Source organism: Armigeres subalbatus, chromosome 3, assembly GCF_024139115.2.
Source record: "Armigeres subalbatus isolate Guangzhou_Male chromosome 3, GZ_Asu_2, whole genome shotgun sequence".
NCBI lineage: Eukaryota > Metazoa > Arthropoda > Insecta > Diptera > Culicidae > Armigeres > Armigeres subalbatus.
In genome coordinates, this window is record NC_085141.1 from 98,992,114 (window position 1) to 99,064,202 (window position 72,089).

Below are 72,089 nucleotides of genomic sequence, written 5' to 3' on the forward strand. Positions count from 1 at the left end.
AGATGCCGCCGACAAAGCATTGAAAATCGACAAACTTAAAGTCGGTTGGTCCGTGTGCTCACTGAGCCTCTCTCAGCAATCAGAGGTGTGCTTCAGGTGCCAAGAGTTTGGCCATCTGGCACGAAATTGAAAAGGTTCAGAAAGAACGAATCTTTGTAGAAGGTGTGGAGAGGATGGCCACAAAGCGCAAAGCTGCAAGAAGCCACCGAAATGTCTAATCTGTAGGAATGATGGATGTAGAGACCACGTTACTGGCGGTTAGATATGTCCAGCGTATAAGCAGGCGATGTCTGGTAAATCACTGCTGTGGCAATTCGCAAGGGAATCGAAGGGCGACGTTGCAATCATACTGTATTCCATCAGGAGACGGCAATCGGATACCGGATGACGCTGGAACCGCCGCAATATGTACAGTAGGGAGATATCCTTTCCAAGACATCGTGTACCGTGCAACTAAAGGCTTCGTGATCGTCAAAGTTAACGGTGCCTATATATGTAGCTGCTACGCACCCCACGTTGGATCAGTTTAATCAGATGCTGGATACGATATTAGCGGAGCTTACCGACAGGAGGCCAGTTGTCAGTCGTGGTGACTTTTATGCCTAAGCGATAGAGTGGGGCAGCCGTCTCACTAACCAAAGAGGTTGGAGTCTGCTGGAGGCACTTGCTAGGCTGAACGTCGATCAGGTTAACGAAGGATCGACGAGCACCTACTGGAGAGAAAGGCAGAGAGTCCATCATTGATGCTACCTTTTGCAGCCCTGCATTAATGAGAAGCATAAACTGGAGAGTCTGCGAAAGCTTTACAGATAGCGATCATCAGGCGGTCCGATACTGCGTCGGAGAGAAGATAGCGATGTAAGCACGTGAGTGTGGTACCAAAGAGCTTAAGCGGAAGACAGAAACCTTTAACAAGGATGTGCTAGCAGAGATTTGAGCGCAATCTGGTAAACCTGAATCCAGACGAGCTGTTTACAGCATTGACTCGAGCATGCGATGCAACCATGCCGAGAAAAGTACATCCACAACATGTCCGCCGTTCAGTCTACTGGTGGAATGGAACGAACTCCATCGCAACTGTCTTCGAGCAAGGAGGCCGCAGCAATGTCGAAAGAGAAAAGCTTAGACCTGTGTTCAGCGCAGCAAGAGCAGCTTTCAAAAAGGAAATTAGGCTCAGCAAGGCAGCTTGCATGCAAGAGCTTTGCCGTAACACAGATGCTAACCCATGGGAGGATGCATACAGGGTCGCTATGGCAAAGATTAGAGGTTCATCGATACCGCCAGAGAAGTGTCGAGAAAAGCTTAGGACAATTATCGAAGGTCTGTTTCCACATCACGAGCCAACGGTCTGGCCATCCACACCATATGGCGAGAATAACACCAGTACGTCAGTACACCAGCTCATCACGGCTGCGAAAAGCCTAAAAGGAAACAAAACCCAATGGATTAGATGGTATCCCCAACCTGGTCTTGAAAGCAGCAATCCAGGCGAGCCCGGATATGTTCCGTAGCACGTTGCAGAAGTGCATCGATGAAGGAAACTTTCCCGATTGCTGGAAGCGGCAAAAAGTTTTGCTGCCGAAGCCGGGTAAGCCACCCGGAGACCCATCGTCCTACAGACCTATTTGTCTGCTAGACACGGTCGAAAACTCATGGAGAAGGTCATCCTCAACAGATTAGCTATCTGCACAGAAGGCGATAACGGATTATCGAGCAGGCAGTTTGGGTTGCGGAAGAGCAGATCAACAGTTATCCGCTAACGCTATCCGGGAAGTCGTAGAAGCAGCTGAAGCAGCCAAGAAGCAAAATATGGATGTAATCGCTACTACGCTGTGGTTGTTGTTGGTGAAAATGCGTTCAACAGTGCGTGTTGGGAAACAATAGCTAACTCTCTACACAGGATGAGGGTTCCGGGATACCTTTGCAGAATTCTAAAGAGCTATTTCGCGAATCGGACACTAGTTTACGAAACACATGAGGAATAACAGCTGGTGTTCCACAAGGTTCCATCCGACCAAGGGACCGACGTTGTGGAATGCGATGTACAATGGGTTATTGCAGCTTGGACTACCAAGAGACATGAAGATAGTTGGGTTTGTGCCACGTCGCCTGCGATAAGGCAGCAAAAGCCACCACAGCATTGACCAGAGTAATGGCGAAAAGCTCTGCGATTAGTAGCAGTAAGAGAAGACTCCTAGACAGCGTACTCAGATACGGTGCCCCCGTTTGGGCGGCAGGAGCAATCACGAAGAGGAACCTGACACGGCTCAACAGCACATACAGGTTAATGGCTATGCGGGTGGCAAGTGCGTACCGGACCATATCGATGGATGCGGTCTACGTCATAGTAGGCATGACTCCCATCAAAATTTTATTGGGTCATGGATGCTTCAGGAAGTTTCATAGATGCTGACACGCAGAGTCTTCACTTTGTCCGGCCTGTCCGAACTGTGAAGAAACACCGGAACACGTGATATTCGACTGCCCACGATTCGGGGCAGAACGAAGTTGGATCTCAACGGTCAGCACTCGTAGCATAAACCCCGACAACATCGTTCTGGAAATGTGTGTAGATGAGAATACGTGGAGCGTGGTGAACAGAGCAGTAACGCAGATCATGCTGTCGGGCACTGGACAGTGAGTGAAGGTGATGAGTAGTAGTAGTGGGAAAACTTCGGAGTCGTCGGGGCGCCAGTGAACCGGAAGCCATCCTTCAACCGGAATCTCTGGACCGACCTCCGTTGTTTGGCCGAAAGAGTCATTTGGCCGAAAGGGTCGTTTGGCCGAAAGGGTCGTTTGGCCGAAAGGGTCATTTGGCCGAAAGGGTCATTTGGCCGAAAGGGTCATTTGGCTGAAAGGGTCATTTGGCCGAAAGGGTCGTTTGGCCGAAAGGGTCATTTGGCCGAAATGGTCATTTGGCCGAAAAGGTCATTTGGCTGAAAGGGTCGTTTGGCCGGAAGGAACATTTAGCCGAATAGTCCCGGAGGGACCAGGACGTTGGAAGACAGGGTAACTCAAGTAACCTTCTGTGGCTTGGGTGGGCTAGATGGGTCCGGCGATCCGTCAACCTCACTCCTTGAATTATTAATTAAATAATTAATAAAATTGTATACAATCATAGGGACATTTTAATTTCGAGATTTTTCATCAAAAAAGTTCAGAGAAAAGTCGCGGAAAAATAAAACACAATTAGGTGGGGGAAGACAGGTGACAGAAAAAATAATTTTTGCGATATCTCAGTTAAAAGTGATTTTAGGACCAACCTTTCCATACAACTTTTGATTGCAAAAGATGTCTACTTACTATTACCTCCTTTCTTATGTAACGCCAATTGCCAGTCACGCTTAACACTGCTGCTCTCACGACGAATCGATTGGTGTGAAAATCTTGCAAATCAGTAAACCTGTTCGTGTGGTAAAAGGTTATACATACTCTATAATAAGATATCCGAAGTTTGAATCGTTGTGTTCGAAATTGTCAATTGTCAATTGAATTCAATGTCAACTGTTGTCCAAGGTTTGAATCAAACATAAGCCGGGCATTTTCATAAATTGCAAACATTACACGCAATAATTCGCACGTATTTTACTCGTAATTTAAAAATGAATGCTATATTTTATGATTGAAATGATGATTTGAGCAGTGTGACTTAAAATGTGTGTTAAAAGACTGATTATGTATGAGAAAGTGCTCAAAGGTCCGAAATTTGAATTTGCACGGTAAATAGATAGATTAGCTCTATTCATGCTTATAAAGAGAATTGTTACAAAAAATCCTTCCGGCTCCAAGTTATAATACAAATCCTCGATAGTATAGTGGTCAGTATCCCCGCCTGTCACGCGGGAGACCGGGGTTCAATTCCCCGTCGGGGAGGGTTTCGTTTTTATTGTTTTGAATTTAGGAGTTATGTATTGTTCTTCCTGATTTATGTTCTACTCATTTTGACCTTTCCAACAATACTTTCGACTATTGATAAACGTGTATTAGTAACATTGTCGCAAATAATTTATTACTTTTGCCGTCAGGTCTCACTTCTAATAAAGATAATTTTAAAGAACATGCTGCAATTCCCACACGTCATTAGAGCCCGACCTTACCATATGGAACGCAAGAAGACATACAAAACTCACCCTCCCGCACGAAGATTAATAGACGCACTGAATAGAGGATGGCCTAGGCCTATTTCCCCCGCGCCACCGAGTCCTGTGAAACTATTCCGAGCACGACCAACGCCGAGGTGCCAACAAACAAATGAATCAGAAAAACTTGCCGGGAAACTCACAATCCCGTAGGAAAGAAACGCTTGACAGTGGAACAAATGTTTCATTCATTCCATTCGCGATCCGCGGAACAAAAATTCAAGAAGGATATGGAGGGGTGCGAGTGGCTCAAAAAAACAAAACACGTGGGAGTAAATATTGGATTTAAATCTCATCCACCTTGGTTGTTAATGTCGATGGCGGAGAAGTGGTGTGCATTCGCCGTGTTTTTTTATCGTCACACTCAATCAACCAACAGACATAATCTGCTCTGTATGAGAAAAAGTGGCACGCTTACATTTTGGCTAGTTATTTGACTTTGTTCAATATTATACCTCAAATTATTGTCCAGAGTTTGAACCTAGTAAAGAAAATTCTATACGGAGCTTCCTCGAAAAAAATATTGATTTTGAAATTTTCATAGGAAACCACCATCATTTGAAAGAATAAATTCAATATTTTTACAGGAAAATTTGGAAAATCCACTCATCTTATGACAAGTGAAATCATTGAGTTTACACCACAGGTGGTATTTAAAAGGTGTGGACATTAGGGCAGACCGAGAAAATTGATAAAATCAACCCACGTTACCATTGGACTTTCGATTCTAAAGTTTGGATAATGACGCTTCTTGAATCGTTGGCACTATACAAAATATTGAGAAAATTATCTAAGATCTTTTAGTGGAATGTCTTCACCAATCATAAGAAGACGAGTTAAATACTATTCCATTTAAAAATAAAAGAATAAATATAAAAGATGTAAAGATTACAATTTACTGATACGTAATAGACCTTAACTGTAAGGCAGTCTTCAGTGCCTCGTACTTGACTCGACTTCGACTTCAAAATCTAGTCAAGTACGAGACACTGAAGACAGCCTTACAGTTAAGGTCGACACACGTATCTGTCAAGGTTACAAAACGTGGAGGAACTAAATGGAATAGTACTAAGCTCGTCTTATGACAGGTGAGGGGACTACAATATAGTTCAACCCTTTGGAAATTCTTGGCATCAACATTTTTCTGCCCTAACTCTATTGGTCGGTAAGAATGCTGATATTAGAAAAATTAGACAAAAGCATTTCAGAGTCATTTACACAGGATTTTGTTTTTACACGATTTTTTTTCGCTCGTATTTTTGATCGTGTGACTTCAATTTGCCACCAAACTCTTCGCAACATGTTTCGAAAAATCCAGAATAAATCAAAGAAAAATCACATGATAATTAATATACGTTAAACATTTAGGATGAGTGGAAAATTGAGAAAATGTAAATCGTGTAAAAACAAAATCCAGTGTATACCTAATCAAATTGAAGTACACTTTTCATCAGCGTGAAACCCGATTTCAAAATCGCAACACATCAACTTCTCGCACATAAGCGATAAAATTGAGTCACAGTTCTTTTTGCAACTCGTCGCATAAATAGCTATGAATATGCCCGTGTGTATGTCCACCTCAACCATGCCACATTTCGCATTTTTCAACTGTGGGTACGGGAAAACATTTCGAACAAATAATTATCATCAGTGCAAATCTACCACGCCGCGATGTGGCGCTTCCCAATTCTCGCCGAAACATCCAATTTTACAAAATAGAGGAAGTGTCGGTCGCGTTCACGCTGCGCCCATTTCCATCCAGTCCGCGTACCATTAAAACCCACTTAGCTATTCATTACTTGCTGAAAAATTACGCTTAATGATAACTATTACGAGAATTATTATCGAAGAAATATGTTAATGCCTGCCTTCCTAATTATGCTAGATCTGCAGTCTGCTGCCTCGTTGTTGGTGCTGTTGTTCGCGTTGTTTTCGCTTTTTTTTTTGCAGATTCAACCAATCTTCCTCAGTATCAGATAGGTACTTCCAATGTCCCGTGTTGTGGTGAATAATAACAATCCTGATATGTTATAGGTACATGTCAAGAACCTAATGCAGTAAGCAACATCTGCATTTCCAATAAGCACCATTTCGCGTGTTTCAGAATTCCTAGAAATGATTCATAGAGCAGAATATTAGATGCAATGTCCTATTATTCGGGTCACGGCACAACACTCCTTCATCGACAGAAGCTGTAGGTAGCAGCGGAACGGCTGCTAAATTGCTTTCGATTTTGTTTTTAATTTTCATCCCCACGACCACAAAAACTGCCCGACCGACGATTCTGGCGAATCAATTGGCACTCGATTCCTCTTCGACCTACAGTTCGAAATTTAATATTCATAAATTATCGATGAAAGTTTTTTTTTATCATTTCATCGTTGCGGATATCGGAGCCAATCGATTCCGGAAGGGGGATCGGGAAAATTTAATTTAAAAAAGTTTTTTCGGGACAGCAGGCCTGGACGCTTGTGCGGGTTGTGTTGGGAGTTGCTGAAAGCTGGTTGGCGGGGGTGTCACATGTGGTCAGTCGAAATTAGAATCATAAAGTGTCTCATCAGCAGCGGTCATTGGGGTAGGTCGGAAATTGGCGACATTGGATGGAGTCCAGTGCACTGCGAGCAGACTTGATTTCGAGCATTGCAGGCGACGAGCGAATTAGGAACATCTGTTGATGGTAGCAGATGCGGTTATGAAATTCATTTGTCTGTCATTATTGCGATGATTGTAGCTTGATAAGTTTTCACGATACACTCTGTTTCAGTATTCGATAAAGCTTAATTTAAGGAACATTATGTTTTTAATTTTTAGATTTTATTATGGGTCGTTCGAAAAAGTTAGTGAACGGATTTGCTTTAAACGATGAAACATGTTTGAATTCAATTAAACTGTACCACAGCCATCGTGACGGAAACTATCCATTACTCAAACCGTCAGAGGCTCAATGGTCTAGGGGTATGATTCTCGCTTTGGGTGCGAGAGGTCCCGGGTTCAAATCCCGGTTGAGCCCGAATCTATTTTTTTAGAAGGGCTGCTTTAAAGCCAGGAATCAGGATTATCAACCCCTTCTACGTATTTATTAACAACACCTATCCTATAAAATCCTATTGTTTCTGATTAATTACATTAGAGCATCTTAGCGGAATTCAGAATCAATTACGCGCCCATTTGAAAAAAAAACAGTTCCTAGATTTATAAGTACACTAGATATATGTACCCGGCTTTATTCGGGACTGAAAAGTAAATTATGCAATTAAAATGTCCAATGCTGTAGCAAGAAACCCACAGAGGTAGATCTACCGTGCATTGAATTGTATCCATGATCTTTTGGGCAAAACTACTTTTTCGACCAAATTATCAGTTCGGCCGTATGATTACTTCACCCATATGTCAGCCAAATGACATTTTCCGCCTAACCGTTTCCTACCTTATTTTCGTTTCGCCCAATAGGAAGTCGGCTAGATAGGTCTTAACATGTTATTCGACCAAGTGGCATTTGAAAACCCAGATTAATCCACCTAGCGGTGATGGCGCCTTTCTCGCGCAAAAAGGTAATAAATGTAAAAAGACTATTATTCTTCCATAGTCTTTTAACCTTGTAGCATTTCCCCTAAGACGCTCTAAAATAATTAATCATAATAAATGTAGCCTTTACGCTTACACCTCGATGATGTACAAGAAAGGCATAACAGTTACACCGTCTAATGTTATGATAGAAAATTTACTCTAGTAGATGACAGATGGCGCTGCCAAAAGTTTCTCGAATTTCCTATGTTCGAATTTTGACTTTCGGACAATTTCATAGTACTATGAAACTGAACGAAGAGCATACTTACGCCTAAATGCGTGCAACACGAGCATCTTTATAGTACGATGAAACTCTTAATGGGAAGCCACGGATAAAATATTCATAGATGCAAGGCATTTTTCATAACACATTATTGTTCTATGTGACTATGTATCTCACTATTTTAATATTATCTATTTTTTTGCAATTTGCAATTGTTATGAAATTTAATAGTGATCAACAGCGTTTTAGTCTCTGTCGGATGCAACTTGTTGCAAGAAAATCGGTTAAGAGTTTCTATGTGAAAATTTGGCTAATGTTTTTTATGGCATTTTGTGCACACACACACGCACACACATACACACACACATACGCACACACGGACAGACAGACATTTGTTCAGCTCATCGAGCTGAGTCGAATGGTATATAACACTATGGGTCTCCGGGACTTCTATCAAAAGTTCGATTTTGGAGTGAAATGATAGCCTTTCGGTACAACTTAGTTGTACGAGAAAGGCAAAAAGGCCTTCCGCCGAATGAATTTCAGTCGAACGGCGAGAGGGACTGAAAGGCCACAAATGTAATTTGGCTAAAACATTTTGGCTGCTTTTTCGTACCGCCATACTGTTTTCGGCCAAATGTAGTTCGGTAAGAAGGCATTCGGCTTAACGTGTTATTCGGCCAATTTTGGCCAAATGGCGTTCCGCCGAAAGATTTTCGGCCAAACGATCCTTCCCCTTTAAAAAAAATTAGTGGAATTTCCGAATGAATGACCAGAATGGCTTCCGAGGATTGACTGAATACAACTTCCTCTAGAAATAAAAAAAAAAACAATCCTTGCAAATTGCGAAACAAAAATCCTGCTGAAAATCCATTGGAATCATTTCACGTAGAAAATTGATTATTTTGGTAAAATAGTTGAATTTCCCGAAAACTCTTCGTGAAAATTACGAGCCGTAGAAATTTTAAAATTAAAAGAAAATCTGTTCAATTCTCCGATGAAATCCAAAGAATTTCGTGTTGAAAACCACATTCTAGACAATTTTTCGCGTAGACTCGTTTCCTATGAAATTCTCGTAGATTTTTTTTAATTTCAAAGAATTCCGGATAATCAAGTTCGCCCTGTATGGTGTGCTCAACGTGCACCGTAACCAAAGTTGACAAATACTCCTAAGCTTGTAGGCTCCCTACAGGCTTAGGAGAAGGATGGTCAATATGCGCCATCCATGCAAATCTTCGAATCGAAAGAATGTAATTCCAATGTGTTAACCATTAATTCAACTTACCATCTATAATACGGAGTAAAAATTTGGACTAAAAACCCTCCGAGAAAACGATTTTATTTTAAAGCGCTACAGTTTCGTGCAAATTCAAACCATCTGTGATTCAAATCAAGTGCGAGTCAAACCCAACCCGACTCATGGTCCAGAGGATCGTTCATGATTCAACTCGCGATTTGCATCATTGCATCATTTATACGTGTTCTTCTTATTTATAGTCATCGAATTAACTTTCTTTGCTCAAAACGATGCATAATAAATGCAAACATAAACATAAAATACGCTTCGATTGGGTTTTGACGCTTTTTGAAGTGAAATAATTTTTCGGTTAATGAGCGGAACGATGCGATACTGCGTGAAAAACTCAAGCATGATTCTCCATGCAGAACCGCAAGTGTAAGCTCGTGCATGAGGCTTCGATGATTTAGATTTGATCATGGTTCTACCTAAGCATATGCGGTATATCGAAAAATTTCGTTTCAGATGGTTCGAAACGGAATTTCCCGGAATTTGAGCATTGCGAAATCTAGAATACACTACAGTTGGCCTTTACAGAGCGGTTTTTTAAAGATTTTTACTGATTGGTGGCTGGACTTGGAACGATACTTAATTTAGATCATAAGTCACTAGCTCTAGCGCTTAGTGACTCCACGCGTAACAAAACCTATATGCTACCATTTATCTCATCGATTCGAGAGTATTTCTATTTGGATTCTGCATATCCTCACGATCTCGTTATGAGTTCGAGCAGTTTGGTAGCAACAAGACAGTTGAACCAATAAACATACGAAAAGTATAGAGAAAAGATAAAAACGTAAACATTGCCGGCCACCTACAATTTACGATAGTTAATTTACAGCTAATTTTGCTATTCTATGGTTGCACAATAATGGTATTTGTAATACTTCTAACTCTCTCTATTTTTAGCTATTGCTGTTACTGATTGGTTGTACTGATGTGTTATGTCCTCGTCAATAGGCAGTGGAAATAGTTTGTTGACGGCTCGCGTGTATGTGCCAGATTTGGTCCTGATGACTGCCACACGAACGACACCACACTGGGGCAGCCCTGGTTCAAACATGGAATAAACCTCTCAGTCATTGAAATGATGAAATTGACCATAGGTATCTTCAGCAAAGTTTCAATATACATCAATGCCGCCATTTTGGTCAATATTTATCTTTTTTAGCGATAATCGCATAAAAGTCCCAAACGCCAAATTGGCCAAACAGCCTTTTTAAAGTGTGATTTCTTTAGAGAAGTTGCTTATCACTTAATTTCGATGAACCTTGCTAAAAATTTCAAATTTCCAGAGTCTACTGTGATGATTTATTTGCTTATTTCGATAAAAAAAAGACCAAAAAAATTAAATTTGATCAGTAATTGTACTTTTTCAACACTTTTACCATTGGATATTATTCAAAATCATAGATATTGGTAAAATACACGATTTGTGGCGTTGCGTTGATCCAGTTAGAAAAAATGATTTTTGGCGATTAATCGTAATGTTCAATTTTTTACCCTCCTAACTAATCAAATTCATTAGGAGGTATATTTTTATAGCATCAGTACTGACATTCAGTAAAATTAATTTAAAAAATCCCTGATTAATCCACCTAGCGGTGATGGTGCCTTTCTCGTGCATTATAAAAATAGTATTTTGGCCATTTTTCTTGAGCCCATAGTCCGATCTGACCAATTTTCAATAGGAAACAATGGTAGAGTATCCTGCGTCGAATACAACTTGTTGCGAGTAAATCGGTTGAGGATAAGTGCCTGAAAAATGAGTGACATTTTTTTACTCAATTTTTTTATGAAAAAAGTGGTATTTTGGCCATAACTTCCGAGCCCATAGTCCGATCTGACCAATTTTCAATAGGAAACAATAGTAGAGTATCCTGCGTCGAATGCAACTTGTTGCGAGTAAATCGGTTAAGGATAAGTACCTGAAAAATGAGTGACATTTTTTTTTGGGTGGGTGCGCACTAGACTGGCCCAGATTAGTATGGGGAGAAAAAAATGTTGGCTAATTCCACGGGGCACCCCCCAGAATTGTGTCTTTGGATGAGAAAATCAATCTCTGAAAATTTCAGCTCAATCGCTTGTTGCATAAGCTGGCGCATTTGATTTGAAGTTTGTATGAAGATTTCAGCCAAAGTGTATAGGAAAATACACCTCCGTCAATCATTAGATCTGGAAATTGGTTCTGATTGCTCGATTGACCTCAGAATTGCAAAAACGGCAGTTGGTATGCTACAGAACAATTCCACAGAACATTGCATGATGATTAAATGAACTTTCATATAGTTTTCGGCTGATTTATTAGGAGCTGATTTGTGTATTTTTGGATTTTTTGATCGAATCGCATCAGCCAAAACCTATATAAAAGTTCATTTAATCATCATACAATGTTCTGTGAAATTGTTCTGTAGCATACCAACTGCCGTTTTTGCAATTCTGAGGTCAATCGAGCAATCAGAACCAATTTCCAGATCGAATGAGTGACGAGGGTGTATTTTCCTATACATTTTGGCTGAAATCCCCATACAAACTTCAAATCAAATGCGCCAGCTTATGCAACAAGCGATTGGGCTGAAATTTTCAGAGATTGATTTTCTCACCCTAAGACACAATTCTGGGGGGTGCCCCGTGGAATTACACAACTTTTTGTTTCCTGGGCCAGTCTAGTGCGCACAGACACACACACATACACACACACACACACACACACATACACACAGACATCACCTCAATTCGTCGAGCTGAGTCGATCGGTATATAACACTATGGGTCTCCGAGACTTCTATAAAAAGTTTGTTTTTGGAGCGATCATATAGCCTTTACCGTATACTTAGTATACGAGAAAGGCAAAAAATCATCGAATATCATGTCTTTGAGAAAGTGTTTGTTTGAAAGGGCATGAATTTTTCTGTCCATTGCCGATTAAAACAGCTGCCCGTCTCTGCCCCATCGCATAATCGGCATATGTGAAAAATACCATAAATTTGCCTTTTTTGCACGTTTAATCGCCAAAAATTATTTTTTTTAACTGGATCAACGCCACAAATCGTGTATTTTACCAATATCTATGATTTTGAATAATATCCAATGGTAAAAGTGTTGAAAAAGTACAATTACTGATCAAATTTCATTTTTTTGTCCATCTTTTGAAAATAAGCAAATAAATCAAAAACGCTGTTTGGGCAATTTGGCGTTTGGGACATTTATGCGATTATCGCTTAAAAAGATGAATATTGACCAAAAGGTCGGCATTGATGTATATTGAAACTTCGCTGAAGATACCTATGGTCAATTTCATCATTTCAATGACTGAGAGGTTTATTCCATGTTTGAACCAGGGCTGCCCCAGTGTGAGACGGTTGGATGGTACTATCGTATAATCAGGATCCAGTAGGCTGTTCAATGGGGCACCAACGAGGAAGTGCCCAGGTGTAAAGACATCAAGTTCTGTTGGATCTTTGGGTAGCGGTGTCAATGGTCAATGGTTCATATTTGCCTCGATTTGGTACAGTACGGTGACCATGTCTTCGTATGATAGCTGGTGTCCTCCAATTGTCTTCAATAGGGAGGTTTTCGCAGTTTTCACCACCGCTTCTCATAACCCGCCGAAGTTTGGCGCTCGTGAATGAATCGCCAAGTAATGCCTTTGCTGCTGCATTTGTTGAAGATTGCTTGCTGGTCGTTTTTGATGTTTGAAGATGCGGTACATTTCTTTGAGCTTGGTCTTCGCGCCCTGGAAGTTTGTGTCGTTGTCGGACTAGAGTTCTTCCGGAATACCACGTCTAGCGATGAATCGTCGAAGGGAGGCAATGAAGGCATCGGTCGATAGATCGTACACCAGTTCTAGGTGAACTGCCTTGGTGGCGAAACAGATGTAGACCGCGATGAATACTTTCTGTGGGAGTGCTTAACGGTGAACTAGTTTCAGGTATACAGGCCCGCAAAAATCTACACCAGTTGTAGAGAATGGGCGACTAGGAACGGTTCGTGTTTGTGGGAGTTGGCCAAGAGGTTGGGCTACAGGGACAGGGTTTTGTCGAAAACATTTGACGCATTTTCGACACACATGGTTGGCAAGAGTTTTACCGCTAATTGGCCAGAATTCACGACGGATAGTCGCCAGAGTCATGCGAGGACCAGCATGAAAACAGAGGGAGTGAAAATGAGCGGCAACGAGGCGAGTGAACGGGTGCTTGTTCGGGAGAACTATTGGGTGTTTGGTCTGGTAGCTTTCGTTGGAATGGTGAAGCCGGCCACCAAGACGGAGGATGCCTTTCTCATCGATGATAGGGTGACCATTTTTGAGTGGGAACTTCTTTGGTAACGGACCTTTTCGATTCAGTTGCTTTATTTCTTCAGCAAATGTCTCCTGCTGCACCAGTTTTACTGGGGTTTCCTTCGCTTCTGTCAGTTCATGTGTGGTGAGGAACGTTTCCTGTTGCTGATTGTTCGAACGACATCGACTGATAAACCGGCGCAGGTATGCAGTAATCCTTATCAAAACCGTCTTTCTTCGCTCGACAACGTCTTCTTGGGGTGAAAACTGATGGGATTGTTTTGGCCAGTCTTCTTCATCGTCTCTCAACCAGGGTGGACCATGCATTCAAAGCGTGTTGCTGATGAATTCGTCGGGTAACATGCCACGTGACACAAGATCGGCTGGGTTATCAGTCCCTTTCACGTGTGCCCACTTATGTCCGTGTGTTAGGAGCTGAATTTCAGATGTACGGTTACCAACAAAGGTTTGCCAAGTATTCGGTGCAGATTGAATCCAGTGCAAAGTGACCGTAGAATCTAAGCATATGCGGTATTTCGAAAAATTTCGTTTCAGGTGATTCGAAACGAAATTCCGCGGAATTTCGCGGAATTTGAGCATGGCGAAATCTGAATTATTGATTTCGTTTCGTTTCGTAAAATTACAAAAATTTCGCTAGAAAAAACTAGCTTATAACGAAATTTAACGGAATTCCGCGGAATTTCGAAACAAATTTAGACTTAAAGCATACTGTCTCGCAAGGTCGTGTGTTATCAAAAATTTTGGCTGCGCCGCTGAACAAAATCATAAAGCTGTTTTCAAAACCTAATGTTATACAAACTTTTCTATTAACGACTGCTAATTAATCCCATTCTGAATCGACAAATACGTATTTAGTTTTCTTCTTTAAAACGTCTTCGGTGTTTCATTAGAAATGTTCACCAGAAAACGAAAAATATCTTTAACTATTCTATCCCATTTTTTGTCTGACCCGACCTAATATTTGAGATGTTAGGCTCAGACTGTAAATATAATCAGATATTAATCAGATCAGTACAACTTTGTCAAAGAGGTCGTGGCGCGGATTCCTGAGGCCCTTGTAAAGTTTTTTTTTTTATTAAAGGCCAACTTCTTCACCCGTCCCGTTTTTTAGACCTTTTTATGCTGTCCCATCGTAATCTACAAAAACCTCAATTTGTCTCTTTGATTTTTCCAAAGAGCTTTAAAACATTATTCAAACAAATTCAATATTTTAGACAGGAATCTAAAGACAAATAGGGTAATTCGCCAAATGTTGAAAGGCTAATTTATTCGCCTATTGTTGAACGCACGTGCATTTCTTATGGCAGTTCAACAATAGGCAAAAAAATTAGCTGGTCAACATTTGGCGGTTTCCCCTTGGTGAGTTAATGACAACAGGTGGCAAAAAGAGATTTTTTCAAATAGTTTTTCTTCAATGTTTTTTTTTCTGCTAATTCCGAAAGCATTAAAATTTGGCAAATTTCATCAGCGGATTGAACGGAACCGGTAACTTGATAGGGAAGTATATCCTGAGAATCAGGTCACGCCTCAATGTTAATAAAATTAACCGCTGGGACAGACATTCTAATTTCCAGATTAGGTTCATTTTCATTTTTTTTACTTGCGAGGTAGGCAATTCTTCTTTTCAAATATGTTTTACAATATATTTTTCAGTGGTTTGGTTCTTATCGAAACATGAATCAAGGTTTTGAAACCTTTCTGAATTATTTTGAATATATCGAAATCATCCACTTTGAAAAAAAAAAACGACGATTATTATCGTATAATCAAAAATAATTATTAAAATAATTATGAATTTTTGATATATTTTGGCTTTTTCAGTATGTTAAACAGTGTCCCATTTAATGTTATTTTTTTTTTTAATGACAATCAAATTATGTGTTCAAATACCAGAAGCTCTAATTCTCGCATATATTTTTATAATTGTTAAGTTTATGAAGAACGGCAGACAGCTTTTCCCTTGAAAAAGACCGAATAAACGGGTCGAAACGTCGGGCAATGCGAATATAAACCCGTTTGAATATATCAGACTGAAAAAGCCAAAATATATCAATAAATACCCCAGTCGAACTGTAATCAATTATAAATTATAAATCAGCTGAACAAAATCGAATCGAAGGTAGTTTCAACGAGGGAAAATTTGTTCGGATTTCAGTCCTCACGTACTTTACAGATCAGGCTAGTTTGCAAATAAGGAGCTTGTCTGCAAATTTCGCCAGGATTTGTTTTACTTTCCACGACGAAATTGCGCCTTTTTTGAAGCACATGAGAACAAAATAAAGGGACAAGATTTCCGAGGTGTAAGGCTACATGTAGTATCATTTGAATCAATTTCGATCAAAAAGGACTGTTAATTGATTTGATTTGGCATTTATTCGTATGCGCCAACATATTGATGGAAATAATTAAAATTACATTTTATTCATGTTCTTTTTATTCTTATCCGCAGATTTTTCCTGACTTATATTCATGAAAAAGGGTTTTAGCACGAGAAATTAATAATCCCACTTTGTTCGCATTTGTCTTTTATTTTTTTTTCCTATCTCTCTAATACCCAGACAGGGTACTCTGACTATTTTTTGTTATTTTCAATTGACGATTCCCGTCAAAAATTGCTTACGTTTTAATGTCTCAATCGATTCTTTTAGGCCTAGTTTTCCCAAAGAACTCATATTTTTTAAGCCTTTAACTATTTAAAAAATTTAAATCACCCTGAAAAATACACTCGATTTTCGTTCAAAATCAAGCAAATGTTAGGCTAATCTTTAAAAACAGCACTTTTTATTTCTGTTTTAAATTTAAAAAATACTTAAAGGCGTCAAAAATATAGGTTCATTGGGGAAGTTGACCTCAAATAAAATAAAGAACCGATTGAGCGAATAAAAAAATGACGGGAAAATTCAACTGTTCAGAATTGGAAAAGTTTTTGATATTGGTCAGTGATAAAATCCTTAATGTATGTGTTAATGTAGAGTAGATCAAAATAAAATTTCAAAATACCATATTTGTTTTAAAATATTAAAAATGCCTAATTTTTTGTTTCTTCGTGTTTTTGTTCTCGCCCCTTTGAACAGTGAAATATTTGTAGTTCAAGACTTTTCCACAACTAACTTAATACAATAGAAAGTTATGGTGGTGAGTAATTCACTCTAAAAATTTTATCCAACTTCTAACACGAAAAATGAAAATTAAGCCCATAAATTTTGATTTTCCACTGCTTTGAATATTGTCACAAGTTTTTTGACTCCCGTTGTGCAAACACGTTTGTCCAATTTTTTCACCGAAATGATCTGGTCAGCCTACCTAATCCTAAATTGACTGTAAGGGCGTCCGGCTCATACTGTCCATAGTTGCTGTTTCTTGCACTCAATTGAAGTCGGTTGAGGATGAAAATTTGACAACGATTGTTGCATGCCTCATATGCACAAACACATACAAGGACAAACAGCTTGGTTCGTCGAGTTGGTTGTACATAAGTCTCCGGTCTCCGAGCCTCCTTGAAAAAGGTTGAATTTTGAAGGAAATTATATCCATTTTTACATGCTTTTGTATGAAAAACTGCCATACAAACTGCCAAACTGACAAACTGCAGTCGTACAATCTTTGCGATCGCATTTCTGAAACATAATCTGAAAGACATATTTTTGTGCATTTTGGATAGGTGCAGAGGATTCGTCTAGTGAGCAAATGTATGTTAATAACATTTCTCTATCTGCGTATACTTTCTTCTAATATTCTGGTTTTGATTTAGCTCAATGCCATAAAACCACGCCGATAAATGAATATGAAATATGCTTCAGCATAATTACATTAGTCTTAAATAAAATAAGTTTTAAATTGAATTTGAATTAGAATACAAAATAAATCCCATAATTCCTAAATTTTTATATACATACTTACTGATATAAAACTGAACTGATATAAAATTGATCGAATTCGGGAGAACCCACTCCACGATAAATTCCTTTGAAAGTGGCACAAATGCTGGGGTATTGCCTTATCGTCAATGGTAAACGGGAAAACGGCGATTTATCACAAACTGCTTCTTCTGTGACTATAATTCTATTGGTTACAAAGCAGTTGTTTGACCTTTAGAAAATGAATTAAGAATTGCGTACATAATGTACATAATGTAATGAAAACTCCGCGGAAAAAAAAAATCAAAATTTCGTTTCGTTTCGAAAAATTTCGAATTAAATGGATGTTGATTTCGTATCGTTTCGAAGTCTCGAAAGTAAATATATATTTCGTTTCGTCTCGTTTCGAATCAACACAAACATTTTAAATTTCGTTTCGTTTCGTTTCGTTAGGAAAAAATGTCTTATCGCATACCCTTAGTAGAATCTGACCAGAAATGACAAGGAGTGCCTTCCATCCTTAATGCTGCTGAGACCCTGGCGTAGAATTTCGCCCCTAATAATGCTGCACACAGCTCGAGACGTGGCAAACTGAGCCGTTTGATTGGTGCTACCTGCGATTTTAAACCGATTAGCTGCAAGGTGTGTTCACCTTCCCCATTGGTAGATCGCGCGTAGATGCACGCCCTGTATCCGGCTTCCGATGCATCGCAGAATACATGGAAGTGGGAATTTGTTGATTGTGGGACGAAAACGCAACGCGGGACCTTGAAGCTTTGCAGCAGTGGAAGCTGCTCATAGAAATCCTTCCAGTTTCCATAAATCTCATATGGGATCTTATCGTCCCTGTCAACAGACACCAACCAAAGATGTTGCATCTTAATTTTCGCCCATGCCACAACCTGAGAAACTAATCCGAGGGGGTCGTACAGTTGAGCGATCGTTGAAAAGATTAGGTATGGTATGTTGTAGGTATGTCGACGCGTAAACAGTCCGTTCCCGTCTCCCATGCCACACCTAGCGTCTTCACCTTTTGCTCTGCATCAAGATATAGCGTCGATTGATCCTCAAGTGCATCAGGAGGCAAGCCACTCAACACATCTGATAAATTTGAGCTCCATTTCCGCAGTTCAAACCCTCCCTCCGCCATGAGAGACTGTACATCATTTCTCAACCTTTTTGCCTCTTCTACCGTATCTGCTCCTGAGAGAAAATCATCCATATAAAAGTCATTCGGCACCACTGTTCCAGCGTGATCATATTTGCTACCAACATCAGATGCGAGCTGTTTTAGTACACGCGTGGCAGTAAACGACGACGGAAAGCCGTACGTAACGGTTTGCAGCTCGAAAATTTGAATTGGACTGGTTGGCGCAGATCGCCACAAAATACGTTTGAGGGGTGTATCGTCCGGATGAATACGCACTTGGCGATACATTTTAGCCACATCCACCACCAATGCTACGGTGTGCTTGCGAAATCGGATCATGAGGTCCAACAAATCGTCTTGGATGACCGGACCTGTGAGGAGCGATGCACCAGTACTTGTTTTTGCGGAACCATCGAATACCACCCTGACCTTTGTTGTTGAACTGGTCTCTTTAAAGACGGGATGGTGGGGGAGGTAACAAACGGTTCGTCCTTCATCCTTTATATCTTGCAATGTCCCGATAAGTTTCATGTGGCCCATAGCGAGGTACTCGCTATACTGTCGATGCAAATTTGGATCCTTTCCTTACCTCCTCTCCAGTTGATCGAATCGTCGCAAAGCCGTGTTCCTAGAATCGCCGATCTTCTCGTTGAAACCAATCTTCTTCGGATACTGTGCTATGTATCGACCGGTAGAGTCACGATCGATTGTTGCTTGGAAGTGTTGCTCGCAGTCTTCTTCCTCCTGGGATCGTATTGGTTTTCCATCATCTCTCCGATCGCCCAAAATTTCAGCATTTTCGTGTTGAGAGTTTCTGTAGTTGCTAGATGACAATTAACCACCGTTTTGTTTTCAGGCCATTCGGATTCTCCAGCAGCTACCCAACCGAACACGGTATTGACGAAAGCTGGAAGAGCACTGTCGAGCTTGCGAATTTGAATCCGGCCACCATCGAGTATATTCAAATCGTAGAAGTATTGCGACCCAAGTACCAGAGTGCCCCAGGGTGTTGAGTTTTGCCAAAAACTGTTGATCTGTATCGAAGAAATCGAAAGATTTGATGCCAATTTGTTCAAAAACAGTTTTTTGTTGTTTTCTCGAAATTGTGTAAAATGGATATATGCAGTTTCTCAAACAAATGATTCAATTATTCTCTGGAGTAAAGCCACAACGTCTTCAGGAGCAACAAAAGATCGGACTGTTTAGACATGGTACATACCTTTTATGATACAAAGATTATAATACATTCAAAATATAGCTTCTTGGTCGTCCCTGGAATAAGGCTTTTAGAAGTACATGCGTAACATAGATCAATCGGATAGTTTAACATAAGGTACATGCCCTTTTTGATGCATATAATTATCTTTTGTATGAATATAGATCTTAAGGCCTTACTTCAGGTTTGTATTGGATGACCGACAACCTATGGAGTAGACACATCATATTCTATAATTTAAAATGGGCATGTACCACATTTAAAATCGATCGATTTATCTTTGGTTACTCGTGTAGACCTGAGTGCCTATCTCAAAGGATTTCTCGGATGACCAAGATCCTAAGCTGTGAACTCATTCTATTCTATGTATCACAAAGGGCATGGACCATATTTGAAACAATCTGATTGATCTTTGATTAATCGTGTAGCTTAACGCCGTGTACCTTAAGGCATACTTCCTAGGATTTCTTGGATGACCAAAAATTTCTGCCGCTGATACATTCTATTCTTTACATCATTTGTTCCCAACCGTATTCAAAATTAGTTTATCTTTGGTTACCTTTGAATATATGTAGTCCTAACTCCAGGGATTTGTTGGATGACCGATGATCAAATAGACTATGTACCATATTTAGAATATTTCGATTGATCTTTAGCTACGTTTGAAAATCTGGGGGACTTATTCCAACGATTTTTCGGATGACAAAGATTTTAAGTTGTGATCTTTTTCCATGCAATGTATCACAAATAAACATATACCTACCACATTTAAAACCATCCAATTGATCTTTGAATAATCGTGTATAAAGCCTTATTCCAGTGATATTTTTATGATCGAGAAATTCTGACATGGACACATTCTATTCTACTCATCCAAAAAGACATGTACCATTTTTTTAAAAGTTTGATTGATCTTTGATTATGCGTGTAGATCTTGAAGCCTACCTCCGACTATTTCTTGAATGACCGAGAATATCTGACGTTGGCACATTCTATCCTATATACACATCCAAAAAGGCATATACCATAACTAAAACAGTCCGATTGATCTTTAGCTTCGCGTGTAGATCTAAAGGCCTGACTTCCGGTATTTCTTGAATGATCCAGAATCTCTCACGTTGGATCATTCTTTTTTACACATCGAGAAGGGCATGTACCATGATTGAAACAGTATGATTGATTTTTAGTTTTGCGTACAGATCTTAAGGCCTAACTCCAGCGATTTTTTGGATGACCTAGAACCTCTGCCGTTGACTTATCATATCCTATGCAACCAAAAGGGCATGTGTCGTATTCAAATTAGTCAGATAAATCTTTCGTTACGCGGAGACGAGCCAGCCTCGGGCTGAAAGTCTCCTTAATAAAGACACACAAAAAAAATCTTTCGTTACGCCAGTAGATCTTAATGCCTAACTCCAGGGATTTCTTGAATGACCCAGAATCTTTTACGTTGGCTCATTGTATTCTACACATCCAAAAGGGCATGTACCATAATGAAAACAATCCAATTGATCTTTAGATTTACTCACAACAACTTGAATTTGACGCAGAGTCCTGCTCATTAATTCCTATTGATAATTGGCCATATCGGACTATAGTGCTTTTTTTATAGAAACACTAGCGAAAGTAACCCAGCTTTGCCCGGGTGTTGCAAATGTCATAATGAACTATTTGCAGCACCGCACTCTAGATCAATTTTTTGCTTTTGTTTTGTTTTCCTCAACAGCTGGCCCAGAATTTTGTTCTAATGATTTTTTACATTTCCCCGTTAAATTCACCAACTTTTTGTATATACAAACCTTGCGAATCTCAAAACGAATTGAATAGGGAAAAAATCTTGCAAATTGATCAACCCGTTCGCGAGTTAAATCGTCAGGAAGGAAATCTCAACTCATTTTTATTATATAGATTTCATAAAAAAATGTCACTCATTTTTTAGGCACTTATCCTTAACCGTGCAACTTGCTTGCAACAAGTTGCAACCGACGCAGAACACTCTCCCATTCTTTCTCATTGAAAATTGGCAAGATCGGACAACGGGCTCAAAAGTAATGGCCAAAATACTATTTTTCATAATGCACGAGAAAGGCACCATCACCGCTAGGTGGATTAATCAGGTTTTATTTTAAATAACTGATAAATCAGCGAAAGTGGCCATAAATTTGGTGCAAACGAGAATCTGGTTCCCTCATGGAAGTGGACGAATATCGATTAGCTGCGAAACCCATTTTGCGTCATTTCAAATTTCCTGATTTTGAAGGACAAGACCAACGGATGAATTCTTGGAAACATTGATCACGTCCGGACGTGGCCCATGTATTTAAAAATTCTCATAAATTTATCTTTTGGTCTTGTCTTTCAAATGTGAGGTTTGATTCGCCGCAAGATTTATTTCGGAGCTAATGGAAACTTGTCTACTTGTCAGAGGTAACGAGAATCTCGTAAACACTTACGGAGATGACCATTTTTTTAAACTATGAAATATTTATCTATCAAGCATAACTTTCAAAATAATGATAGTTTGTATGTCGTAGGATGGATTCCGGAGCTAATCGAAATTCGTTCACTTTCTTGAAGGACCCAGGCTCTCCGAAACGCTTCCGGGTGGAGCCAATGCTTCCAAAAACTCTCAAAAATTCATCTGTTGAGCTTACCTTATCTCTCGAAATCATAAAGTTTGATGTGTCGCAAGATCGGGTGTTACACTCATTGAAGAGTGGCCATTACCCTAGGGAACCAAGAACGCCGAGTATAGGTATGTAATTTGTTCGGAATTTATCAACCTAACGACCTTCAGAGAAAAAAAAATCATTCCGGCGACCATCCTAATCCCTTTGATGATAGATGTTAATCATGATTGGCCTTCCGCTCGATTATGACACCATCGATCATCGTTTTGCCCGCGGAATCCGGTTTGTTAGTTTGGATAGTCCCCTTTTAATAAAAACGAATCGAAAAAAAACGCACAGCAGAGAGAAAAGAATAAAAAGGAAATTTACACCACACCCTCCGGAACTGGAAAAGTGCGCTGTAGTCTACTAAAGACCGGCGTTCGTAGCGCAATTGCCCACGATGCTAATGATATTCATAATTAGAAAAGGCATGCGATTGTCGTCGTCGCTAAATGTCGTTCGGGTAGTCGCCGCTCGGAGTGCGTATCCTGGGGACATTCTTTTAAATTCCTTATTGCTTCCTTATGGAACTTTTGGGGATGGTTAAGCTGATTGTTCTTGCCTGAAAACTGTCCCCGTGCTGCACGGATGAGAGTGAGTTCGGTTAAATTTAGTACCGTGAGGAAAATAGCCTCGGGGTATGAAGTTAATTGTTTCTTTTTTCACTTCGCTTTTTTTTTTAATTTGAAATGCGGTATTGAAGGAAAAGGGCATAAATCCTATGGAACGAAAGATATTTTGCTAAATAATTGAATGATGTGTGCTCTGGCGTATATTAAACTGGCCAATAAAAATTGATCCTTTTTTATTCACAATTTGAAATTCCAAAATATATAATCTGGGAACAATCCTTCTATTGGCCAGTTTATAACGTTCAAATATTGGTTCAAACATCTAGATGGAATTCAATTAAAAAGAAGATAGACATTTTCATTAATTTTTTTATCTTTTCTTTTCTTTAAATCTTTGTTTTCAATTATTTTAAGTATATTAATTCTATATTGTATGTAACAGTTACTTACAATAAGATTATATGTTCTGCCTTTCGCGCATACTAAGTATTGCCGTAATCTGAAAAAGTGACGTATACGCCATTTTCCAAAAATAGTGTTAACGAGTAGTTCTCATCGTGCTCTTTAACAGAAAAATGGTAAACATGCATGTTGTAATTTGGCGCTTACGTCACTTTCTCAGATTACGGCAGAGTATACATAAAGGTTATAGGATCATTCAAAACCAAACTATTGATAGAAGACCCGGAGACCCATCGGTTATATAGCACTCGACTCAGCTCGACGAATTGATGTGTGTGTGTGTATGTATGTATGTGTTTGTGTACACAAAAATGTGAGACACACTTTTTTATACTTAGCCTTATCCGATTTGCTTGCTACAATTGGCCTAGTCGGCCATTGCGTTCCGGAGTTATTATAAAATCAATGTTTTTCCACATTTTTCCATATTTATTTTTTCAAAAATTGCTGCAATGCATTCAAAAGAAACGAAAATAATTGTGTATTGATGGAAGTAACTGCATCTATCTTCCTAAAGTGCAACTTTGACCTCTCTTGTGTGGTTTTCTTGTAACATTATAATGCACGAGAAAGGCACCATCACCGCTAGGTGGATTATTGTGGGTTTTTTTTTCATGTTTGGTATAATGAGCAAGCCAGTTTATGAGCAAGTCAGGATGGCCGAGCGGTCTAAGGCGCTACGTTCAGGTCGTAGTCTTCTCTGAAGGCGTGGGTTCGAATCCCACTTCTGACATGGATTTTTGATTATATAACGATTATGTAACTGTACCCATCAATAAGTAGTGGAGTACTACGAAGTAGAGAAGTTTAAATAAGATTTTTTGTGATTATAAATTTTCCTATGGTTTCAGTTTATGCGTCGTGCTTTAAATACAGTGTAATATCCAACTTATATTAAGATTATCCTAAGCTACTTATTGAAAATAATGATTTTCCCTGACAAAACTTACTCCCTTGAACCTACAGTGGAGCAACTGTACCAATAAATAATTGAAAATTTTCATAAACATATCCTAATTTTCCCGAAACTAAAAAGATGTTTTTTAGGACATAAAACGAATCACTGGGTTGAAAAACCCAGAAAAATACCTTACGTAACTAGTGTACCCTTGGGCCCCTTAGCTTTTTGTCGACATCAAAATTGGATTTTGGTAAACGATAGATTGCCCTGCAAAGAATCCAGCACTGGCATACAATAAACTGTGTAATGCCTTCTTCAGACATAGTTTGATGAATTATTGTAATCAAGTTTCGTACAAAATATTGATGTTCAACGATCCTGCCAGGAGTCGAACCTGGAATCTTCTGATCCGTAGTCAGACGCGTTATCCATTGCGCCACAGGACCGTATAATTTTCTTATGTGAAGCAAAGCAACATAAATCTGAAAGAAGAACTATTGGTTATTAGGAGTTGATTATAAATATGTAGTGATGTTTGACATTGAAATCTCTCTTCTTTATTTTTCGCAGCTATAATTTTTCTCTCTCTCTTTTTTGCCTCATTCTTTTTATTTAAGATGTTTTTTATTGCTTATCTTTCGATTGTTCAATTCTCCTTTTTTCTTAATTTTTTCTATGCTTAATTTATTTCTCTTTATTCTTGTCTATTAATTCTTTTGTTTTTGTTCCTTTTTGTCTATTGCGTGTATTTATTTATTTGTGCACTTTTTTATTTCCTTCTTCTTCCTCTTCTTCTTTTTGACACATTCGTACACTAAGCGCAAATGTAGAAATTATGGAATATATATGCAAATAAATCTGAACGAATGGAAATATTGGATCCTGTGCATATTTCGATCTTTCTCATGTGATTTACATTTTTAACGCACTTTCTTTCTTATCTTCGATATCAATTTACTTGCCATGCCACGAACAATTGTGAGTTATACCTTCACGTTTGCTTCATAGAGAACGAGTCAGGATGGCCGAGCGGTCTAAGGCGCTACGTTCAGGTCGTAGTCTTCTCTGAAGGCGTGGGTTCGAATCCCACTTCTGACAAAGTTTTTGACACCCACGTACACTTTTCCAGCTGTGCATTCTCATGGGTTTGATCGATAAATGATTAAAATTCCATGCACAAAGAAAAAAATTCTGATTCATCTACCTAGTGGTATTTGTGCCTTTCTCTTGTATTATATAAAAAGACTTGAGTCAGATTTTCATAGCGTGTTTTTTGTATAGAAATCGTATTATGGTTATAACTTTTGATCCCATTGTCCAATCTGGCCAATTTTCAAAAGCAAACAATGGGACAGGATTCCCCGTCGAATGCAATCGGATCGGATCAAGATAAGTGCCTAAAAGTTTAGTGAGTTTTATTTTGCGCACATACATACACACACGCACACACACATACAGACAGACATCATCTCAATTCGTCGAGCTGAGTCGATTGATATAAATATAATACTAGAAATACTATAATAAAAGATCGGCAAAGATGCCATCTTGTTTCCAATCGATCCATCCAAGCAAGCCCGTTACGTTGGGATATGAATACTTGGAAGTAGTGCGTAACGGTGTAAATCCGGCCATATCGTCAGGCTCAGTACAACACTGAAGCTGACAATATGGCGTCCCTAACCCCGAATCCCAAGGTGTCAGGCGACCCGTGCCGAGGGGATGAATGACCTGGGGGTGAAACAATTAGCCAGGTCGTTAACGGAGCCTGTGGAGGTTCCACAGAGTGAGGGCTGCTTAGGCGGCAAGCGGGTGGCAGTGGGTGGTACCCACACACCCCCAAGTGGTGCACATGTGGTGCAAGCGAATGGGAGTTGGGGGTATTACTCGTGATACCCCCACAGAGTGAGGAACCGAGTGTATGGGTGAGTACACAAGTAAGACTCGGATGGTACGCATGGTCGGTAGTGTTAGAATGACTGAAGTCTGGTGAGGCCTGGCAGGAGTGTCGGTGGGGGGGGAGCAGATACCTCTGCGGCACCTGAGAAGTAGGGGACACGAAAGTCTCGCTATGACTGGCAGGAGTGTCAGAGGGTTGATGCTTCTGCGGCACCTCAGAAATTGGAGACATGTAAGGTAAGTGGTGCCACCTCGTTGCAGGATGGGGAGACCACCACACTGACTGATAAGACAAATAAGACAATGTCAATAGGTGGGTGCGCAAGTGGTGGTGCACAAGTGGTGCAAGCGATTGGGACTGAATGTATGAGCGAGCACACAAGTCAGACTCGCATGGTACGTGTGGTCAGAGTGGCTGCTTAGGCAGTAGTGTGATCCGGCTGCCAGGGATGGATTGAGTGAAGTCTCGCTAGGCCTGGTAGGAGTGTCGGGGGGCAGATACCTCTGCGGCACCTCAGAAGTAGGCGGAACACGGAAGTCTCGCTATGACTGGCAGGAGTGTCGGGGAGTTGATGCTTCTGCGGCACTTCAGAAATAGGAGACATGAAAGGGTCTGCCTCGTAGCTGAGGTAGGAGCGGCATAGAAGCCACCAACCTAGGGTCGCCTCCGGCTTGGTAGACAAGTGGTGCCACCCTGTTGCAGGACGGGGTGAACACCATACTGATTGAGGACTGTCTATGTTGTGAGATGGCGGCATGGGGTACCCCCTGCAGGGTACCTGTTAGTCCTCTTGCAATCATTCAAGCGGCATAGGCAGGTGAGTGTTGGGGCACATGTCGTGCCAGTGTGTCTAGTGCAAATGTGTTGCATGGGGAGTGTCGGAGAGTTGAGGCGCATACGTGCACTTGTGTACGTCATGGAGGGGGCGCAATGCCTAATAGTCACCCTCCGAAGTATTGCTTAGTTGCGGGCCGGGGGAATGACTGGAGAGGAAGGAGTTGGTTTTAGTGGGTCGGGAGTGGTGATCCCATCCCCACACTACCTGGGTTCGCCTCCCCAAGTGTCTGGTTGCAGATTTCCATTACCTTCGTTAAAAAAAAGAAAGGCAAGCAAACAGTTCAAGTGCTGCCATTATTATTTTCACGATTTCATGCATTTTCATACGTTGCCATTTCGACAGTTTTTCACTCCGCCGGTCTCTGGTTATAGGGTTGCTATTTAATACTATGGGTTTCTGGACCTTCTATCACAAAATCGTCTTGGAAGTGAATATATAGCCTTTTCGTTGCACCTTGGTGTACGAGAAAAGCAAAAAAAATATGCTTAACGATCCTGCCAGGAGTCGAACCTGGAATCTTCTGATCCGTAGTCAGACGCGTTATCCATTGCGCCACAGGACCTTCGGATTGACTTTTGTATACTAAAACATTCACATTCACATATTACCTGGTGGTGGTCGTACACTAATTACGTAAGCGCTTATGGGAGGAGGGGGGTTCTGCCATTTTCTTACGCTCAATATACATAAAAAATGATTTGTATGGGAAAAATCGTACATTGGGGGAGGGGGGCTGAAAAAAAACCCAGAAAAAATGCTTACGTGATTAGTGTACGGCCCAATTAGAAATAATTTTTATTTTGGGAATGGAAATTGATGTATAAAATTGTTAAATTGAGTTTTATAATATTTTTCAATTAGGCCGATACAAATATTTAAAATCCATTTTGTCTCCCCCCCCTCGGATTTTTTTTTGCCAAAAAATGATATTTTGAGGGGGCAACAAAATATAATTCGGATAATTTTGAGAATTTTCAAAACATTCTTTAACAAATCCGAGGAGTTTTTTGATTTTTTCATTTTAATATTTATTTTTTATTATCCCCCCCCCCCCCACGACCTTTCGGAGACTAGTAGGACAAAAAGTCAATTAAATATTTGTAACGGCCTTATTATTCAGCAAATAATAAATTTCGTCTACTGATATTCCAATAGGTAGCATCGGTGGTTCAGTGGTAGAATGCTCGCCTGCCACGCGGGCGGCCCGGGTTCGATTCCCGGCCGATGCATCATATTTTTTTTTATTTAGCGCTAACATAATATTTTTGTCAATCCCTAGACACATTTTCACCGGCTATGATTACTTCATTTTTTCGGACTACTACTAAGACAAATAAGACAAATAAGACAAATAAGACAAATAAGACAAATAAGACAAATAAGACAAATAAGACAAATAAGACAAATAAGACAAATAAGACAAATAAGACAATAAGACAGACAAATAAGACAAATAAGACAAATAAGACAAATAAGACAAATAAGACAAATAAGACAAATAAGACAAATAAGACAAATAAGACAAATAAGACAAATAAGACAAATAAGACAAATAAGACAAATAAGACAAATAAGACAAATAAGACAAATAAGACAAATAAGACAAATAAGACAAATAAGACAAATAAGACAAATAAGACAAATAAGACAAATAAGACAAATAAGACAAATAAGACAAATAAGACAAATAAGACAAATAAGACAAATAAGACAAATAAGACAAATAAGACAAATAAGACAAATAAGACAAATAAGACAAATAAGACAAATAAGACAAATAAGACAAATAAGACAAATAAGACAAATAAGACAAATAAGACAAATAAGACAAATAAGACAAATAAGACAAATAAGACAAATAAGACAAATAAGACAAATAAGACAAATAAGACAAATAAGACAAATAAGACAAATAAGACAAATAAGACAAATAAGACAAATAAGACAAATAAGACAAATAAGACAAATAAGACAAATAAGACAAATAAGACAAATAAGACAAATAAGACAAATAAGACAAATAAGACAAATAAGACAAATAAGACAAATAAGACAAATAAGACAAATAAGACAAATAAGACAAATAAGACAAATAAGACAAATAAGACAAATAAGACAAATAAGACAAATAAGACAAATAAGACAAATAAGACAAATAAGACAAATAAGACAAATAAGACAAATAAGACAAATAAGACAAATAAGACAAATAAGACAAATAAGACAAATAAGACAAATAAGACAAATAAGACAAATAAGACAAATAAGACAAATAAGACAAATAAGACAAATAAGACAAATAAGACAAATAAGACAAATAAGACAAATAAGACAAATAAGACAAATAAGACAAATAAGACAAATAAGACAAATAAGACAAATGAGACAAATAAGACAAATAAGACAAATAAGACAAATAAGACAAATAAGACAAATAAGACAAATAAGACAAATAAGACAAATAAGACAAATAAGACAAATAAGACAAATAAGACAAATAAGACAAATAAGACAAATAAGACAAATAAGGCAAATAAGACTATTAAGATAACACTCCAAGAATTTCTTCGAATATTCCTCCAGGAGTTCATCCGGATATTCTACCAGGAGGTCGTCCGAATATTTCTCCAGACATTCGTCTGGATATTCCTCCAGGATTTCGTCCAGATATGCTTCCAGGAATTTCTCCGGTTATTGATTCAGGAATTTCTCTAAATATTCCGGAATTCATCCGGATATTAATCCAGGAATTTGTCTAGGAACTCCTCTGCAAAATCTTCCAGAAATTCTTTGAGACATTCCTCCAGGAATTCCTCTGGATATTCCTCTACATATTCCTCAACGAATTCATCCTGATAATCTTCCAGGAATTTCTCCGGATATTTCTCCACGAATTCCTTTGGACGTTCCTCAGGAAATTTTTCCGGATATTTTTCCAGAAATTCATCCGGATATTCCACCAGGAATTCTTACGAATATTCTTCTAGGAACCCCTTTTAATCAGTACTTCGGATATTTCTCTAAGATTTCTTTCTAGGAATTCCTCTGGATATTCCTCCTGATATTCCTACAAGAATTCGTCCAGATATTCATCCAGGAATTTCTCTGAACTCTCCTCCAAATATTACTTCGCATATTTCTCCAGGGATTTGTTCAGATATTTTTCCAAAATTTTATTGGTGATGACAATGGATCGATCGCCGCGATTTTATGTTTCGGCGGACTAATCTTTCAGCCGCTTCCTTACTCTAAGACGGTAGTAATGGCCGTCTTAGAGTAAGGAAGCGGCAGGAAGATTAGTCCGCAGAAGATGGTCGAAGGCCAGTGAATCGACCGAAACGTCCGGACAATCTGGCAAACATTTGTTTTATTTCTCGCCGACAACCAATCGATTAGCAAATGAAGCAAAAATTTTATTGGATTTTCCTTCAGGAGTTCCTCGGGATAGTCTTCCAGGAATTCCTCCGAATATTCCACCAGGAATTCTTCCGGATAATACTTCAGTAGTTCGTCTGGATATTCCTCCAGGAATTCGTCTGGATATTCCTCCAGAAATTCCTTTGCATATTCCTCCGGAAAATACTCCCAAAATTTGTGTGGATATTCCTCCAGGAATTCTTCCGGTGATTCAATCAGGAATTCTTACAGAGGTTGTACCGGATATTCTTCCAGGAGTGCCTCCGGATACTCCTCCAGTTATTTCTAAGAATCCAAGAATTCCTTCGGATATTCCTCCAGGAGTTTCTCCTGATATTCTTCCAAAAATTCTTCCAGATATTCCACCAGGAATTCTTCAGGATTTTCCTTCAGGAATACGTCCGTATAATCCAACAGGAATTCATCCGGATATTACCCCAAGAATTGCTCCTGATATTTTCCCAGGAATTCCCAAAGTTTCTCAAAGATAATCCCTTCCTATTGAAGTCTTTGAAAAAGGGCGTGGGCAGGAAACGGTTAAGACCTGTAGGAAGGAGCTAAAACAACTGATGGAATTCCGGCAATGATAGGAAAGAACACGGACGTTGTGACACTTGAAAATCAAAACACTTCGTTTATTTGTTAATCGAAATGAGCCATAAACGTTAGTTTGTGATATTTGCATTTTCCACGAAAAAAAAATGTGCAAAAACGATCAATATTCGTGATTTTGCGACGCTCGTTATAAAGAAAATCGACTTCACCTACGCGAGGAAACTTAACTTAACCACCACTATTTCCAAATTATGTTCACAGAAATGGAAGCAGAATACGCAGATTTGTCGTTTTATTACGAAGCTGGTTGACTAACCCGTGGTACCTTGCATGAGAGATTTTAATCTCTAGCATGAAAACTATTGAAACAAAATTGAAACAATTTGGCACAATTGATTGTCGAAAACTGATACATTTCTCTAATCTTGTAGAAAACAGTCGAAGTCTTTCAATATAATTTTTCAAGCCTATTCGCTTATTTTTAAAAACACAGTTTCTCAACACCGCTTACTGATTCGCATCATGTACTTGGAATGTTTCAAATCTAAATTTCAGAAAGACACATCTTTTGTAAGATATTTTTTCTCAGCAGATGTACACATCTGTGTGAACAACTTTTATCAAGAATAAAAGCAGTAAAAAGTAATTCTTTTTCTTCATCATCTGCTTGCGAAATTCGATTACCGATTGTAAAATCAATATGCGTCGAGTATTGAAAAGAAGCCAACAATTCCATGCCACGTTACCTAAAAAGAAAAAAAAAGTTCTAATCAAACGCAATTAAATCGAAAAAACCAATCTTTGAAATAATTTTAGCCATTTTGTAAAACTAAATACCATTCTGAAAAAAAATTTAGTCGTTCTAAAAATGACCCGTAGCTTGAACAGGTTGGGCAGGCCTGCTCCAAAGGATGTGATCATCAGGAAACGTAAATAGTGACCGGTAAGCTGACATAACTACGTTTAACATGCCAAATATATGGCAACTCAGTAACAAAATCTCAATTCTAGACCAACATTTGAAAAGGGCGTAACAGCCAAAATTTATTCTTTTCGATTCTTTGTCCACATCAGAGCGTTAATGAATAAAGCTTCCAATGAATGATTAAATTTGTTATGATTAAATCATTCAACTCTATGATTAAAGATTATGATTAATGATTTATACATTTTTGACAATGAATAATGATTATGATTAATGATTAAATTTATTTTTGACAATGATTAACGATTATGATTAATGAGTAAAACGTTTGAAGTATGATTAATGATTACCGATCGTGATTAAATGTTGACACAATATGTGTATGATTAATGATTAACGATCGATATGATTATTGATTAATGATTATGAATAATCAAATTAAATGATTTGCATAGTGATAAATAATCAAGTAACTGTTCGACCAAATTATGTTTTTTTACCTTTGAAATTGTATGATTATGATTAAAGATTAATGAATAAAAGCGATGTATGCAATGATTTAAGTTGATGATTATTGAATAAACACTAAACAATCATGAATATGATTAGTGATTAGTGATTAAATTCAAAAATCTGTGATTAATGATAAGTGATTAATGATTGAATCGTATTTTTTGTATGATTATAATTAATGAATAATGATTAAATAACCCATTATTCGTTAATCATGATTAAATCTATGATTAATCACTAATGCTCTGGTCCACATACCTATATAGATATATATGTAGACGAAAAATCAGAAGGAATAAAATTTGGTTGTTACGCTCTTTTCAAATGTTGGTCTAGAATTTTCATTCTGTTGGAACTTCTACGTTGTCTATCGAAACAATTGGATAGCTCTGCGGAAATGTTGGGCAACTTATTCTTTTAATAAGCCATAGGAAGACTATCAACATGATAATTTAGTATGTGAACATCGGTTGTCAAAATAATCAAAGTGAAGTTATGAACAAAGCTATAACTGAAATATAAAAGAATGCAATCAATTTGACTTGATACGAATAATTCGCCATTTCAAAATGTTCGTTTTTACAAAGTAGCATTTTGATTATAAAGGTGATAAAAATTGAACAGCCAAGTGTTTCAATGCTGAAGGTAACCTTCGTCAATTATGTTTTTTTTAATGTTCACTCCAAATTTAACTGTGCCATGTGATGCCTCCCTCAATGTAAATGCTTTTCTTATGCTTACTGTTCTTTCTGATCGCCTTTTCCTCCCAGGTTATATTATGCATACGCTTAATGAAAAAAGTTTTAATATATTTCCTCCCATAAAACGGCCAGTTTTATGCATCACTGAACCATCGGTAGCAGCTAGAAACAACATCCAACGATTTGGTGGATGAAGGAAACCTATCTTGAATCCATCATGTCACGTCCCTCCACGTCCCACACCGCAATTGGTGGACGTCTCCGAGAAAAGTCAGAATCTTTTCAGAATTCATAATGAATTAGGCTACAAAGTCTCAATCCTTCCACGTCCCGCTGCTGCTGCCACCTTCGAAATTCAATTTCGAGCAGCATTTCCATTGCCCGTGCGGTGCAACTTTTCGGGATCAAGAAATCCTTGTTTGCGTTGACGAGGGTTGTTCATCATCGCACACAGACGTCGCACTCTGACCCAAGTTGACGATCTGCTTCCGAGCGAGCCGAGCCTATCACGGAGCCAGCTAATTGGAAATTTTGTTTGGTCCTTTCGAAGGAATGCATCGTCTGTTGAATTTCGAGGGATTGTTTTCAAAAGGGCGATTCCTATTTTAAATATGTGTTTTGTAGCACCGATCGAGCTCTGTAATCAAAACGACTGAATCGAATGATGCGACCCGTTAAAAGATTACCCTTATTTCTATCTGCTATTGGAATAAGAAGAATAAAATAGTTTTCTTGAAGTGCAATCTCGCCTTTCGGAAATCAATTTCTTAGATTCCTGTTTACCATGTGCTGGTTGTCCTTTCATAAGTTTTGACAACGACAACAGCCAGTCTTCCCACTTCTTCGAGATTTTACCATTGTTGGTCATGGCGCACAAAAGAATTTAAAAAATTGGGCCCTAATTTTCAAGAGTTATTCTTTAACCGCGCGCATGCATATGTGCAGAGTATGCCCCGATAGAAGCGGGAACCAGTTTCGGACGCTGATGCTTATTTTATTACACATTGAACGGCTCCTCGAAGGAGTTTTTGAAATTTAATACGTATCAGACCGCGCGCAGTCATGAGGATGACGACGACCCCGACAGACATGCAGGGCCAGCCCTGTCAAGCAAAGGAGATCCATCATTATCATTGCCCTCTGCCTCAGTATTCTTATTCTAGCCGAAATAAAGATGAATGGGCAGGCTGTAAAAACTAACACCATTTAATGAGATTGGTTGTTAGTTTTGGCTCTTCCCGGTAGTTTCCTGGTCATTTGACAAGTCGTTTCTAGGGTAGAGATCATTTGTCAAAGAGTTATCGAACGTAAGGGAACACACAGAAATATGTAAATAGAAATTGAAGATGTTATCATACATACTGCTCCGATAATTATAAGCACACTAACAAAAAAACGGCAGCGGGGCTATGTCCAAGGGTTTAACTATCCCTCTCTAGGCTACTGCGAGTTGTAGGGCTTACCTTACAACATATATGAACTATCACGTATGGTTTGGGATGTCGGAGGTCTCACTGTTCAGGACGGTTCCATAAAATTCTATACAGATGGCTCAAAAATTAGAACAAAAACGGGAGCAGGAATCTTCGGCCCTGGAATAGTGATCTCAGTGGCAATGAGAGACTATCCAACGGTGTTCCAAACGGAGATTTTTGCTATAATGAAATGTGCCAATATCTGTGTAGAGAGGAAATATAGATATGCAAATATTTGTATTTTCACAGACATTCAAGCGGCACTCAAAGCATTGAGTAGCTTTAAATGTACGCCAAAACTTGTCTGGGAATGCATTCTTTCATTGCGAAAGGTGTGCCATGAGAACTCCGTAAATCTGTACTGGGTTCCAGGACACTGTGGCATTGGAGATAATGGAAAGGAAGACGAGCTTGCGAAACGAGGTTCAAACACACAGTTTTTGGCCCAGAACCTTTCTGCGGTATATCATACTGTACCATAAAAATGGAATTGAAATCCTGGGAAGCACAAAGGTTGATGACCAACTGCTTGGTTGCCGAAAAGTGTGCTCAATCAAAGAGATTTATAATTCCCAGTGTTTCAGTAACCGGCTCTTGGAACTCAGCAAGAGAGATCATTGCACCTTTATTGGCCGAATAACCGGACAGTGCCCGAGCAGATGTCATTTGAAAAATATTGGCCAGATTCAGAATGATATCTGTCGTTTCTGTAACATGGAACGTGAAACCTCAGAACATCTGCTTTTCAGTTGTGATGCGAATAGTTAAAAGTAATCAGGGGTTTACAACAAAAATTCAACTCAATGGACGCAGTGGTTCTACGCCCCCCAAAAAAAAAGTCCAGGCCATAGGTGGGACCCTAAACAGACCTGACACGATGGCCCTCCGCCGAGACAGGAGGTTTGCGCAGGTCCAATAAGCCACCTGTTAATGGATCATGTCACTATGTTTCGCAGGCTATGGCAGGATAATCCACGATGAATTACATCCCCGAAACTTCGACGTCGTGGCGCTGCAGGGAATTTGCTGGACAGGGCAGGAAGTGTGGAAAAGCGGGAATCGAGCGGCTACCTTCTACCGAAGCTGTGCAACCACCAACGAGCTGGGGACCGACTTCATAGTGCTGGGCAAGATGCGCCAACCCGTGCGCCAATCAACGCAAGGATGTGTAAGCTGAGAAAAAAAGGCTGTTTCTTCAACTCATCCACAACATCCACAACAACATCATCCACACAAAAAGTGACCAGACGACGAGAAAGAAGTTTTCTATGCACAGTTGGAGCAAACATATGATGGAGAGGTGATGTAAGGATCGTTAATCAGACCGGACAGTCTGCATAACGTATTGAATGACAACGGCCAACGATGCATAAACTTTGCAGCTTCTCGCGAAATGGTAATCCGAAGCACTTTCTTCCCCCCATAAGGCCACATGGAGATCACCTAACCAACAAACGGAAAACCAAATCGACTACGTTCTAATCGACGGTAAATTGTCCTCCGACATCACGAATGTCCGACCGCAGTGTGAATATAGAATCCGACCACTACCTCGTTGCAGTATGTCTGCATTCAGAACGCTGAGGTTTAACATTGGAGAAAATTCTATTATCTACCAATTTCTGAAACCAACTATGAAACTCTTTTGAAAATGGTATCCATAGACCAACGCAAAATGAACTCCCCTAAGAAGTTATGACGTTTGAGCGGAACGCAAAATGAACCCAAGTGAGTATTGTCTATCCGGAAGAAAGTAATTACGCTTTTTATACCGAAGTTGGATTTTTCTCCAAATACGGAACATCAATTAGTATGGCATATAAAACTTCGGAAGAAAGTTCGGTTCGGAAGTCCCGACGCTCAATTTAACTGTTCTATCTATTGAAAGTCCAACTTTTCTATCACTATGATTGGAAATGATATTCCCTTGATTCTTAAGTGCTGTTACACCTTTCACAAGTACGGCGGTACGGCGGCGAACTCTATTCGATCGGAGCGTCTTACGGAGTCCAAAGTACGTACGATTTCCAGCCACTATGCGCCTCCGAATTTCTCTGCTGGTATCGTTATCGGCGGTCACCAGTGAGCCCAAGTACACGAATTCTTCAACCACCTCGATTTCGTAACCACCGATAGAAACTCATGGTGGGTGGCTTACATTGACCTCTCTTGAGCCTCTTCCTATCATGTACTTCGTCTTCGACGTGTTGATGACTAGTCCAATCCATTTAGCTTCGTTTTTCAGTCTGATGTAGGCTTTCTCTATCCTCTCAAAGTTACGTGCCATGATATCAATGTCGTCGGCGAAACCAAATAACTGGACGGACTTCGTGAAAATCGTACCACTCGTGTCAATCCCTGCCCTTCGTATTACTCCCTCCAAAGCGATGCTGAACAGCAAACACGAAAGGCCATCACCTTGCCGTAACCCTCTACGCGTTTCGAAGGGACTCGAGAATGCCCCTGAAACTCGAACTACGCACATCACCCGATCCATCGTCGCCTTGATCAACCGTATCAGTTTATCCGGAAATCCGTTTTCGTGCATTAGCTGCCATAGCTGGTCCCGATCGATTGTATCATATGCGGCTTTGAAGTCGATAAATAGATGATGGGTGGGCACGTTGTATTCGCGGCATTTCTGCAATACCTGACGTATGGCGAACACCTGGTCTGTGGTGGAGCGTTCACCCATAAATCCCGCCTGGTACTGCCCCACGAACTCTCTTGCAATTGGTGTTAGTCGGCGGCATAAAATTTGGGAGAGTACCTTGTAGGCGGCGTTCAGCAATGTGATTGCGCGGTAGTTGCTACAATCCAGCTTATCGCCCTTTTTGTAGATGGGACAAACGACACCTTCCATCCACTCCTGCGGCAGAACCTCATTCTCCCAAACCTTGGTGATCACCCAGTGCAGCGCTCTAGCCAGTGCCTCACCACCGTGTTTTAACAGCTCTCCTGGTAGTTGGTCAACTCCAGGGGCTTTGTTGTTTTTCAGCCGGCCAATCTCCTCCTGGATTTCCTGGAGATTCGGAGCCGGAACATGTCCTGTGCGCGTGCTCCTAGGTTCATTACCATACCGCCACCGTTGTCTGCCATATCGACATTCAGGTGCTCTTCGTAGTGCTGCCGCCACCTTTGGATCACCTCACGCTCGTTTGTAAGAAGGTTCCTGATTATGTCCTTACACATATCGGGCTGTGGCACGTGGTCCTTACGTGAATGGTTCAACTTCTCATAGAACTTTCGTGCGTTTTTAGCGCGGTACAGTTGCTCCGCATCTTCACGGGCTTGATCTTCCTGCTGGCGCTTTTTCCTCCGGAAAGTCGAGTTTTGTCTGTTCCGCGCCCGTTTGTATCGTGCCACGTTCGCCCTCGTGCGGTGTTGCAGCAATCTCGCCCATGCTGCATCCTTCTCCTCAACTAACTGCTCACATTCCCCGTCCTACTAGTCGTTCCTCTGATCCGGAGCCACCGTGCCTAGTGCAGCGGTTGCGGTGCTTCCAATGGCGGATCGAATATCTCTCCAGCCATCTTCAAGAGATGCTGCGCCTAGCTGCTCTTCCGTTGGGAGTGCCACTTCCAGCTGCTGCGCGTAGTCTTGGGCTAGTCTACCGTCTTGTAGCCGCCCAATGTTAAGCCGCGGCGTCCGACTTCGACGCATGTTGTTCACCGTCGAGAGTTTTGAGCGCAGGCATACTGCAACGAGGTAGTGGTCGGATTCAATATTCGCACTGCGGTAAGTGCGGACGTTCGTGATGTCGGAGAAGAATTTACCGTCGATTAGAACGTGGTCGATTTGGTTTTCCGTTAATTGATTAGGTGATTTCCATGTGGCCTTATGGATATTCTTGCGGGGGAAGAAAGTGCTTCGGACTACCATTCCGCGGGAGGCTGCAAAGTTTATGCATCGTTGGCCGTTATCGTTCGATACGGTATGCAGACTATCCGGTCCGATGACCGGTCTATACATTTCCACCCTTCCTACCTGAGCGTTCATGTCACCGATGACGATTTTGACGTCCCGTAGTGGGCATCCATCGTTTGTCTGCTCCAGCTGCGCATAGAACGCTTCTTTCTCGTCGTCGGATCTCCCTTCGTGTGGGCAGTGCACGTTGATGATGCTATAGTTGAAAAAACGGCCTTTAATCCTCAGCTTGCACATCCTTGCGTTGATTGGCTGCCACCCAATCACGCGTTGGCGCATCTTCCCCAGCACTATGAAGCCGGTTCCCAGCTCGTTGGTGGTGCCACAGCTTTGGTAGAAGGTAGCCGCTCGATGCCCGCTTTTCCACACTTTCTGTCATGTCCAGCAGATTTCCTGCAGCGCTACGACATCGAAGTTGCGGGGATGTAATTCATCGTAGATTATCCTGTCGCAACCTGCGAAGCCTAGCGACTTGCAGTTCCATGTTCCAAGCTTCCAATCGTGATCCTTTATTCGTCGCCTAGGTCGTTGCCGATTGTATCGAGTCGTATTATCTTCTATGTCGTTCGTAATAGTTGTTTTTAAAGGCGGCTTATTGGGCCTGCGCAAACCTCCTGTCTCGTCGGAGGGCCATCGTGTTAGGGCTGTTTAGCGTCCCACCTAACACCAGGACTTGGGCTTGTGCGCTTTGAGCGTCCCTGCTGCCCCCCTGTTTTGTTGAAGCTACTGTACCCTTTGATCAACCGTCGGTCGTCATTGTCCCTGAAAAATAAGCTTGCTGTCTACAAGCAAATCATCCTCAACGTGGTCGAATATGGCATGCCGGTCTGGGAGAGCTGTTCAAAAGTTCAAGTTCAAAACAAGTACCTGAGGATGATCATGAACACCCCTTCCAGGGCAAGAACTTCTGAGGTCCACCGTCTGGCCGGTATTAAAACTCTACACGAGCGCTTTGGTGAGTGTAAGGAAAGGTTTAGGGTCCAATGCTTACAATCGGACCAGGCGACCATTAGGGCGCTACACAGTGGTTAAAATCCCGAAAAACGTGATCGTTAGCTTTTTCGGTATGAAATCGTCTTTTAAATGGCATAGTATGTTCAGCAATTATGTTGCATACATCAAGGGGTATCATTTGAGAAAATTTTATTTTTGATTAATTCTCCTAAAAGTGAGATAGAAATTTCATTTTTTTCAAAATTTGTTGAAACAAAATGGCGTTCTTTGGAAAGTTGTCAGAAATAATTTACAGAAAAACTTTGTCAAAGACACATTGGGTCTATCATTTGAATCGAACAAAATATGAATCAATTTTAGATAGTAGGTCATTTAACCCTAATAAAACTTGTATGCAATGAATAAATTTGCATGGTCGAATTTTTTATGTTCACAATGTTCTAGAAACTTATTATTATTATATATTTATTAATCACATAGTAATTAAAACCAGTGGATTTGTTAACCATGAATATTTATGTTATACCAAAGACTTACCCGAACATGTAGAAAAATAGTTATTTTTCAATAACAAATAAAACCACTTGTAACAGAAAGCTTTGAAGCTTATCTTTTGAATGTGCATTGATTTGGCTGCCACTTTTTGCCACCTTGCGAGAAATTTTGGTGTGAAAAATGTGTTATTTTGTTCGTAAATCTCGAATTTCCTTCTAACAATTGAAAATATTGTTATGATTTAGTAATTGAACGCTGTATTTTTATGTGCTGAATGAGTTTCTAGAACATTGTGAACATGAACCTTAAAAATTCGACCATGCAAAGTTATTCATTGTATACTAAAACTGGGTTAAATGACCTATTATCTAAAAATGAGTCATATTTTGTTCGTTTCAATAGATAGACCCATAGTGTCTTTGGCAAAGTTTTTCTGTACATTATTTTTGACAACTTTCCCAAGAACGCCATTTTGTTTCAACAAATTTTGAAAAAATAAAATTTCTATCTCACTTTTAGGTGGAATTGCTGAACAAACTATGCCATTTAAAACACGATTTCATACCGAAAAAGCTAACGATCACGTTTTTCGGGATTTTAACCACTGTGCGCTAGTTCCAATTTAGGTTATCAAATTATTATTGTAAATATTAGTGTACATAGTAGTTAGGTTATCAAATTTTCTAAATTAATCAATGCCTCCTTAAGGCTATTCTGATACATTAGATAAACTTTATAAATTACTTTAAAACTCTAACCATTGCTAAATATTGAACCGAATCAAAGATGAAGGGCTAAGTGGCCAAACACTTGAAATGTTAAAAATAAAGTATCAAACGAAAATCGAAAATTAACGAATTTAAGTCATGCTTGTTATATCATTTGAAATGTCATGGGGCGCAGATAGCGATCTCAGCATCGGCGGTGTTACTGAAGCCGAGATAATTAATGAGGCCTTGGTAAAAGTACACTTTTGAATAATTAAGAATAAACGTTGGCAACCATGTTGAATGAATTCCATTTCATCAAAGTTCAGTTCAAACTAAATTATTTTGTTTGCAATCCGATACTACATATCAGTTCTAAAATTCTGTGGTTTGGTTTCAATTAATACAAACGCTTAAAATGTGTCATAAATCATATGCTACGACTACGAGTGGTTTCATGTCGTGGTAAACCATTTTGCCTCACGGATGCTCCTCTATGACGTTCCACACTGTATAGCTATCAATACCTTCAGAGCTGCTATCGGAGATGTGTACACAGATAAAGGCAAACGTTCGTCCGTCTGGACTGGACTCTATCAACTAAAGATGCACATAGGGTAGAACAGTGTTAAACGCACCCACAGAATCGAATGGCCTAACTCATAAAATTACTTATACAACTTGTTGTAGGGTGCTGAACGTAGTAGCTGAACGATTATTACCAATAAAATTCAATATCATTTATGCTTTATCGAGCTGCAATAAAAAGATTGAAGAAAATCCTTTAATTTTTCAATTATTTTTAAATTGCGATTCATTTACCTTACCCGCAAGATTTTCGCTTAATCCGCTGAGACAAATAAATAACCATGCGTTTACCATTATTTCATATGCAATTTTACATCAGCATTCAAGCGTTTTGCCCCGTGCACATTTTCAAAACCTATTTTGAATGCGTTCAAAAGTCACAAAAACCTTATTATTTTGAATAGGTCATTGTAAAACGTAGCTTGTTTTATAAATTTTACATCATCATGTTAAAAAGGTTCAATACTCATATTCACGTTGGTGAAAAGCATCGAAAAAGCTTAATGGGTGCATATTGGACTGTTCTCCCCTACGTAAGCGCTGTACTTTGCTCTGCGGTGTTTTGTTCGTGTCGGCGATTGTAAGCAAGCAGACTATGAGGAGGTATTCGGGCATGGCGAAATGATAGTAAAAGTCGGTGCGATTGTGCTACACGTCGTGTTGAATTTATAGCTTGTAGAAACCACCGTACCGGGCTGTGAACGTAATCAAGTGTCCTCGATAGTATAGTGGTCAGTATCCCCGCCTGTCACGCGGGAGACCGGGGTTCAATTCCCCGTCGGGGAGATGCATAATATTTTGTTTCGCGTTAGTGATGATAGTTAGAATTGGAAATTCCACGCATGATACACAATCTCTAAATTAACACTAGGATTGATTCGCTAAAAAAACTTAGGCGGATACATTCGTGCAGAAAATCGTTGTAACTAAATTTTCAAATGGCTATATCTCAGTGAGTTTTCAACCGATTTTCCCAGTTTTTTCACCAACCTCTTAGTCATCTTTTCTAGTTTCTGGACATTGCAAAATATTGTATCTAGGGGTGTTCAATTTTTCACTAGAGCTGTGGGAGTAAAGCAACGGATTTAGAAAAATGCGATTTTGGAGATATACATATATTTTATTACCAAAAATGATATCTATTCATATAGTGATGATTGAAATGATAAAATAACAAATAAAAGACATCACCTGGAACATAAGAACACATTTTGAGCATCCCTACTATGCATACGATGATAATTCGGTACCTTTAGGAACCACTTTATACTACAGAATGTATGAGTCTTCAGAAAATGTTTTCAAGTATGTTGTCTACTGTGAACTTATTAAAATAAATGTAAACTATATACGAAACATGTGTGATAATAAATTATGATGTTCTAGAATCTCCGAACTGTACTGGAATTTAAATCAAATGGTCTACCGAAACAACCAAGGCTTCCATGATGTCCCATACCGCGGTATCAACCCAATTATGTCCTCCGAGTATTTATTTTTCACTTTCGTCTCAAATCCAGGCATTTTAGTTGTTGTAAGATCTCCAAATTGTCCTGGAGGTTGAGTAAAATGGTCTATCGAATCAACCAAGGCTTCCATGATGTCCTCTGCCGTAGTATAAACCCTATTATGTCCTCCGAGTATTGATCCTTCTCTCGCGTCTCAAATCCAGCCATTTGAGTTGTTGTATGATCTCCAAATTGTCCTGGAGTTTGAGTAAAATGGTCTTTCGAATCAACGAAGGCATCCATGATGTCCTCAGCCGCGGTATCAACCCAATTATGTCCTCCGAGTATTTATCTTTCACTGGCTCCAAATTGTCCTGGAGTTTGAGCAAAATGGTCTACCGAATCAACCAAGGCTTCCAAGATGTTCCATACCGCGATATCAACCCAATTATGTCCTCCGAGTATTTATCTTTCACTTGCGTCTCAAATTCAGGCTTTTGAGATGTTGTGAGATTCCCAAATTGTCCTGAAGTTTGAGTGAAATGGTCTATCGAATCAACTCAGGCATCCATGATGTCTTCAGCCGCGGTGTCAACCCAAGCATGTCCTCCGAGTATTTATCTTTCACTTGCGTCTCAAATCCAGGCACTTGAGTTGATGTAAGATCTCCAAATTGTCCTGGAGTTTGAGTAAAATGGTCTATCGAATCAACTAAGGCTTCCATGATGTCCTCTGCCGTAGTATAAACCCTACTATGTACTCCGAGAATTTGTCTTTCACTTGCGTCTCAAATCTAGCCATTTGAGTTGTTGTAAGATCTCCAAATTGTCCTGGAGTTTGAGCAAAATGGTCTAACGAATCAACCAAGGCTTCCATGATGTCCCCAGCAGCGATATCAACTCTTTTATGCCCTTCGAGTATTTGCATTTCACTTGCGCCTCATATCCAGGCATATGAGATGTTGTAAGATCTCCAAATTGTCCTGGATTTTGAGTAAAATGGTCTATCGAATCAACCAAGGCCTCCATGATGTTTTCAGTCGCAGTATAAATCCTATCATGTCCTCCGAATAATTGTCTTCCACCTGCGTCTCGAATCCAGGCATTTAAGATGTTGTAAGATCTCCAAATGATCCTAGAGTACGAGCAAAATGGTCTATTGAATCAACCAAGGCTTCCATGATGTCCTCAGCCGCGATGTCAACTCTTCTATGTCCTCCGAATATTTGCATTTCATTCGCGCCTCAAATCAAGGCATCTTAGATGTTGTAAGATCTCCAAATTATGCTAGAGTTTTAGTGAAATGGTCTATCGAATCAACCAAGGCTTCCATAAAGTTTCTAGCTTGTCTTTCACTTGCGTGAGATTCAAATGAGATGTTGTAATATCTCCTAAATGTCCTGGAGTTTGTATCAAATAGTCTAGCAAATCAACCAAGGCATCCATGCTGTTTCCAGCAGCGGTATCAACCAAATAATGTTCTCCGAGTCTTCAAATTCCACTTACGTCATAAATCCAGGCATATGAGATGTTGAAAGATATCCAAATTGTCCTGGAGTTTGAAACAAATGGCCCACCGAATCAACAAATGCTTCCGCAGTTTCAACACAATTATTTTTTCCGAGTATTTGTCTTTCACTTGCGTCTCAAATCCAGACATATCATATGTTGGAAGATCTCCAAATTATTCTGGATTTTAAATCAAATGGTCTACCGAATCAACCAAGGCTTCCATGAAGTCCCTAGCCACGGTATCAATTCAATTACGTTCCCCGAGTATTTGACTTTCTCGTGCGTCACAAATCCAGTCATATGAGATGTTGTAAAATCTCCAAATTTTCCTGGAGTTTGAGTCAAATGGTCTACCGAACCAACCAAGGCTGCCATGATGTCCTTAGCCACGATATCAGCGCAATTCAGTGGACATAATTGTTTTTAAATTACTTTCCAAATGAACCACGACTTACAAATCAACCCTACCATGAAATATGTCTCCAGCAGATGTTTTTATCCAATCTTCCGAGCCGATGCGCATGTTTGGTATATAAAAATGCGATGTTATTAGTCCCCCAAATCGCCCTGGATCTAGATCAAGTAGTCTGTCAACCAAATCAACCTCTCCTGGAACTATGTCTCCAGCGAAGGTATGTATCTAATCATGTCTTCCGAGCTCATGCACACATTTAGTCGAGTCAAGCACGAGACACTAAAGAAGGCTTCACGTATCTGATAAGTTACAATTACAAATTGTCTTATGACAAGTGATTACCCAAATCATGCAGCTAGGGATGACAGTGTACCGGAGTGTGAGATTTCTGCTGCCGTGACTGGTCCTACATAGTACATAACGTACTCCTCCCAAAACAACACGCTTTACGATGTCTCTCTAAAATGTTTTCGATTCCCTCATTTTCTCGATTTAAAGAGAAAAAACCGAAAAAACCAGGTAATAGGTGATCTATCCTTTCTTCCGTTTAACCAAGACACCAACCTTTTTGCATTGTTTCACCATTCTCTTCATAACTTTTGAAAGCAATGACCGTCGACTAGAGTGTGCCAATTACAGAGGGATCACCCTTCTGAACTCGACGTACACAATTCTTTCGCGTATTCTGTTTAACAGACTGACACCGCTAGAAGAGTCCTTCGTCAGCGGATACCAGGCAGGTTTTCGTGAGGGTCGATTAACGACGGATCAGATGTTTAGCCTGCGGATGATCATTGATGAATTCCGGGAGTAAAACTTGCAGATTTACCAAAGTTCTTATTTTTTTTTTAATCTTTCGTTCATTTGGAAGGCTCATTTGCCGTGAAGCGTTACGGAGCCGAAATCAAGTTTAACAATACATTTCTTGATTCTTATACATAGTGTTAGTTTTGGGGAACCGAAAGACTCGCGGTTTGGTCGAGGTTAGGGAATACAATAAAACAGTAGGAAAGGAAAGGATTTTAGGGTACTTAAGTAATTACAATGCTGATGCTCACAAAGTTGACATTCCTCGCGATGTTTCACATCTGTAACGGGACAAACAAACTTTTTTTTTGGGAGATAACAACGAGAGGAAGACATACGGAAGGGATTAACGACAGACATTCAAATGTACAACAAGAGGAAGACATTCGTAATGGGGTATGACAGACAAGGGAATGGGCAGACAATGATTACAGTTTTACATCGGCAACTTTCAAAAATTGGTGGACCAGGGACATGTACTCGAGATCAAGGCCCGACAACACTTCCCTAATAGGCTTTGGTTGTTTTCCTCGGACCCGGAGATGTTCAGTCAGCGCAGATCTGGGGCCACGATGCTCCTCGCACGCCCACACGACATGATTGATGTCCTGATAATCCTCGCCGCAAACACAGAGATTTCCTTCCGAGAGCCCCACTCTGAAAAGATGTGCATTTAAAGTGTAGTGATTGGACATTAGACGACACATGGTTCGAATGAAGTCTCGTCCCATATTCAATTTTTTTGAACCATGGACGCTTCGACACCTGCGGGCGAATTGAATACAGCCATCTACCCAACTCCCCATTTGTCCATTTCTGTTGCCAGCTGTTCAAGGTTTCCTGACGAACTAATGTGAAAAATTCATCGAAGGTGATTTTCCGATCGTAAATATCACCTTCCATAGCGCCCACCTTAGTCAAAGAGTCCGCTTTCTCATTTCCGTGATCGAGCAATGAGAAGGGACCCAAGCCATGGTGATTGTGAATGACCGTTTCGATAGAGCACTCAAAGCTTTCTTTATCCCCTTTAGGAGATACGCTGAGTGCTTCACCGGTTTCATTGACCGAACAGCCTCCAATGAACTTAGACTGTCGGTGAAGATGAAAAAGTGGTCAGGAGGCAGGGATGCGATTTGTACGAGTGAATAGTGTATAGCTGCTAGCTCAGCAGTATACACGGAACTAGGCTCTTTGAGCTTAAAGTAGGCGCTATGAAAAACGTTGAAAACACCGAAACCAGTGGAGTCATCCATTTTTGACCCGTCAGTGAAAAAGATTCTCTCCTCGCTAGCGTGCCCGTATTTGCTTGCAAATAATGGAGGTATAACCTCCGCTCGAAGAAAGTCTGGTATTCCATGAACCTCCCGCTTCATGGACAGATCAAAAGTAACAGAGGAACTGTAAGAGTCTAAGAAGTTAGCACGATTGGTGTCAACCGAAGATGGGCTTACCTCCAGCGTCATATACCAGTGGTAAATACTCATGAATCGGGATTGAGGGTTTTGTTCGAGCAGCTTCTTGAAGTTGTCAATGACCAATGGATTGAGAACCTCACAGCGGATGAGGAACCGGAGCGATAATTCCGCGAAACGATCTGTAAGTGGCAGTACTCCCGCAAGTACTTCCAAGCTCATCGTATGAGTCGAATTCATACATCCTAACGCGATACGGAGACAGCGGTATTGAATCCGTTGAAGCTTCAACATGTGTGTTTTAGCCGCGGACTGGAAGCAGAAACTACCGTATTCGAGGACCGACAAGATGGTGGTTCGATACAACGTCATCAGATCTTCGGGATGCGCTCCCCACAATGTTCCGGTTATTGATCGCATGAAGTTGATCCGTTTCTGGCATTTTTGTGTCAGATACACAATTTGCTTCCCGAAGGTGCATTTCGAGTCGAACCAGACCAGGAGGTATTTAGAAGCCTTGCTATGAGTGATTGTCTTACCCATCAGTTGGAGCGGGAACTTTGCTGGCTTATGTTTTGACGTAGGATTTACGTCTCTCTTTACTATACCGGGTGTCATTTCAAAATATTCAAATCGACCGCGTTACGCTGTGTTGAAAGATTTTAAACGTTAATAGCGTTCGTCTCAGTGGACGAATTTCTGCGGTAAGCCCCTTAATCGACAGATTTCAAGTATGCCTTCCATGCCCATGCTTGATAAGACCCGAAAAACTTGTTTCAATAGGTATGAAACTGTTTTCAATGAAAAACATTGAGATCAAGGGAACCTATAAATATGGATACCGCATAATTTTTGCATCATTCCATTACCACGTTCTGATTGGTGCAGACACCAGCGAATGAGCAGCCGCTGGGTCTGCCAAGAAGCCATAAAATAGCGCAACGCGATTTTTTCCTTTCATTCTGACCGGGACAAGCGAAGCAACATCATCGATTGAACAGCACTCACACCTTTTAGCAGGGAATGAAGTCTGCACCGACTGCTTTTTCGGCTCAACACCATCGAAGCGACCATCATCAGCCGAAACTTAGCCAGTACATCTGCAGTCCACCCTACAGACCCGACAAAGCAGCAATGCTGAGCAGATACCGGCAGCAGCAGCAGAGTCGAGCCGAGACCGGCCGGCATCGGTGCTGAGCCGAGACAGGCTGAAGAAAAGCCACATGATGCAGCATGTAAAAAAACAAACGGTTCTTCAGAGAGCCAATAATAGAGATCAATATCAATGCTTTCAATACCCTTCGGGATAGAAATTGTACTTGGGTGCCAAATCCAATATTCTAGAGATAAAATTTTATGCGTGATTTTCATAAATAGTGTCAAAACTAACAGTGGATAATTTTTCTGATTTAACCGCGAAGTGGACGAAGGACTTCGCTTGACCATGCCTTTAAAGATTCATAAGATGTCCAAATCTCTCACATAATCTTATTAGCATAAAAAAACACCGATAACAGCTCAAACATTAATAAACTATCAATCGATTTTTCATCAAATGTTGGATTTTTTGGCATTGATAAAAAAAATGTACATAAACATTGTTTGATACTGACCGCACACGAAGCGAACGTGACTGAATGATCGTCCCATGTTACCAATTCTAAATCTTATCACCCGAAATCCCATGTCCGGGTGTTTCCTTCCTTCTACTACTAACAATGTTGTCTCAGAAAAGAACACGTACTTTCCACCTGAACTGCAATTCTAAGCTCGCTTGCCCGGCTTATTGGCCTGTATCTAGCGAAAAGTCCCGTTAGGAAATAGACGCCAGCAGCGAGCAACAAGCGTAAAAAAGAAGAAGCCCTTCTCGAACGCGTTGATGATGATGACGCTTTGGCTGACAAAGAAGCGGGATACAAGACACTAGCTGATTGGCCCACCAATTGGGAAGCAGAGAAGATTCAAAATAAGGTATAAAAGAAAAGTGCATTCGCTCGCAGAGCATTCAGTCTTTTTTATACCATCACTAGAAATTCGCGGTTATTTGAAAAGAACGTTTTCTTACTTTTTGCACTTAGCCGAAGCAAACAGCCTTTTTCAAGGCTCTAAGAGTTAAAAATAATGTTCTCCTTCAGTTGCTATCGCACGGATGAGAAGGCTCTTCAGTGGAAGGGCTGAGATACATTCTACATCCCCTGCTGAGCCAACTTGTGGTTTATTTCAGGCAGTCCTTCAGTGGGAAGGTTGCCACTGTCGAGGCTAATATTTTGTGACCGGACAGATACTTCCTGAATTTTTTTTGATGATTCTTGTTCGAGTTAGATTTGATTTCTGTGTCGGTTTGATGAGAAGATTTTGCCAAGGAATGGTATGCAACGCCGATTATTTATCCAAAATAGGTGATGTGAGAAATTTGGACATATTATGTATCTTAAAGGCATGGTCAAGTCAAGTCCTACGTCCACTTAGCGGTTATGTCATAGACATTACCCACTGTTCGTTTTTTTTTTAAAAGACAACCATCTCAGTTTTCTCCGGAGAGAATTCGATACCCAGCTTGGTAGCCCATGTGGACAAATTGTCCAGAGTATCTTGCAACGGTTCTTGCAGATCAACTGCGGTTGGCCCCGAAACGGATACAACGCAATCATCTGCAAGCTGTCTTAACGAGCAATTCGGCATGAGATATTCATCAATGTCTCTAACGTAAAAATTGTAAAGTAGGGGGCTCAAACATGAGCCCTGGGGGAGACCCATGTAGCTAATTCGTGAAGTGGCCGAGTCACCATGAGAAAAACTCATACGCTTCTCTGACAACAAATTGTACAAATAATTGTTCAAAATAGGTGAAAGTCCACACGAGTGGAGTTTGTCGGATAAGACATCAACGCAAACTGAATCAAAAGCCCCCTTAATATCCAAAAACACTGAGCCCATTTGCTCTTTTTTAGCTAAAGTAAGCTGAATTTCTGAAGAAAGCAACGCAAGACAGTCGTTCGTTCCCTTGCCCCTGCGGAAACCAAATTGTGTATCTGACAAAAAACTATTCGATTCAACCCATTTGTCTAGCCGGAAAAGAATCATTTTCTCCAGCAACTTCCGAAGACAGGACAGCATCGCGATGGGGCGATACGAATTATAATCCGACGCGGGTTTTCCGGGCTTCTGGATGGCTATCACCCTCACTTGCCTCCAATCATCTGGAACAATATTGTACTCCAGTAACTGGTTGAACAAGCTCAATAAGCGCCTCTTCGCGACGTCTGGGAGGTTTTTAAGCAAATTGAACCTGATTCTATCCATCCCTGGAGCGGAATTGTTACATGAAAGGAGAGCAAGCGAGAATTCAATCATCGAAAAGGGGCGGTCCATATCATCCCTATCAGCAAAGGCATCACGTAGCTCTTGCTTCACCGGTACCGAATCAGGACAAACTTTCTTTGCGAAGTCGAGTATCCACCGCGACGAGCTTTCACGATCTTCGTTTACGTACGACGCGTTGCGCATTCTTCTCCCGACGGTCCACAGAGTTTTCATCGAGGTCTCGCGCGATAAACCTTCAACAAAAGTGCGCCAATATCCGCGTTTCTTCACTTTGACCAGTTTCTTGAACTGGATCTCGAGCGCGATGTACCGTTTGTGAAGAACGATGGAACCGTGCTTCCGGAATTCTTTAAACGCGGCGGATTTTTCGCGATAAAGTTGTGTACACTCGACATCCCACCACAGGCTGTGTGGTTTCCTACGAACCGAAGCTCCTGGCACTGGCCGTCGTTGTGCCTGAAAAGCGCTGTCAAGGATCAACTGAGATAAAAACTCGTACTCTTCTCGCGGGGGAAGTGCTTCTATCGACATTAAGCCATCAATGATGGCCTCCGCATATTTTCCCCAATCGATGTGCTTCGTGAGGTCATATGAGAGGTCGATAGAAACAGATTGATTACGTCCATTGGAAATCTTGACTTCGATCGGCAAATGATCACTACCATGGGGATCTTGGACCACCTTCCAAGTACAGTCCAACGATAATGAGCTCGAACAAATGGAAAGATCTAGACGACTATCTCTTGCTGGAGGAGCCACTCGTGTAACTTCTCCTGTATTCAAAATTGACATATTGAAGTCGTCGCAGAGGTCGTATATCATTGATGAACGGTTGTCGTCGTACAGTTCCCCCCAGCCTGTTCCGTGGGAGTTAAAATCTCCCAAGAGCAACCGTGGCTCGGGCATAACCGAGCAGATGTGCGAGAGATCTCTACGAGATATCGCGGTGTTTGAAGGAAGATATATCGAGGCGAAACTGAGGTCTTTTCCTCGAATAGTCACCTGACATGCGACAGCTTCGGTGCCTGACATCGGACCAAGATCGACTCTATAGAAGGAGTGCTTTTCTGATCCCTAAAAGCACCCCTCCATATTAATTTGCCCGATCGCGGCGGATTATGTTGAAATCAGGAAAATGAAGGTTAACATCTGGTGTTAACCATGTTTCACATAAAGCAAAAGCATCGCACTGTAATTTGTTAACTAAAAATTTAAAAATATCTAATTTTGGAAGAATACTTCGACAGTTCCACTGTAGAATAGAAATCATATTGGCCTTATCGACGAAGTTAGCCATCGAAGGATACAAATGACTCGAGGAGGGGCATTTTTGAAGCCAGCTGCTTCAGGAGAGGAGTCAGAATAGGAAGAACTGTTTTGACCATGTTCTTCATGGGGTCGGAAGCATCAAAGAAGTTGAGGATGAGCTCCACGATGCCAGAAAGTGTGAACATTGGAGCACTCGGAGGTTGTTCTGCTCGCTCACTATGCTCTCTTTCTGGCTGAGAAATCGCAAAAATTGGGGCATCTGGGATTTTAGATGTTCCCGGAAGCGGTGGAAACTCTCGATCATCCCGATGTGAAACCACAAAAGTTGAACGTTTTTGAGTATTTCCACCCGCTTTGAATTTGATCATGTTGGATTGGGGCTCACTTTGAGGCTGTTTTCTAGGCTTTTTCGAGGGTCGCTGGCTCTGTTTTATTCTCTTCCTCGTTGAACCATTGAAAACAAAGGGAACCCCATTTCCAACCTCGGAGTCAGAGCTACCTTGATCGTCCAAAGGAAGAGACGAGTAGATGGTGTCAGAAACGACTGGAGAAGCGGCCTTCCTCAACATTTCGGCGTAACTTCGCCGAGAACGTTGCTGAAGAGACCGCTTCTGGTGGATTCGCTGCTGTATGTACGTTGGGCAAGCTTCAAGAGCATGTGGAGGGCTTTCGTTACAATAGACACATTTCGGTGCCGTCTTATACGCGCCCTCCACATGTTTCTCTCCGCATGATGCACAGCGAGGTTTATTGCAGCAGTACTGAGCGGTGTGGCCCAGCTGCTTGCAATTAACACAATTCATCACCTTCGGTACATACAGCCGAACAGGTAGACAAAGTTTGCCAATCACTACGTAATCAGGCAGTGCGGACCCGGAGAAGGTGACGCAGAAAGAATCAGACGGCGAATAAATCCGCTTCTCTCCCTCCTGCGACACCGAATACATTTGCTTGCAGTCCAATATCGCAACAGTAGGCAAAGAAACGTTCTTGAAACGACCGACACCTTGTTTCAAGTCGTCGCACGTCATACTTCCCTCCATCACCACCCCCGCGATCTCACACACTGCTGACGGTAAATACACCTTATATTCGAGAGTGAAAAGCTCACAGGTGGAAATCTCGTTGGCCTGTTTGCGATCACTGACCGTGACGCGAAGCTTACTGGACCCAACCATGTCAATAGTCGTGACAGACGAAAATCGCTTTTCCAGATCTTTGCTGATCTGGCTGATATTCAAGCGTTTGTCTTTGGGTCGAAAGAAAACAACGTACGGCCCACTAGAGTCGGGAGGGTAGGCCTTGTGGCGAGGGTTCGTAGGGGAAACATTGGTGTTGCTAATGTCCATTTTGTTTTGGCTCGCTACACCGGAATGCAACAAAACATTATTATTTACGGAGTACGATGTATCCCCGCCATCGTCGCCTTCGCGCATTGCGGATATAAAATGTCACGCAGCAGCGAGGCACACACAATTAAACACTTATCACAGGGGAAGAGAAAAAAATAACGAGCGAAAAAACAGGGGAAAATAGTGGTGAGAGAAAAAAAACAGACTTGGTTCAACTGATCAAAAAGACGGGAATAAGGGGAATCAGAGAAGAGACTAAATAATATACTTAGCTTTCACACTACTGTGTCACCGGCTAGTGGTTGTGGCAGCACACACCGAACGGACGGTCACTCGCCCGAGGCGCGATTGAAGCCAACCACGCTGGATATGTTACTGTTCGTAACACGAACAACACTGCAGCTTGGCGGGTGGTGGCGGGACGGTAGCGTCTGTGTTGGTCGAGGCGCACGATCACTGACGATGGTGGTGGCACTGTCGGCGTGGGGAGATGATGACTGCGCCCACGTGACGATGGATGTCGAAGAATATTGCAAAAAACTACGATGATGCACTTTGCTGGTGGTAACTTATTTGCTATAAGTAAGCACCACTTTCACACTGGCACTTCGATTTAAAAGGCTTCGGTAAAAAACCTGTTCTTTAGGAAAAACCCGAAATATAAATCGACCGTACGCGGACTACGAACTGCCTCGCACGGATGCTCGACGTGGAATGAACCAAAGTTCTTGTTGGTGTAGCGGGTAACCACCCCCTCCCCCTATTTTTTGGCGATAATGGACATCAATATGCTTGCCTATACGTTCCATTATAGTGTCATTTTACGTTTACCTTGAGGACTCCATTACTAGGGCCTGATTGTACCAATTTGATCAATGATGATCGAATTTAACGAGACGTGCCCGAAATTAGACTTCGGCTGACAAAGTGATGTTCTTAAAATTGAGGTTTTTAGAGTAAAGATTCATTAAGACAAACATACACTGTCGGATGATTATTATAATAATAATAAACAATAAACATCATAAGTAAAGTACAACATCTCATATGCCTGGATTTGTAATGCAAGTAAAAGACAAATACTCGGAGGTCATAATTGGGTTGGTAGCGCGGCTGGGGACATCATGAAAGCTTTGGTCGATTCGATAGACCATTTGATTCAAACTCATGGACAATTTGGAGATCTTACAACATTTCAATTGCCTGAAACTGCGACGCAAGTGAAAGACAAATATTCAGAGGACACAATTGGGTTGATGCCGCAGCTGGGGACTTCATGGAAGCCTTGGTGGATTCGTTAGACCATTTGATTCAAACTTCAAGACAATTTGGAGATTCTACAACATCTCATATGCCTAGATTTGAGGCGCAAGTAAAAAACAAATACTCGGAGGACATAGTAGGGTTTATACTACGGCTGAGGACATCATGGAAGCCTCAGTTGATTCGATAGACCATTTTACTCAAACTCCAGGACAATTTGGAGATCTTACAACAACTGAAATGCCTGGATTTGAGACGCAAGTGAAAGATAAATACTCGGAGGACATGCTTGGGCTGACACCGCGGCTGGGGACATCATGGATGCCTTCGTTGATTCGATAGACCATTTTACTCAAACTGCAGGGCAATTTGGAGATCTTACAACATCTCAAATGCCTGGATTTGAGATGCATGTGAAAGACAAATACTCGGAGGACATAATAGGGTTCATACTACGGCAGAGGACATCATGGATGCCTTCGTTGATTCGATAGACCATTTTACTCAAACTCCAGGACAATTTGGAGATCTTACAACATCTCAAATGCCTGGATATGAGATGCAAGTGAAAGATAAATATTCGGAGGACATAATTGGGTTGAAACCGCGGCTGAGGACATCATGGATGCCTTAGTTGTTTCGATAGACCATTTTACTCAAACTTCAGGACAATTTGGAGATCTTACAACATCTTAAATGCCTGGATTTGAGACGCAAGTGAAAGATAAATACTTGTAGGACATAATTGAGGTGATACCGCGGTATGGGACATCATGGAAGCCTTGGTTGATTCGGTAGACCATTTGATTCAAACTCCAGGACAATTTGGAGATCTTACAACATCTCATATGTTTGGATTTGAGATGCAAGTGAAAGACAAATACTCGGAGGACATAATTGGGTTGATGCTGCGGCTAGGGGCATTATGGAAGCCTTGGTTGATTCGGTAGACCATTTGATTCAAATTCCAGTACAGTTCGGAGATTCTAGAACATCATAATTCAAGTTATCACACATGTTTCGTATATAGTTTACATTTATTTTAACAAGTTCACAGTAGACAACATGCTTGAAAACATTTTCTGAAGCTTCATACATTTTGTAGTATAAAGTGGTTCCTAATGGTACCGAATTATCATCGTATGCATAGTAGGGATGCTCAAAATGTGTTTTTTTGTTCCAGGTGATGTCTTTTATTTGTTATTTTATCGTTTCCATCATCACTATATGAATAGATATCATTTTTGGTAATAGAATATAAGTATATCTCCAAAATCGCATTTTTCTCAATCCGTTGCTTTACTCCCACAGCTTTAGTGAAAAACCCCTAGGTACAATATTTTGAAATGTCCAGAAACTAGAAGAGATGACTAAGAGGTTGGTGAAAAAACTGAGAAAATCGGTTAAAAAACCACTGAGATATAGCCATTTGAAAATTTAGTTACAACGATTTTGTGAACGAATGAATCCTAGTGTTAATAATTGATTTATTGACACTAATTATGGCATGATGGTAACTATTCCGGGATTTCAGCTAATTACACGTTAACTTTCTTCTACTTACTGACTAAGTAAAATTGTATCGCCGTTTTTTTTATCTCACGGAGATCAGTTTGATCAGCGTTTATTTGCAACTGGTAGATACTGCAAATGCTTCGACACATTTCATGCTGTAATTCGACATATTTTAAGCTGTAATCAGTTTTCAATGCAGTCAAGTCAAGTTCGAAGAATAAAACAGCTAAATCGAGTCAAGTACGAGACACTGAAGACGGCCTTACTGTTGAGGTCGAAATACGTATTTGTCAAGATACAATTAAGTGGTGGAATTCAATGGGATTGTATAAACTCGTCTTATGACAAGTGAAGACATTCCACTAAAAAGCTCAAAATAATTTTCCTAGCTAAATAGAGTTCAAATAATATTTCTTTTAATTTATTTCTTTTGCAGGGTTTATCTGCCACATACGTTACAAAAACTTTCACCAAAAATTTATATAATTTTCTTTTTCATTCTCAAATTAGAGGGAGCGCAACAATGAATAACAGTATGGATAGGTGTCACAAGCGAGCGACGAGTATGAAGCGAACAGAAATTGAAATTTTAGTAGAGGGCCAGTTGTTGTACTCACCGATAAATGCCAATAAATCAATAATGATTGAGTCATGTACGGTGATCAAAAAACTTTCCCAATTAATTTACATGTGACCAGTATAAAATAATCGAACGGATCATCAGTTGGATGATTTACTGTGTGTGATGTGTTAACTACGTTACACGTTTAAAGAATGTTAAGGTATTAGAGTGATAACTACTATCTAACACTGTGACGTGTTCTAGATTGAATTGGTGATCGTGTTCAATACAGTGTTCTATGAGCGCTGTTTTTCCCTTAGTTATATTTATGGTCTAAACACAACTTACGCTGCCATACTACAAACAATTCGGGAAATTTAAAAAAAAATGGTAATGCAATTATGCATCCACCATCTTCAAACAAACCGTTACCGCCTTCAGGGAAGATAGAAGTGAATAGTGACTAAGTGAAATTAACTTTTACAAAAATCGCTTCGTTTCACTTAGTCCAATATGTAAGTAACATAGCTTGACCAACATGACACACAGCCTTGAAAATACTCTCCACTCTGTTCACAGCCGATGTGCAATTTAAGAATTGACACCAACAGAATATGTATCTTTAAATGACAAACGATTTTGTAGAATGTAAGTCTAAAACATAATGATATATTGTCCAAAAATAAATACCCCTATTTACAGTCTCGCTTTGAAAAAGACTCGAAATAGAGTCGAAACGTCGGGAAAAATCTAAAACATTCGTTTGATTATCCAAGACTGAAACGTCGTTAGAAGTAGCTCAAAATTTAAATAACAACACTATTTAATTTACAATATTCTGAAAACTCATATGTGAATATGTACATTATGTGGAAAGTATTGAATTTGAGTTGAGTTTTGAGTTTTCAGAACATTGTAAATTAATGTCCAAGTCGGGTGGTTTAATCCCCGGAATATAGGCAATTAACTTCGATTACTTAAATTACTTTTGATTTATTTTCATGGTTTACAACAAGTACAACATTCCTCTGTGACACGGTCTGTGTATTTTGCAAAAAGTATAAGAGGATAAATAACTTTTTGAATGTTTTTAGTAGCATAAAATTACGAATTACTTGTCGAGCTTGAAGAAGAATTTGATTAATGTAAACGATTTTACGATGCAACGGCTCAATGGTCTAGGGGTATGATTCTCGCTTTGGGTGCGAGAGGTCCCGGGTTCAAATCCCGGTTGAGCCCGGACTTTTTAGCTTCGCAGCTTGTTCAATAATTTATTTCGCAGAGCAATGAGACGAGATTTTAATAATTCTCGCTTAACTTTTCAAAAGGACCTAAGTAACATTTTTTTCATGAATTAATTTGAATACTGCAATCAATAGCTTTCATGTTGTTCTGTTGATTGCGCTATTCAAATTAATTCATGAAAAAAATTTTACTTAGGTCCTTTTGAAAAGTTAAGCGAGAATTGCTTTTTTGCAATTCCGGATCGTAGTAACCGCTTTTTAAGTTTGGTTTAAGTGATAAACGATCAAATAGGAGCATTTCGATCCAGAGAAATAAAAAAAAATAAAAAAGTACTTGTAACTCGTTGCAAAACTCGATTTTTTAGCAAGCTTAGCATTTCTCTACGTCACTGCTCGGTGGTAAGCCATTACCTTGGATTCTGTTAGAGCACGCATCGAAACAGAACGGAACAAGCAGGCTTCCACCGGTGCAATCGTATTTGAGTACATACGAACATTAAATTCTGCCATTTTGTTTCAAATATTTTCCAGAATTGTGATAAAGGAGACTTATTGTGTAATTTGTTAAGCATATTACTCAAATTTAAATTATATTACACTAGCAGCATAATTCATATTAATCTGTTGCTTTGGTACTCATACACTTTAAATATCTTTTTTTTTAACAAAGCTATATTTAAATACTTACCATTTATTGTTCTCTCTCAATTTACAGATCCTTGGTTCTTGGAGCTCGCTGACCTCTGTGACAGGCATTGACACTCGTTTAAATCGTCCACTAGTTAACACCTCTACTTAATTCTAACGATCAGCGACAATGTCTTTTTTTCTATCGTGTCAACAGTCCTCTCTATATTAAAAGAACGACCTTCTCTAGCGTATTTCTACACACCCTTCCAATATTTCCAATTCAACTTCGTCCAAGCTCCCTGGAAGTGATTATGCATCCAGCTGGTGATTAGTGTCACCCAAGCATTATTTCTTCTTCCACTTCCCCACCTTTCGCACAAGACGGATGATGAAATTTAAATAAAATTTATAATGAAGTTAGCAAAAGTTTGCACATTTTAATCCCGTCAGTCGACGATTAATTTCAAACATTTTAACATCGTCTTCGCTTCGTCATCATCATTACCATCGCCCGTTTTGCTGCCTTTCAGAGCCGCTTCATTCCAAAGATGATGGAGATTAGCCTACTTTCCTTGGGAAGCTTGTGCATGTGTCCACTCAAAAACAATCAGAATGGCCTCAAAGGGGCTGGAGATTGAACGTTTTCGAAGGGCCGTAGGACAGTATGGACCAACCCACTATTGTAATCTATTACGCTCCAAACACTTTCTAAATGTATCTGATAATGTACAAAAATTATGGAAAAGTATTGTTATTTACGCCCGCTTGACCTACTTCAAAGAAAACTTTTTAAACATTTTTTTTAGAAATCCACTAGTGAAATTGGAAAAAAGTAATATGTTGATAAATCATCTTATTTATTTTTGTCATGGCCAGTTTAGTCCGTCTTTCTGTATCCGTGTTTAGAATAGAGCGGCAATCAATCTTGGTTGTTTGTGTGCCTAAAACTGTGAAAAGGATTCAGCAAATGGGTTGAATGCTGTTATGGTAACTAGCTTGGAAGAGGAAAAAATAAATTCAACCAATTCTCTAGGCGGAAATTACTACCCGGGCCCGAGTACGAAATCCGAGCAGTACGGGAAGATAAATGAAAGCAGATGAATCTCGGTGACAAATGATGGGATGTTTTAGTTGTCGATTTTGCAAGGACGGCGAGATAGTCAATGAAATGATGGCACGATAATAAAGTGTTCCCAGTTCCCTAACCAATATTTTGACGAAAATAATACATCATCAAGGATTGGAAGCGATGGCCAGCAGACACTGCACACCAGAATGCGGAAGAAGGTAAGATGTTTTAGTTAATGCTATATTTTCAATCTTAACTTAAGGACAATCGCGACAGACCCTAAAAAAGGGCTGCCTCAATGACCACCGTAGCCCTGTTTTAGGGACACACATATCAAATAATAGGTCATCAAAAACTCTGAAAATTACTTATTAAAAAGCGGTTTTCACTGGTTCCTGCATCTTACTTTTTTGCGATATTTGCATCTGAAAGCGTAAAGTAGTTTTAAAATTCTATTCTGACGTGTTTGTCTTAAATAACACAATACAAAATCATGGATTCTGCTGTCATTTGTGTTTAGAAATAAACAAATTCAGAAACTCGAGCAGAATTTCACAAATTATAATTATTGTTGTTTAAATTCAAACCCGATTCATAGAAAATTTTATTATGGACCGAGTATAAAAAGTAATCATTCGATCATCGATTTATCAACTATATCAGAGGTTCTCCAGCTTTCTTTTTGTAAACGACCCGCTCAGATGTATTCCGTAATGCGATCCAATGAAAAATGATCCAAAACGATCCAATGAGACAATTACAACCATTTCTGGAAAACAGGTAAGTATTTGGCTAATTACAATTATTTAATCGATTTTCTTTGGAAAAATCCTTCAAATTTTTACACACGCCTGCGCCTGTCAAATAGTTTAGCCATGGACGGGTCCATTGTTTGAAGCTTGGTTGTCTTATGAAGAAAGAGACCGTGTCATGGCCTACTGTTGACTGACCAAATGCCATGAAATCGTTCGTTATACGGAATGATAGACGGTCGGCTAATCTTCAGTTCGCGAAATCGAAGCTTCTTCTTCTTCTTCTGATTGGCATTGCATCCCCACACTGAGACAGAGCCGCCTCGCAGCTTAGTATTCATTAAGCACTTCCACAGTTATTAACTGCGAGGTTTCTAAGCCAAGTTACCATTTTTGCATTCGTATATCATGAGGCTAACACGATGATACTTTTATGCCCAGGGAAGTCGAGACAATTTCCAATCCGAAAATTACCTAGACCGACACCGGAAATCGAACCCAGCCACCCTCAGCATAGTCTTGCTTTGTAGCCGCGCGTCTTACCGCACGGCCAAGGAGGGCCCAAGGAGGGCGAAATCGAAGCTACCGTGCATAAATACAAACATGATTGACATCACTGAAATTTAGCATGGCGAAGTATAGGGAATCAAATTTAAAATACTTCCAAAAAAATTGTAGAACTTTTTAATTGAAAACTTTTGGCAGTAGAAATCTCACTTAACTTTTCAAAAGGACCTAAGTAACATTTTTTTCATGAATTAATTTGAATACTGCAATCACTAGCTTTCATATTGTTCTGTTGATTGCGCTATTCAAATTAATTCATGAAAAAAATGTTACTTAGGTCCTTTTAAAAAGTTAAGCGAGAAATTTAATAATCTACTTAATAAGTACATTTACGTGAAAACAAATTAATATGTTTATTGTGACGCTTATTAAAAGTTCAATCCTGCATACCAAATATATTATAATTAAATATTTTTCTGAGTTTAAAAAATGCTATTGAAATATTATTTCCTATATGTTCCGTGGTAAATTTCTATCAAGATCACTCATACTCTAAACTTTTTCTAGATGTCGCATCAGAGCTCGACTTCAGTACTGTTAAAAATCAGATTCAATGATATTCGGGGGGATTGATCCCTTTCGAAAAACTTGCTTTGACAAAAGTAGAATGGTACTCTCTTATTTTTTAAAAATATTTTTCCTCCAAAATACGCAGATTTTCCGACTTGCTGTGCGTGAACAATTTTTGATGTGGATTTCGACAGTGCATGAAATCTTAGAATTTGGGGAGACTTGATCCCCATTGAAAGGATGCTTTTGAGCCTTTTAAAATAAGGCTTCCGAACCTCTAGAAAGGAGACTTCCGAGCCTCTTGAATCGAGGCTTCCGAGCCTCTTAAAAGGAGGCTGCCGAACCTCTTGAAAGGATACTTCCAAGCCTCTTGAAAGAAGGCTTTCGAGCCTGTTGAAAGAAAGCTTTAAAGTCTCTTGGAAGGATGCTTTCGAGCCTATTTGAAGAAGGCTTTCAAGCCCCTTGAGAGGAGGCGTCCGAATCTTTTGAAAGTCTTCCGAGCCTCTTGAAAGTAGGCTTCCGATAATTTTGAAAGGAGGCTGACGAGCCTCTTGAAAGTAGATTTTCTAGCCGCTTGAAAGGAGGCTTACGAGTCTTATGAAAAAAGTCTTCTGAGCCTCTTGAAAGGAGGCTTCCGAGCCTCTTGAAAGGAGGCTTCCGAGCCTCTTGAAAGGAGGCTTCCGAACCTCTTGAAAAGAGGCTTCCGAGCCTCTTGAAAGGAGGCTTCCGAGCCTCTTGAAAGGAGGCTTCCGAGCCTCTTGAAAGGAGGCTTCCGAGCCTCTTGAAAGGAGGCTTCCGAGCCTCTTGAAAGGAGGCTTCCGAGCCTCTTGAAAGGAAAAATTTCAGAGTGCTCAGAGCCTCCTCAAGGCTCAGGCTCAGGAAGCCTCAGAGGCTCAGGCCTCCTTTCAGGAGGCTCAGAGCCTCCTTTCAAGAGGCTCAGGCCTCCTTTCAGAGGCTCGAAGCCTCCTTTCAAGGAGGCTCAGAGCCTCCTTTCAAGGCTCAGGCTCCTTTCAAGGCTCAGGCCTCCTTTCAAGGCTCAGGCTCCTGAGCTCAGAGCCTCCTTTCAAAGGAGGCTCAGGCCTCCTTTCAAAGGCTCAGGCTCCTTTCAAAGGCTCAGGCCTCCTTTCAAGAGGCTCAGAGCCTCCTTTCAAGAGGCTCAGGCCTCCTTTCAAGGCTCAAGCCTCCTTTCAAGAGGCTCAAGGCTCCTTTGAGCTCAGAAGCCTCCTTTCAAGAGGCTCAGAGCCTCCTTTCAAGCTCAGGCCTCCTTTCAAAAGGCTCAGGCCTCCTTTCAAGAGCTCAAGCCTCCTTTCAAGGAGGCTCAGGCCTCCTTTCAAGAGCTCAGGCCTCCTTTCAAGAGCTCAGGCCTCCTTTCAAGGAGCCTCCTTTCAAAGAGAGGCCTCCTTTCGAGCTCAAGCCTCCTTTCAAGGAGGCTCAGAGCCTCCTTTCAAGAGCTCAAGCCTCCTTTCAAGAGGCTCAGGCCTCCTTTCAAGAGGCTCAGAGCCTCCTTTCAAGAGCTCAGAAGCCTCCTTTCAAAGGAGGCTCAGAGCCTCCTTTCAAGAAAGGAGGCCTCTTTCAAGAGGCTCTTTCAAGAGCTTCAGAGCCTCCTTTCCGAAAGGAGGCTTCTGAGCTTTGAAGAGGCTGAGCCTCTTTGAAGGCTCAAGGCCTCTTGCAGGGCTCAGGCCTCCTTTCAAGAGGCTCTTGAAGAGGCTTCAGCCTCTTGAAAGGAGGCCTCTTGAGCTCTTGAAAGGAGGCTCTGAGCCTCTTGAAAGGAGGCTCAGAGCCTCCTTGAAAGGAGGCTTCTGAGCCTCCTTGAAAGGAGGCTTCTGAGCCTCTTGAAAGGAGGCTCGAGCCTCTTGAAAGGAGGCTCTGAGCCTCCTTGAAAGGAGGCTCAGAGCCTCTTGAAAGGAGGCTCAGAGCCTCTTGAAAGGAGGCTCTGAGCTTTTGAAAGGAGGCTTGAGCCTCTTGAAAGGAGGCTTCTGAGCCTCTTGAAAGGAGGCTTGAGCCTCTTGAAAGGAGGCTTGAGCCTCTTGAAAGGAGGCTTGGAGCTCTTGAAAGGAGGCTTCCTGAGCCTCTTGAAAGGAGGCTCCGAGCCTCTTGAAAGGAGGCTCCGAGCCTCTTGAAAGGAGGCTTCTGAGCCTCTTGAAAGGAGGCTTCCAGCCTCTTGAAAGGAGGCTTCTGAGGCCTTGAAAGGAGGCTTCTGAGCCTCTTGAAAGGAGGCTTGAGCCTCTTGAAAGGAGGCTTCCAGGCCTCTTGAAAGGAGGCTTGAGCCTCTTGAAAGGAGGCTTCCTGAGCCTCTTGAAAGGAGGCTCTGAGCCTCTTGAAAGGAGGCTTCTGAGCCTCTTGAAAGGAGGCTTCCTGAGCCTCTTGAAAGGAGGCTCTGAGCCTCTTGAAAGGGGAGGCCTCTTGAAAGGAGGCTCTGAGCTCTTGAAAGGAGGCTGAGCCTCTTGAAAGGAGGCTTCTGAGCTCTTGAAAGGAGGCTTCCTGAGCTTCTTGAAAGGAGGCTTCCGAGCCTCTTGAAAGGAGGCTTCTGAGCCTCTTGAAAGGAGGCTTCGAGCCTCTTGAAAGGAGGCTTCTGAGCCTCTTGAAGGAGGCTGGAGCCTCTTGAAAGGAGGCTTCTGAGCCTCTTGAAAGGAGGCTTCTGAGCCTCTTGAAAGGAGGCTTCCAGAGCCTCTTGAAAGGAGGCTTCTGAGCCTCTTGAAAGGAGGCTTCCTGAGCCTCTTGAAAGGAGGCTCTGAGCCTCTTGAAAGGAGGCTTCTGAGCCTCTTGAAAGGAGGCTTCTGAGCCTCTTGAAAGGAGGCTTCCTGAGCCTCTTGAAAGGAGGCTTCCTGAGCCTCTTGAAAGGAGGCTTCCAGGCCTCTTGAAAGGAGGCTTCTGAGCCTCTTGAAAGGAGGCCTGAGCCTCTTGAAAGGAGGCTTCTGAGCCTCTTGAAAGGAGGCTCTGGAGCCTCTTGAAAGGAGGCTTCCGAGCATCTTGAAAGGAGTCTTCTGAGTCTCTTGAAGGAGGCTTCCTGAGCCTCTTGAAAGGAGGCTCTGAGCCTCTTGAAAGGAGGCTTCTGAGCCTCTTGAAAGGAGGCTCTGAGCCTCTTGAAAGGAGGCTGCCGAGCCTCTTGAAAGGAGGCTTCCGAGCCTCTTGAAAGGAGGCTTCCGAGCCTCTTGAAAGGAGGCTTCCGAGCCTCTTGAAAGGAGGCTTCCGAGCCTCTTGAAAGGAGGCTTCCGAGCCTCTGAAAGGAGGCTTCCGAGCCTCTTGAAAGGAGGCCTATGAGCCTCTTGGAAGGAGGCTTCCGAGCCTCTTGAAAGGAGGCCTACGAGCCTCTTGGAAGGAGGCTTACGAGATAATTTTTCGAGACTGTTGAAAGGAGACTTTCAATCCGCTTGGAATGAGGCTTATGAGCCTCATGAAAGGAGGCTTTTGAGCCTCTTGAAAAGAGGCTTCCAAGCCGCTTGAAAGGAGGCTTCCAAGTCTTGAAAGGAGGCTTCCAAGCCTCTTGAAAGGAGGCTGCCGAGTCTCTTGAAAGGAGGCTTCCGAGCATCTTTAAAGAAGGCTTCCGAGCCTTTTTAAGAAGGCTTCCGAGCCTATTGAAAGAAGGCTTCCGAGCCTCGTGCAAGGAGGCTTCCGAGCCTGTTGAAAAGAGGTTTCCGAGCCTTTTGAAAAGAGGTCTCCAAGCCTCTTGAAAGGAGGCTTTCGAGCCTCTAGAAAGAATGCTCCCGAACCGTTTGAAAGGAGGCTTCCGAGCCTCTAGAAAGAATGCTCCCGAACCGTTTGAAAGGAGGCTTCCGAGCCTATTGAAAGGAGGCTTCCGAGCCTCTTGAAAGGAGGCTTCCGAGCCTTTTGAAAAGAAGCTTTCGAGCATCTTGAAAGGAGGCTTCCGAGCCTTTCGAAGGGAGGCTTCCGAACTTCATAAAAGGAGGCTTCCGAGGCTCTTGAAAAGAGGCTTTCGAACCTTTCAAAAGGATGCTTTCGAAACTTTTGAAAGAAAGCTTCCGAGCCTCTTGAAAGCCCTAGCAGCTCAGATGTTACACATATGTTACTGCAACTTATATATGACCAGATTTATTCACAATTAAGTTGCTGCAACCATTTTTGTCTGACTTGTGCTGCTCGGAAGGAGGCTTCCGAACCTCTTGAAAGGAGGCTTTCGAGCCTCTTGAAAGGAGGCTTCCAAGCCTGTTGAAATGAGGCTTTTGAGCCTCTTCAAAGGAGGCTTCCGAACGCCTTCAAAGGAGGCTTCCGAACCTCTTGAAAGGAGGCTTCTGAGCCTCTTGAAAGGACGCTCCCGAACCTCTTGAAAGAAGGCTTCAGAGCTTCTTAAATGGAGGTTTCCGAGCCTCTTGAAAGGAGGCTTCCGAGCCTCTTGAAGGGAGGCTACCGAGCCTCTTGGAAGAAAGCCTCCGAGCCTCTTGGAAGAAGGCTTCCGAGCCTCTTGAAAAAAATACTTCCAAGCCTCCCGAGCTTCTCGAAAGAAGGCTTCCGAGCCTCTTGAATGGAGGCTTCCGAGCCTCTTGAAAGGAGGCTTCCGAGCCTCTTGAAAGGAGGCTTCATACCCTCTTGAAAGGAGGCTTCCGATCCTCTTGAGAGGAGGCTTCCGGTCCTCTTGGAAGAAGGCTTCCAAGCCTCTTGAAAAGAACCTTTCGAGCCTCTTAAAAGGAGCCTTCCGAGCCTCTTGAAAGGAGGTCTTTGAGTTTTTTGAAAGGAGGCTTCCTAGCCTTTTTGAAGGCGGCTTCCGAGCCTCTTGTGTGAGGGTTTCCGAGCCTCTTGAAAAATGGCTTTCGATCCTCTTCAAATGAGGCTTCCGAGCCTCTAAAAAGGAGACCCTTGAAAGGAGGCTTCGAAGCCTTTTGAAAGAAGTCTTTCCGAGTCTCTTGGAACTTATGAGCTGAATGGAAATAGGCTTCCGAGACACTTAGAAAGAGTGTTCCAAGCTGCTTGCAGTGAAGCCACTATGCTTTTCGGAAAAAGGGCTTCCACGTCCCTCAAATAAATGCTTCCGAATCTTATAATTCTAGATTTTTGATCACAGGCATTTTCTTAACATTTTATTCTACACTTTGTCTCGACCAAGTAGTTTACACTGAAGATTTTTTAATTTCCATTTCATCATGTACAAGACAAGTGTTAGAATATAAAATTATGCAATTATCAAAACTGTATCAATAAATTTTTATTGGAAATGTAATACATACGCTATTTGGTCAAAACCGGCAGAAACATGTAAACAAGAAATTCCTCATGAATACAAATCACTTAGGAATTGATAATTGGTTCAACGATTCGATAAAATCAAATGACGCTACCGCCCATCTCTTAGTCCAGTATTTCTACACAGAACCATTAAAATTAATTAAAAATGAATATTTTATGAACCGCACGCAGATATGGGATTCTTTGTCCTGCACCACAGACCGCTTTCGCTGGCTCGTATCTCGATGATGAATCTAATGTCCAACGCAGGATTTTCGGAGTCCAATTACCGTGATTGGAGATTGAGCAACGCCACACTCTACTGGACGTGCGCTGATATTCCCATTTACCCAGACTGGAAGCGAGAAAGTTTGCTGGCGTGACTCACGTGACAATCTGACAGAATGGTTTCGCTTGAACGTTGTTTCGATCGGAGTTTCGTTCACGGTGGCTCTGCTAACTACCGCATATTGGAGACTGTAAATATTTAATGCTTTTACGTGTGTCAGGCAGCTTAAAATGTGAATCGCGTGAACATTATTCCCATATGATCGAAAGACATTCGTGCTAAGCATGTCAATTATGGAGCTATTTTATTTATTCCTACAAACAGTTGTATGCTGTTTAATTGTTTACATTGTTTGTAGTATACATGTGAGTGTGCATGAAATTTTAAATAATTTTCGGATTACTTTTATTTCATATGGAGTTTGAATATCTGTTCAACTTTGAGATGTATTTTGAGCACATAACATCCAATTAGATTCAATGTTCATGTGGCTTTTTTCATATTTTTAAGTTCTGCAAACCAATCCATCCGAATCTGGTATCACCATCCATCGTTGGACAAGGCCAAAAAATGCCTTCCATTCACCATCGCATCGGGTCGTAAATTATCTTTAGAATTCCTGGTTCTCATCCGGCAGGAGACAGTTTTATGACTGTTTTCTCAGTGCTGCGTTCGTTCGTTCGTTTGGATTACACTTTGTGTAGAGGTTCTTCATCACCCAGGATTCCAATTGCAGCACACTGTCTGTGGCGGTAATAAAGGCAGCTTCTCCTGTGCCTCGTGTAGTTAGAATGCCAATAGACAACATGATCCCGAGGGCTCTTCATCTGGGTATTGTAATTCGAAATTAATGAAATCCTTAATCACACCTTCCTTTCGCTCAACTACCATGGCTTTCGGTTCTCGTCCATGCGAAGTTGGGGCACCACAGCAGAACGATACCGGATCTTGTATTCTAATTATTGTGATTTTACGATCTGGCCCGAAATGGTGAATGATGTTTCGGGGTAATAAAACTTTCATCTACTTAATTGAACCAATTGAGAGATTTATGGAACGGCGTTTCTCCAATCGGCGTTCGTATGTCAATAACAATGCATTGCAATGGTATGGAAGAAGGAAAAAATCAATAAATAACACATGACGAAGCCGACCTGAACCTAATTTCCCGAACTCAGAACTTCATATAAACAGTTCAGTAAATTAAAGCGACCGTGCCATGGCTTTGCGAAGCCAAAGCAAACACTTTGATCTCTAACTGCTCTTCCCATCTTGCAAATTTCGCATCGCTTCGTTTATTTGGCTATGTGACAGAAGTTGCAAGGGGAAGGGACTAATATTAATTGTCGATTAGACTTTCCCTCCGATGCAGGACACAAGCACATATACGTTAGACATGTTTAAGGGAAGGTGGTGTAAAGCGCATTATTCGGTTTCACCAACTACTCGTATAACTTTGTTTTAAAAACTATTTCTTCTCGAAAATTGTAAAATATGAGTAGACGCTTGGTTGCACAGCTGATATTCAACATCCTATGTGACATCAAATTAGAAGAATTTTCAAGAAAACTACCTTCGAAAGGTGTAAAGGGTTCCTATCCACACCAAATACTCCCTGCGTTTTGCAATCAGCCCCGCTTATTCTTGAAACCGGTTCAGTAAATGGCTTTCACGTTTCAAATGAAAACAAAACAAAACCGTCTGTTGGATCGTCTACAAACGCTGCTGGAGGGAAATGGAAGAACGAAGATGGCTTCGTCGCAGCGAGTTAGAAGTCAGGAATCGTGAAGCATAGTAAGAGAGTACCCCCACATGTGTCCCACATTTGAACTCGATGATAAATAATTCTGTGCGCACCTTTGCCGCGGGTTGTGGTGGCGAATAGAAGCAGAATGTGAACTTTTCGCTTAACAAGCTGAAAGGATAGCAGATTACTTGGAAGGACTCCCAAACAGCAGATGTCAAATATTATTCCTTATTTTAATATTATAACTATTATATTATATTTTTCCATCCTTTTTTGTCTTTTTATTTATTGATTTTTTTCTATTTTTTCTTCTACCTTTTATCTTTTTCTCTTCTTTCTTTGTTTTCTGTTTTCCTAATCCCTTATTCGCTATTCTTCTTTAATTGATCTTTAATTATTCTATTTTTCAGCCTAGTTAGCCAATTTTCAGAATGACCACTGGCTGGCAGGCCAGAAAATATTCTGTACACTTCTTCTTCTTCTTCTTCTTCTTCTTCTTCTTCTTATTGGCATTACATACCCACACTGGGACAGAGCCGCCTCGCAGCTTAGTGTTCATTAAGCACTTCCACAGCTATTAACTGCGAGGTTTCTAAGCCAGGTTACCATGTTTGCATTCGTATATCATGACACGATGATACTTGTATGCCCAGAGAAGTCGAGACAATTTCCAATCCGAAAATTGCCTAGACCGGCACCGGGAATTGAACCCAGCCACCCTCAGCATGGTCTTGCTTTGTAGCCACGCGTCTTCCGCACGGCTAAGGAGGGCCCCAGTACACATTTTTTATATATTTTCAAATCAACTAAATTGAAATACATTTTTTTACAATCTTTTGTGTGTGCTTATTTTTGTTTTTAAGTAACAGGACATGGAATTGTTGGCTTCTTTCTAATATTCTACGCAAATTGATATCACAATCGGTGATTGAGTTTCTCGAGCAGATAATGAAGATCAACAATTACTTTTTACATTTTTATTTCTTGATGAGAGCTGTTTACACAGATATGTACTTGTGGAGAGAAAATATCTTACAAAAGATGTCCTTCTGAAATTTAGATTTCAGCTCGTTGTTGCATTGGAGTTTAATTATCTCCATTTGAAACATTCCAGGTACATTATTCACATCAGTAATTCTCAAAAATTAGCTAATAGGCTTGAGAATTTCTGCAGTAAGGCTTCAAGGCTACAGGATTAGAGTAATGTATCAGTTTTCGATAATCAATGTGCCTAAGTGATTTCAATAGTTTCCATGTTGGATAATAAAAGTTCGACGTTATTCCTGATTTGCATGTTCAAGTCATTGATGTGTTTATTGACATCTACTATGAAGGCCAAGCCACTCACCCATTCAGGATCATGCAGCTTGGGCATTGAATTTGCTTTATCTTGTAAAAACAGTGTGATTTCCTTTCGAACAGAATAAAATCTTTCAAGCAAGGTATCACCTGTATGAGGTAGTCAATTCCTTCACTGAGATCAAAGCTGCTAATTCCTCTGTAATATGAAGATGATCACGAGTTCCTTTTATGAAGACAGCTAGCTGTACCTTGTTTTTTTATTCAATATTTTCATCGATTGCGAGCAGGTAGGATCAGAAGCAGGTGTTTTTTCACGTAACATAGTTTTCTAATGTTCTATAAGAACTTTAACTCTTCGCCGTGCTTTACGAGAAACTAACCAAGAAAATTATTTCGCCCTTTTTCTGACAGTGAGAAACTAATGCTATTACAGGAGGCTTTTTCTTTAGAGCACACGATATCACCATCAGCCGACATGCATTCCTTAACAAGTTCTCCGTCCTGGAAAGGTCATCCGTATTGCCAAAACCTCATAAATAGCAAAACTGGCCCGTGCTGAATTATTCGACTTCGTGGCTGTTCAGATTTAATTCTTTCAATTAGTATTAACTTGCAATATTTATTAATAAAGCTTCTCCAGTCAGATAGAAATGCTTTCGAGCCAGTTTTGAAGTATTTTTTATTATACGCCGCGGGCCACAAAAAATTGTGCCAAGGGTCGCATCCGCCCCGCGAGACGTATGTTGAGCAGCCTTGGTTTAGACAAACTACCTCGACGATAATATAGTAACCTTCATCTTTCTGATATGTAGTGCTGTTATTTTGCGTAAACAACTCTGCCATCATGGGCGCAGAATAGTCGAAAAAAGGCTCTGTTTATGTTTTTAAGCAAAACCATACGTTATAGAAGAACTCATCTACCCCATTCTTTTTTTCATTTTAACTATTTTTTATTATTTCTTCTTCCTTTTTTTTTTGTCTTTTCTTCCTCTTTTATAATTTATTTTTCATGATTAAAAATTCCATTTTTTCCTTCAATTCCTTCTTCTATCTTCTTTCTCCATTGTATTTTCTTCTTTATTATTTCATTCTTTATTTTTTCTCTTCTTTCATACTTTTTACTTTTTCTGTCATCTGTCATCTTGCTTTTCATACTTCCTTTTCCTTTTTTGCTTTTTTTCTTCTATCAACTTCCATTCATTTTCTCCATTTTTTTTTTCAAGTTTCCTCTTTTTCGTTTCTTCTCTTTTTCCCTTTACTTTAGTTCTATTCTTCTTTTTTCAACCTCCTGCCTACTTTCGGTTTCTTTTATTTTCTTTATCTTTTTCCTTGGGGACACGGGACATTGCAGCCTTGCGGCTCAGTGTTTGTTCATTCAGCCTTTCACAGTTATATATGCCAAGTCACCATTGCATTGGAATACAGTCCCATCCCGATTTTGGCAACACCCGTTTTTGTCTACCCCCGATTTTGGCAACACCCGTTTTTGGCAACATTTTCTTCCCGATTTTGGCAACAACCACGAAAATATTTTTTTCATATCTTTTTTTGGTTAAAATCATTTCATTAATATGAAATATCATAAACAAAACCAAAAGTGAATGTCATTAAGGTTTATATGCGTTTTGTGGGCTCTGTACGCATAGTGGGCACTTTCGCTAAAATAATGAACCGCCACTTGTGTCACTGCTCATTGCAAACAATGTCTAGTAAAACTTTTTTGTTCTTATTCACGTTTTCTATGTTCCTATTCTACTACCCTAACACTACCCTAATATAACCAGCCCACCGTAGAATGTAATATTTTTTGGCATTTTTTACCCGGATTTTTTTTTGTCGGCATGCTTAATCACACCGTTGTACATAGTACAACACTAATTAAGTGAAGCCCGCTTGATATACACAATGCACTGGATACTGCATGTGTGATCCAGGAGCAAACAAACCCTGGACGGATCAATAGATAATGATTAGCACATCCGATATAGCAACTTATAGCAACCTAGTCGTTTTACTCATCACTGTTTAGCGATTTATTTTAAAACACTGTTGGCTTTTCCAGTTTCCTGATGTCACAATTGTATAACGAGCCTTTTGATTCCTGCATGTATGATAACAGTAAAACAGTAATGGTAACAGTTTGGTAGCATGTAACAGTAAGGCTCTCTAGTGTTCTGTTTGTGATGGCGAACTGTCAGTAGTGGAATACCTCCTTTAAAGCTCCCATGAGACCGCAGGTGTAATTCTATCTGCTTCTGTAGGCGAGTGGTGCGTCACATGTGGTTTTATTATTATTATTTCAGCCACAAGCCGGAGTGGCCAGTTCAGTACATACCAGTCGTCTCCATTCAGCACGGTTCATGACTGTAAGTAAGTAAGTAAGTCACCAGTCACGCAGTCTACGGGGGTCCGTAAATCTTCATCCACCTTATCGATCCATCTTGCTTGCTGCGCATCTCGTCTCTTTGTGCCTGACGAATTGCTGTCGAGAACAATTTTTCATCGGGTTATTGTTCGAAATTCTGACTACGTGCTAAACCCACCGCAGTCTTCCTATTTTCGCGGTGTGAAC

At 40.6% G+C, this 72,089-nt stretch overlaps 9 non-coding genes across 9 annotated transcripts; 7 read left to right on the plus strand and 2 right to left on the minus strand.

Annotated features, from left to right (window-relative positions):
* Positions 1-3,801: 3,801 nt before the first annotated feature.
* On the plus strand, positions 3,802-3,873 carry Trnad-guc (transfer RNA aspartic acid (anticodon GUC)). Its single transcript has one exon. It is a non-coding gene; the product is annotated as a tRNA-Asp (tRNA).
* A 3,204-nt stretch (positions 3,874-7,077) lies between these two features.
* On the plus strand, positions 7,078-7,149 carry Trnap-ugg (transfer RNA proline (anticodon UGG)). The gene has a single exon. It is a non-coding gene; the product is annotated as a tRNA-Pro (tRNA).
* Positions 7,150-24,105: 16,956 nt separating this feature from the next.
* On the plus strand, positions 24,106-24,188 carry Trnal-cag (transfer RNA leucine (anticodon CAG)). Its single transcript has one exon. It is a non-coding gene; the product is annotated as a tRNA-Leu (tRNA).
* A 541-nt stretch (positions 24,189-24,729) lies between these two features.
* On the minus strand, positions 24,730-24,802 carry Trnar-acg (transfer RNA arginine (anticodon ACG)). Its single transcript has one exon. It is a non-coding gene; the product is annotated as a tRNA-Arg (tRNA).
* A 569-nt stretch (positions 24,803-25,371) lies between these two features.
* Trnal-cag (transfer RNA leucine (anticodon CAG)) lies at positions 25,372-25,454 on the plus strand. Its single transcript has one exon. It is a non-coding gene; the product is annotated as a tRNA-Leu (tRNA).
* A 2,129-nt stretch (positions 25,455-27,583) lies between these two features.
* Trnar-acg (transfer RNA arginine (anticodon ACG)) lies at positions 27,584-27,656 on the minus strand. Its single transcript has one exon. It is a non-coding gene; the product is annotated as a tRNA-Arg (tRNA).
* A 596-nt stretch (positions 27,657-28,252) lies between these two features.
* Positions 28,253-28,323, plus strand: Trnag-gcc (transfer RNA glycine (anticodon GCC)). Its single transcript has one exon. It is a non-coding gene; the product is annotated as a tRNA-Gly (tRNA).
* A 13,742-nt stretch (positions 28,324-42,065) lies between these two features.
* On the plus strand, positions 42,066-42,137 carry Trnad-guc (transfer RNA aspartic acid (anticodon GUC)). Its single transcript has one exon. It is a non-coding gene; the product is annotated as a tRNA-Asp (tRNA).
* Positions 42,138-57,396: 15,259 nt separating this feature from the next.
* Positions 57,397-57,468, plus strand: Trnap-ugg (transfer RNA proline (anticodon UGG)). Its single transcript has one exon. It is a non-coding gene; the product is annotated as a tRNA-Pro (tRNA).
* Positions 57,469-72,089: the final 14,621 nt, after the last annotated feature.